General features: G+C 56.1%; 1 protein-coding gene across 1 annotated transcript; it reads right to left on the bottom strand.

Annotated features, from left to right (window-relative positions):
* Window positions 1-29,325: 29,325 nt before the first annotated feature.
* Window positions 29,326-61,437, bottom strand: TLE3 (TLE family member 3, transcriptional corepressor). Its single transcript, XM_037395068.1, is given in 25 exon segments — window positions 29,326-31,633; window positions 31,874-31,950; window positions 32,412-32,562; window positions 33,791-33,938; window positions 34,256-34,503; window positions 34,688-34,937; window positions 35,150-35,226; window positions 35,882-36,063; window positions 36,315-36,369; window positions 36,371-36,409; window positions 36,411-36,446; window positions 36,590-36,736; window positions 36,738-36,746; window positions 36,928-36,952; window positions 36,954-36,976; window positions 37,262-37,381; window positions 39,642-39,658; window positions 41,497-41,701; window positions 48,375-48,449; window positions 48,941-49,003; window positions 57,341-57,385; window positions 58,260-58,323; window positions 60,292-60,392; window positions 60,463-60,586; window positions 61,006-61,437. Coding segments are annotated over 24 exon segments (2,289 nt in total). The 5' UTR covers window positions 60,487-60,586; window positions 61,006-61,437; the 3' UTR covers window positions 29,326-31,525.
* Window positions 61,438-70,041: the final 8,604 nt, after the last annotated feature.

The raw sequence follows: 70,041 nt of genomic DNA, 5'->3' as shown, positions 1-70,041 counted from the left end.
GCAGATCGGGTACCGAGTCCTGATGTTTTGGGAAGCATCACTCAACCGTGCCAGGAAGGCTTGGCAGAGCCTGGAGGTCCGGCTGCTGGACTCAGCGGGTACGTGGGATGGTCACAGTTGCCTTACAGAGCCAAGGCACATCCCTGTCTCCATCGCACTGGAACAACCTGACCCATGGCCTGAGAAGCCCAGAGGCTGTAAAACACGGGTGGTGGGGGGGGTTGTGCCGTGCGGGTTGCTGGTGTGTGGGGAGAGCATCAGCCACCCTTCTCTTCTCCTGAGGAGCGGGGCAGGAGCACGTGTTTTGCAGCCATACCGGTCTCTTGTCTATTTTTTTTGCAAGAGGAAGGGTTTGATATTTGTTATCCCGCAGTGCTTATTCAGACAGGCAGCCTGGCACTGGGATCTGACAAGGAGGTTGACAGGGTAAAAGGAGAGGGAGAAGCAGGAGGCTGGCCGGGGCGGCGATGCATTATTTACTGCTGCTCTCACATGTGTGGTCTCAGCCAGGTCTCCGATGTGGCATAATGGATTGCAAAGCCCCTTTGTATGCTCGGTGTGGCCGCTGCTGTATTTTAGACTTGAGTAATTCAAGTAAACCCTGGGCAATGCTCTGCGCAGGCTGATTAACCTTTTCTTTCCCAGGAACTGACTCATTTTCCCTCGCAGCGTGGTGCCCCTCGCCCTGCACCCTCAGCCCGCCCTGGCTGCCAGGTTTTGCCGACTGGCCGGGGAAGGGGCTGGGTGGAGGAGGGTCAGTTGCCTGGCACTGCAGTCCCTGCAGACCCCAGCAAAGGAACAGCAGATTGGCCCTATTGCCGTACCCTGTAATCCTGAATAAACTCCCCTAAGCCCCTTGGCAGTGCTGCCTGCTGCAGGCAGGGGCACGGCGGGGGCAGTGGCAGTGGCAGTGGCAGTGGCAGTGGCAGTGGCAGTGGCAGTGGCAGTGGCAGTGGCAGTGGCGGGGGGAACAAGCGAGGGGCAGGCAGGCACCAGCACCAGATCCGGATGGAATCGATATCCCACTCTAGCAGGACTGACATCTCCCAGGCTACAGCGTGGGAGACTGATCTTAAATTGGAAGAACCACGCGTTTAACCCTCCTCCCACCTCAGGCTGCAGAGGAAAAGCGAGGGAGAGTGGAGGTTCTGGGAGGTGTAAGGGGACAGACAATGAGCCAGGGTTTGGGGACAGGCACGAGCCTGTGTTGCATGTGCACCCCGAATGTGGGTGACACCCCGTTCAACCTGGGAGCTCGCCTGTACCCACTGAGCTTGCGGTAACGCACCGCTGCGGAGTGCTGCTCATTTATCTCCTTCATCTCGGGGGGTTGCAAGATGAGGTTGTATTTCTCTTTTTATAACCCAGGGAAGAAGTAGTTGGGTTTTTTTAAAAAAGAGAGAGAGAGAGAGAGAGAAAAGAGGTGTTGGTTTTCTGAAGAGAGCTGCCTGTAATTGTGTCTGTGAAGGTAGATGCTCTGCAAGCCTACAGGGAAAAAGCCCCTCTAGGTCCATAAATAATTCAGCTGCTCTGACATAGACTGCAAGCACGTTGGTGGAGTTCCTCTGCTGTAGATAAATCTATTGATCCTTGTTTGGTGTGAATCCTGGAGACAGAGCTTCCTGTATGGACTCTGCCATCATCTTCCTGCAGCAGCAGAGGAGAATCTCGGAATCCGCCTCCTCCCAGTGATGGAGGTTGCACAGCGGCCATGAGCCACCATCCCGCTGGGGTCCAAGAAGCACCCAGTGCCACCCGTCATCCTCTGCTCCTAAGGGCTGTGTCGCTGAAGTCCTATATCACCTCTCCTCTTAACTATAGGATGAATAATTAACTCTTCTGGCTAATCACTGTGGAGTTTTGCACACTGAAAGAGAGCACTTCTGCTCCCTGTTAAGAGAAAAATGTGGTATTATCCTCTCAGCTTGACAGGACAAGCAGTGCACAGAGCTGCCTGCCATCCCAGTGGCCATGGCAGCATCTTCCTACCATGGCAGCATCTTCCCAGCACCACAGCATCCTCCTGCCGCAGCAGCATCCTCCCACCGTGGCAGCATCCTCCCAGCACCACAGCATCCTCCTGCCATGACAGCATCCTCCCACCACTGGAGCCATCTGTGCTGGGTAAATACTGCACTGTAGAGCCCTGAGAGGAGGAAGAGCTCTCCTGCACCCCTGGGCAGCTTGTTTTCTTGCTACAGCCCAATCCGCAGAGCTACAGCATCCCTTAGCAGGGCACAGTGCAGCAGAGTGCATGCACAGAAATCGGTTGTAAGCCCCCAAAGGGCTTTAAATTCAGGCTTTAAATTCAAAAAGGGAGGAAGATGGTGAAAAGCATCTTTTTCTTGTTTCCTCAAGTGCAGTGGCTTCTGAGTTACACAATTCAGTGCAAGGGTCCATTTTCCCCGTTGTTTGCTGGGCACGGTGTCCTTCCCTAAGCGATAAAACTAAGAGGAGCCCTTGCACAGACACAGGCGAGTTATTATAAAGGTATTCCAAGTTACCTCTTCTGGCACAGTTCTCCTCCTCCTTGTTGAACGCACTGAGAAGACTCAACTGCTTCAAATGGATTAAGCATTTGGTTTTACTTGGATTAATTTTTTTTCCATGAATATAAACCATTTTGCATTTCAAAATCCTTCAGCAAACAGAGCAGTTTGTCTTTGTGTTTGCTAATTTAAAAACAAATATTTGCCTGCCAAGCAAATATAGTCTCTTAGGATGTGCTATTAATAGGATAATTAGGCAGCCGGTAATGAAAAGGATTGCTGGTAATTATGGCAAGATTTGTTTTGGCATTTGAAGGCAGAAAGGGAGGCTGAAGTGCTAAAATCTACCTTAGAGTTAATTAGTGCTATTAGAATACACCTGAAAAAAATAGGCCAACTAATGAACACTTCAGTTTATTTTTAAAGAGGCCACGCAAAGTTTTTTTTCTGCCAGATATTTAGAAAGAAAACAAAATCCTCTTTCTTTCAGGTTTCCACCAAGTGTTTCGCGTGGGATGAAGTGTCCCTCCACGGCGGGATGGAATCGCTGGGAACCCCCCGGAGCAGCCCAGCTCAGTCCCCAGCAGCTCGGGGGGCCCCTTCTGGCCCCGGCAGGGCTTTGGGGTGCAGGTTTTGGCCCCGGGGGGTTGCTTCCACGGGGCGCGGGGCAGTTGGGCTGAGGTTGGTGTGGAAGGGGCAGTTTATTTCCCAGCAGGGCAGAAACCTTTCTGTTATGTAAAGCCTCCCCTCGCTCACAGTTGAACTTTATGTGCATTTGCTGGTATACAGAAAAATGCGGCGGCTGGCCCTGGAATGATTAATTAGAAAATTACATTTATATAACCCTCTAATCTGTATTTGTGTGTTGCCAAGGGCAGAGACAGAGGTAGGGGAATTACATCCAGATTAGCTCCGAGCCAAAGGAAGCCCAGATCTGAGATTATTTTGAGGGCAAAAACTGTAAAATTGTATCAGTTTGGGGGAAGAGAGCCAAAATTAGGGTTTTTTCCTTAATTCTCCCCTCCCACGATTAAAAAAAGAGAGAAAATGAATGGAGCGAAGTGGTGCTTTTCAGGGGTTACTGGGTAACAGCCCCAGAGCCTGCTCTGTAAAGCAAGAGGTGAGTTTATAGAAAAAGCTTATTTCCAGCTGAACATGGCCTTCAGTTTCCCAAACAAAATTGCTTTTATTCTTCTCAACATGTGTTCAAAAAGATTAAAGAGCTGTAAGCTTGCACAGCTTAATAAGAGTATGCATTAGAAGAGTGGCCTGGAACGGCAGCGCAGAACAAGTCCACCCCAGTTTGGGGAGGATTTGAAATCCTGTTTATTGAATTATAAAGAACCTTAAAGGATAAAGGATATTGAAGTAGGGATTTTAATACTTTGTGGTATTTGGGGGAGTTATTCGATCACAACAAATCATTTAAAAAGTATTTTGTTGAGGTGGGGGTGGTATGCCAGCGGAGTGCGAGGGAGCAGGACTGATGATGAAGAGTTAATTGAAAAATAGGACGTGGCTGTGATTGCTGGATCGATTTGGAATCTGATCTCTATAAAGAATACATTTTCTCTGTAATTATATGGACAAATTAAAGACGAAGCCTAAAGGCTTTGGTAGATGCTCTATTAACTGCAAAAGTCAAGTGCAGCAGAGCCCTGCGTGGGTTTCCTGCTAGGAGGAAATTTTGGGTTAAGTCAGTTCTGGAAGGCAGATGTAGCTGAACGCGTATTTTTAGTGTGTCAATCAGGATGGTATTTAAGTTCCTAATAAGATCTGGGGATAGGCAAATCGCCTGAAAGCAAAAAAAGTGACTCAAAGCCCTAAAATTGCACTCCGGCTCTGGGGAGGCTGGAGGTTGACCCAGCGCTGCTGGGGCTTCGCCTCGCTTCCTCGCGTCCCCTCCATCCTCCGCGGTGATGTGCACTGGCAGGAGCGGGATTAAATACAGAGTTCAGGGTTTGCTGGATGGGTGGATTTGCAGTTTCTAAGCAGCCCTGTTGTCTGTGATAACTTATGCTGTTCTGCTCCGTAAGAGGATTGGGCAGATTAAATGAAATCATGAGACATGCTATGCAAATTACATCCCAAATCTGATTTTCTGTTGGGGATTAGGGTTAAAATATTGGGAACTGTAAACTTTTTCCTCCTCTGGTCTAGAGGGTGCACTTTCCAAATGAGTCCGCAAGTGTCAGCTTGAGAGTCCCAGCTGGTTCCTTGGTGTTTTCAAGCCCGGTGTTTAACAATAATAAAAATAAACCACCCCTCTGGCACTTTGTACGGAGCCTGGCAGCTCTCACGCTGTCTCCCGTGTCCCGCCGATGGGGTAATCCCCCTGCAGCACCCCGGGAGCAGCCCTCAGCCTGCACCGGGCTGTCTCTGGATACCTGCTGCCACCCCGCACCGGGTGTGCGGTGGCTCTCAGTGGCTCAGGCCACCGGATCAGCGCCCAGGCTGGCACCAGGTTAGTGTTACTGCTAACCACCTCCGCGCAGCCGGCTGGGGCACCGGCGGAGAGGAAAAAACCTTTCGAATATCCCCAGCACTGTGACCAGTGATCTGCCGGAGCTGCACATCGGGTTACTTTACGTCTTTCTCATCTCTTTGGCCCCATGGCCAGGCAATGAGTGAGGGATCGGTGTGGGGAAGGCACGAGCAGCCCCCGCGGCTCCCCTGTTCACAATGCCCCCAGAACGGGTCTGGTTTTCAGGTGCTGCCAGTTCCTTACGTGACAGCTGGGCAGGGACCAGCCCCGGCGGCACAGCGGGCTGGGACCAAACCGGGCTTCCCGCATTGTGTTTGCTCATGGGACATGTTCCTGCCACGCACCCAAAAACTGGTGGAACAGAGCAAATAGAAAGGAAAGCAGCTTTGGTATGACCTTGAAACATCACAGGGACCTGTAGAGGAGTGAAGGCAGGGGGGTGGTTAGCATTGATAATATGCAGCTGTGGCCTTGCTTGGAGGGCAGTGGGTTGATTGACATGGATGATGGGCAGCTGTAGCTCATCCCGCAAAGTGGTTAAATAGCCCTGAGGAGTGTGGGGGAGGGGTTGGGTGGAGAATTTGGATGTAGCAGAGACAAGGACCTGAGTGGTCTGGCTTCTGGAGGAAAGAGAAACAGCATAGACAGTAGAAGCTGACCAACGGTAAAGCCTTGTTGTAGCTGCTAGTTTACTTGTGCTGCCACAATTGGTGCCCTGTGTGAGACAAACTGATTTGGACTCAAACTGCAACAGGGACCTGTTGGGTCAGGCGTGATGCTGGTAGGTATGGGAGGAAGAGGCAGAGTGGGAGATAGAGCTGGCACCAAATCTTTGAGTAAATTAATAAATAACAATAAATCTGAATCTTTCCTTGACAGAGTAATTTGCAATGGAAAATTGTTTTTGGCCAGTTATGATTCTCCATAGGGTTTGGCAACCAGACCTGCCAGCACTTGGGTGTATACTAGGGGGTGAGTATATAGAGCTTCCCTATAGCATGGTGCTGTATGGTGTGATGGCGCTGGTGTGTGTGCGGGGGTCCGTGCAGCAGCCCAGGGACATCCAAGCCCCCACAGGTGCTGCTATCCCAGCTGAAAGTGATGATTGCCACTCTCCATGGGCAGGGTGAGTGCTGTGCCCTCAGATTTCAGCCCTGGGGTATAAGAAAGGGGCAGTGGGGACAGCCCCCACCCCCCGGTTTCCCCAAACACTCTCTCCTGCTGTTTGCCCTTCCTGCACCTCTGCTCAGGCTGAGCCTGGGTATAACTCAAACGTCTGACTGGCCACTAAGCCCTTTAGACATCCTCATGTTCGTTAGGCTTCATGATTTTTTTTTTTGTTTGTTTTCTTTTTAAAACCCCTGCACTGCAGCTCGTGAACAGCCTGCCCCACTGGCCCCTGCCCCTGTGGGGAATGGCTCCATTTCTGCAGTGGCCATCGGGGCTGTAAGCCAAAGCCTTTCCCATTAAAGCTCAAAACGACTTGGGGAGACCTGTGCAGATTTGGGGCTCGCATGGTGTTCCATGGGGTTTGTCAGGATGTTGTTGGAGCTTCTAGGAGTCAAGTTCCTCTCGGGTGGACATTGCAATGCAGCCAGATGGTTGATTGTGCTTCATTTTGGAGGTTTGCTGGGCTCATGCTCGGCTTCTTGTGTCTCGTGGGTGCTTCTTCATCTACAGTGGTTTCTGAGAGCAAACCTGGGCTTTGCCATGGGGAAAGCCTGGAATCGGTGTTGTGGGAGGAGAGGTGCAGGAGGGAGGACCCTTCCCCTTGGGCTGCAGGGTCCCAGGGGAGCAGCTCAGCCCCAGGGACCACACAGCCATGCTCTGGGAAGGGATGGGGATGGTTGCAGCCAGCAGCAGGTCCCCACCCCCATGCCATGTGGCACCAAGCTCCTGCCCCCTTGCCAGCCTGGGGAGAAGATGCTGCCTGCCCACCCCGGGCACCAAAAAGCTGCTTTTCAGGGCATGTGCTGGGAAGGGACTGCTACTGTGTCGCTCCTCCTGCATCCCAGGCTTTGGAGCCCTTTCAGGAGCCTGGAGGGCTCACACCACCCCAAAGAGTGTCCTCCCCGGTCCCTCAGACCCCCTTACAGCCTGCATCCCTCGGGGAGCAGCGCAGAGGCTTTGCAGAACTGCACGCCCAGGCATCTTCGAGGTAGTCTCATTGTAAGGGTGTGTTTGAAGGGAGAGGGGGCCTGGCAGGGCAAAAACAACAGCCACAAAAATAAAACACTCTTCTCACCATGTGCACTTTGGTGGGCACGAGGGGCTTCACCAGTCCGTCGGTGTTTGATGTCCTGAGGTCTGGGGTGAAAAGCTGCTTCACGTAGCATGGAAGACGCCGGACTGTGCTTTTTGGCTCCTACACACTGTGTGTTTCTTTTTAAACATTTCCAGCCTGGTTCAATTTGTTTTCTATTACCATCAGCTTCGGTGCCTGTGCAGTTTTGTTGATCAAAGCAGAACACATTGGCTGACATCGAAGCGCTTCCAAAAAACGGGGGATGGGGGGGGGGAAGACGGCCTCTCCATGAACTTGCTGGAAAAACAATGTACCTTGGGGCTGCCTGGCTGCTAATGGGGTGTTTTGGAAGGCGCTGGCCCTTGGTGGGACCTGGTGCCATCATTTCATCACAAGCAATTAAAACTGAGGCCAAAGCGGGTGCACGCCTGGAGATTTTCCCCTCAGCACAGTGCAGCTGCGTGCCCTGCACCCATGTGCAATGGCCTTCGGTGGAGAGAGAAGGATTCCCATGGAAGAAGTGTGGTGGTCTCCCACTGGGAAAGGGCTGTGATCCTGGGGGGACCTTGCTGCCCGTGGGCAGGCTCCCCACTCTGCCGCTGCCGAGTTTCTCAGCTGCGCTGTCTGGCTAGGATTAGGCAACATTAGCAGCCGCAGTTGAAGGTTTCCAAAGGCAGATGTAGGAGCTGGCATCACCTTGACGTTTTTATTTGGTTTTTTGATCCATTCCTGGAATGTAAATTAAAGCAGAGGAAAAACATATGGGGCCAAATCCTGCCGCTAGATACGTGGGCATCCATCCTGCTGGCTCCCACATCAAGGGGGCTGCACCCGATGCTCTGCCAGCTCCGGCAGCAGCTGCTCATGGTAGGGAGAGATGCTAAAGGGTTTGGGATTCTGGGAAGTGGATCCCAAAGACCCTGGACTCAGAGGCAGGGCTCCCCCCTCCCCCTGAAACCAGGATACCCCTGTATCCCAGATTGGATGTGGGGGGATACTAGTTTCAAGGGAAGAGGGGAGCCCTGGCCAAGGGGGATGCAGCATGGAGGGGATGCAGGACCTAGGGATACAGGAGGGAGAGGATGTGGTACCCAGGGATACCATCAGCTCCCTGCTCACTTCTAGTTTCTCTGGATGAAGATGCCATTGGTCTGTCACCAGGAGGAGAGCCAGGATACATAAAACCTCTTCTCGACTGGCTGCTCTTGCTTCCTGAGCTGCTTTGGGCTCCAGGTCCTCCTCTCCCTCCAGAAAGTTTTGCTAGGTTTGTGCATGGAGAAACCAGCTTTTGCAATGGGTTTCCCCAGGCTGATTCGCTGCACAGCTCGGGGAAAGAGGCAGCATCTCCGCAGCATTGGGATTCATTTATTCGGTGTCTCTTCCAGTTAGCGTGACTTAAGTATCCCTAATACTTCATGTAGGAGATGGTACTGTCAGGGAGAGCAGTACTGTGAGCTGTACACCTTCAGCATCCTCCAGAGTGTGTTTAAGAAGCTGACACTAAATAAATAATACTGGATGAAGATGCAGAAGTGCTGTTTTCAGGTAGTAAATTGTGGTGTTCAGCTGTTGCCTGGCATTTCTCCCAAAGTTTCCATACTGTCTGCGATCTAATCAACCCAAATGCACTTCTTGAGCAGAAAAGCTTTTTTCCCAAAACTGTGTAGGTGCAAGCAGAAGCCCTGTGTTGCTCGGTTTCATCTCTGCTGCCCTGGACCAGGGAGTTTGCAGCCCAGCCGATGGGGGAGCAGCACCACGGTGTGGGCTGCGGGCCGGGGGTGGCTCGGCACCCTGGAATTGCAGCAGCCAAGGAATGGGCAGCAGGAGCTGCTGCAGTGCTGGCAGACTGTGGGTGGCCCCAGGACAGGGGTGAGGTGCTGCCCGAAAGCACTGACCAGGGTGATGGCTTTTTGGGGTGCCAGGACTGTGGCGTCACCCAATGGGGGCAAACCAGCACCCCGGTGCCACACTGCTGATTCCGGTGGAGCTGTTCCTTTGCTTCCACAGAAGCCTGCCTCCCCTCAGTATTTTTTACCTTTTTCCTTTTCAAAAAACAGTGCTGTGATACCGGGTTTGTGTGCGGGTCAGGCTGGTTTGAAGCCGGCCAGTGCTTTCAGATTTGGGTGTCTTGAGGTGATGTCCTCGAACTGCCACGCTCCTTCCCATGGCCAACAACTGCTCGCCCAGCCTGGGTTCTCTCCAGTTTCCAAAGGCACTTTGTTCTGGGTGCTGGAGCAGTGCTGAGCGTGGGGGGTCCTGCCGGGGGCTGGGGTCCTGCTCTGCCGGCATCCTTGGGCTCCCATCGGTGTGAGCTTTCCCTGAAACCCTGACCTATGCTGGCCACCAACCTAACGGGCTCCAGCTTGGGCTCCGTGTTTTGTTGCACTCTATTTTTTAATGGAAGAGACCTTTTGGTCACATTATTCAAGTACAGGATTAAAATGTAACTGTCTGAATTCAAAGGTTGCTGTAAGCTGTGGTCCCCCATGCACCTCTGATCCGCCCTAGCACTCCAGCAAAGTCTCTCTCCAAACCTACTTTAAATTATTCCAGAAAATGGCTTATTGCTTCTTTTGTGTCTTGCAAATTTACGGGGGGAGGGACTTTTTATTTTCCTGGATTAATCATCGCAAGGGGAGCATAAAGGGTAAGTCGTAATAATGGGGGTTTGAATTAAACTTCTAAACTTCAAGCCCCTAAGCCTAATAAGATTAGAGTGTGCATACCTCCGGACCACATTAAAAGGTCGCGTTTGCTGCCTGCGCCCTTCGGCAGCGTCCCACACCAGCCTCCCTTTGCACCGTATTAAATGGGACCTTAATGAAAACTTCCAAGGGATGTTTATATTAATTCCAGAGGCAAAGCTAGCAACACAAAGGATGCACAGAACTGATGCTCTGGTTTGGGGTGAAGCTCAGCACGACCAGGGGCTGTGTTTGCGGTCCAGCTTTAGGTTTTTCCAGGGTGGCTTTGCCACCAGACTGGGCAGCTAGAGGTGGAGGAAGGGCTGCTGTGCCCAAATATCTTCCTTTTGAGTCTATATTGGTTCTGTGTTGTTAGATATTGAGGTTTGCCACTTCTATCAGAGAAAGCTGGTAGGTGGACCTTATGAGGAAGGATTTATTTGTCTTGTCAAGTCATTTGGTGACATCCATTATGGGGGCTCCCCATCCAGGGGGTCTCATGCCCATCTGAGGCTGGCATGTGCCTTTTGGAAAGCCCTGGAGAAGAGACTCAGCATTTTGTTTCCCTCTCAGTGGTAGGAGATAAAATCCCGTTAGCATCCTGCTACTGGGAGAGGTGCAGGTCCTGCTGGTCTGTTTAATCTCCAGGATTTTCCCCTCCAACCCACAGAAAAATGTATTTCTCTTAACCTATATTCAGAGGCAGTAAAGGAGTTTACGCACTGTGGTTTTTCTTCCTGTCAAACAGACTAAGGAGATTACTACACTGCAAATCTGATATAAAAGATTTCTTTTAAAGTCACTGATAGAGCTCAATAAATAATGAGCTCAGTGTCTGAGACTGCTTCCCAGAGATATTAGGCTATAAAAAAATTTAAATGGCTGTTACTTAAAGTAAAAAAAAAAAAATAAAAAAAAGAAACAAAACCCAAATCGTAGTGTATTGCATAAAAACAATACCAGTGGGAGAAAATGTGAAGTTCTGTCTACAGGAAAAAGAAACATTTCAAATTGCTATCTATTCACACCTGAATGCATAATGAGTTTGAGCTGCAAGTTTACATACATTTGCAGGAAGAAGAGTGTGTTTGAAAGAGAAAGTCAAGAATTTGCGTCTCATTTCCAGGAGACGGCAAGAAGGCTGCAGAAATGTTTTTATGCATAGCCTGCCCCTCACCAGCGGGTCTGATGGAGGCAGAACCGAGCCCTGTGGAGTACGAGAGTCCTGCAAAGGCAGCAGATAGAAGGGGTGTTTCAAGGGGCGCACAGCAAGAGCGGGATTCTTTCCTCAAGAAACTGAGGAACGGTTTCTCCCTATGCTTCAGGGTCAGGCTGGGGCATCAGGGAGCGAAGGCTGGAGGAACCTTCAGTGCATCCGCCCAGCTGTGGCTGAGCAGCGAGGAAGGGGCAGATGCCCAAAGCAGGACCCCCAAAGCCTGGGGTGTCCCCCTGCATTCTTTGGGGCCCCTTGCTGTGGGGGAGCAGCACGCTTGGCTGCCTCACACCCCAGAGGGAGCAAAGCCAGCCGCCCTGGTTGACAGGAGGTCCCAAACCTCCTCCGTGGCACCAGGGATACCTCCGAGCAGCCTCCTCTGGTGCCAGGGCAGGCGGGTACGAGCCACCTTCTCCTCCCTTTGCTGTGCAGTGCGGCTCAGCCTGGAGCGCAGCCTCCATAGGGGAAAGTGGTTTACTTATGGCTGGGAACTGCCCTTGGAACACCTTTGTATCCTGACATGCAGCCCCCGAACAGGACCCCCTGTGCAGCAACTGCACTGATGTGACTGGGGAGGATTTTGAGCTGAAACCCTTTCCATTCCATGCTTCCCAGAGCTGTGCCAGGCATCCCTCCATTCCACGCATGTGGAGCTGTGCATTCCTCCTTTCCGTGCACACCGCTGCTGTGCCAGGCATCCCTCCATCCCATGCCCAATGGTGGCATGCCAGGCGCACCTCGCCATCACCCCACGGGATCCTGAGCCACAGCACCCAGCTTGGTGGAAGCCACATCCCACAAACCTGCCAGCACCCCACGCCATGATGCTGGCCGGTGGGTCGGGGCTGTTTTGGGGTTGGGGGCCAGGAGCCAGCCAGGCTTTGGGGCGAGAGCAGGGATCAAAGCCTCCCTCCTATTCGCCCAGTAAAGCACATGGCTGGCTGAGCCTTTGTGTCGGCAACCGACTGCCAAATGGCAGGGCCACGGGGGTCGGGGCGGCAGGGCGGCTGCGGAAGGTCCCCATATGCCAGGGAGCGGGGAGTGGGCTGCCCGAGCCCCTCCGGCCAGCTTGCGGGCCATGCTTGGCAGCTGCGGGCTGTAACTCCTTATCGCCCCTGTCAATAGGATTTGCTTTGTGTCGCTGGGAAGTCGATTAGTCCACCAGCATCCAGCCTTAACAGGGAACTAACTGGAAGTGTAATTAAATGTTCAGAAGAAATGAAACAACACAGAAGGATAAGCATCTGCAGGGGTAAAGCCTGGCGATCACCTCGCCCCGGTATTTTATTAAATGCCGCTTGGTGCTCAGCCAGATTTAGCCACAGCAGCAACATGGGCTTGTCTGCGGGACTGTGACCCGCGCCGGCGCTGGACTTTGCTTTTGGGGCTGTTTCTCTGGGGTTCATGCCAGCCCTGGGGCACTGGCTGCGGATGCAGGGAGGGCTCCTGCCCCTTGAGTGCCACAGCCCTGCCAGGGAAACATCACTCCGAGGGTCTGGTCTGCAGCTCTGCTGCAGTTGGAGTCATGTCTGATAGCCCAAAAAGGGTGGCTTTTTTTTTTTAATTTATTTATAAACAATAGTTTTGCATCTTTGTGTCAGCAGCGATGACGCTGATGGTTGCCACTAACAGAAAGTTACAAAACTTTCGCTATAAAACAGCACTAAAAGCAAAAACTTATTTTTCTCTCTATTTTGTGGCAGTTAGTTATCAGTTAAGGTTATCCCCTCCTCCTGTTTGAGGGCAAACAAATCAGCACGTTTCAGGGAGCAGCTTGTACCTGACCGTGTTGTGGGGTGCTGGGAGCCCCCAACCTGGGGTTCTGCAGCTTGGGCACACCTGCCTGGCTGGACACTGGGGCGGGGGGGGGGGGGGGGAGGAGGAGGAGGTGGGGTGGCAAGGGGAGGGGGGGTGCAGCAGGCATGGGGAACATCACCCGGCAGAGCAGGACCCACATCTCTGTGGGGAGGGTGGAAGAGGTAAAGGGGCCGCAGGGGCACGCTGCAGGATCAGGGCCACCCAGTTTGGGGTTGGCAAACCCACACTGGTTGCCCAGATAATCAATAGCCTCCTTCCTCCTAATGTACAGGAAATGTGGCTTCTTTTTTTCCCCTCTCCCTCTCTCTCTCTCTCTCCCTCCGTTTTTGCTTTTTCTTTTAAAGGATGCATGCATTGCATATCCATTTTAACCCAGCCTGCCCTGGGGGATTTATAGCCTCTCCAGTTTTATTGTTGATACAGATCTTTATCTGCCCTGGGCTTATAACTGACATTTAAATTACACTGCAAACAATGAATCAATATTTATGGATTACTGGTCCAATACATTCGCCAAACGAGTTGTTATGGGATTCTGTCTCCCGGCAAACAGGACAATGAGGTCAAGGTCAAGGCTTTGTCTAATGAGAAATAGGCACAGACAGGAGCTGCCAGCCCAATATTGACTGCCTAATAGGAATGCATTTATGTTAGTCATTTAGCCGAATGTATTGAGCTCTTTGTTAATTTTCTCATTCTTGTCATTTTCTCTCTGATAATTGTTCATAATTTAAAGCCCCCAGCCCGGAGTGTTTCTCCCTGCCCGTAGCAACCTGGAGGCATGGGGAGAAGGGCTGGATGCCAGCGCGGGAGCAACGCCCGCGCACGCTCACGTGCACGCACACTCGCACGCACGTGCACGCTCCTCTCGTGCACACCGAGTGCAGGCTGGCATTCCTTGCATTTTTTTTGTTCTTCCAGCCCTGTTTTTCAGTGGGAGCGGGGAGGGTGGGCAGGAGCGACCGGGGTGGTTATCAGCATCGGCAGCTGTCGGGAAATTCAACCTGGACTCCAAGAAACCAGAAGAGCCGAACTCGTTCCTGCGCTGCTACAAACCCTTTCTGGGTTTCAGCCTCAGATGGGAGCTTGCCTGCTTTTCCTCATCTGAAACCAGGAGTCAAGCTGGAAAAAAAGAACATGGCCTTTTTTTTTTTCTCTCGCTTTTTTTTTTTTTTTTTTTTTTACTTTTGGGGATTTTTTTTGGCACTGTTCTTATGTAATTCCATTGCATACCGTGCTTAGTTACCCGCTGTCTTATAGCAGCAATAGTACTGTGGCTGCTTGCTGACTGTTTGCACTTCTGTGCCACTTCGGGTTTTATAAATACTGGTTTATTATGCTTCACGTGCCCCTCAGAAAACAGAGGAGTACTCTGTTTTATTGATGAGAAGGCTAAAATTTCTTAAAATTCAGCTTCTGGTTCCCAAAAGCAGCGAGGGGCTGCCAGCTGGGGGCAAACCCAAGGTCAGCTGCCTGCCTGATTTTCCCACACAGCTTCTCCAGGCACGAGTGGGTGAGCATCCAAGGGCACATGGCAGGGAAAAACCCGGCGAGCTGCCTGTGCACACCGTGATGCTTGTCCCTTGTCCATCGCCACCGTGATGCCCACCGTGATGCTCACCCCTTCAGCCACCACCGTGCATGCGGTCAGGGCTGCGTCGGGGCTGGGGGGCCAAAGCTGCTGCAGGAGAGGAGCCCCCGGGGGAACTCAAGCATCACAGGGGCATGGGGCAGCGCTCCCCAGCTCTTTGTACCCCCCCAGGCCAGCCCCAGCCCCCCAGGGAGCTGCACTCTGAGTAGGAGGGGGCAACCAGCGGGGCAGAAGGGAAAGGGGGGGCTTGGGGTTGGGTGGTGGGTTAGTGGGGTTTTTTTGCAACTTTTTTTTTGGAAGCTGTGTTTATCCCCCTTGTTAAACGCCAGATGAAAACTTTCAGGCCTAAATTAGTTTTGTCCTCTTCCTTTCGTTTATTTACATTATAATAATCCCACGCCTGCGAATTGTGTCAATTATTCTTTCCTCTGGGCGAGCCAAGAATTCTTTGTTCCTTGCTAGTTTACAAAAGTGAAATATAGGTGAGGTTTAGGACCTTTTAATCCTCCTATGTAATTACTGTTCCCTGCAGACACTGCAGCATTTTACAATCGCTGCGTGTAGCTGCTGGGCTCAGATTAGACACACAAAGTCCCTTCACTTCATCAAAGGTTTCCTTATCTGCCCAAGACAGCGAAACAACAAACGATCCACAAATCTCGCAGGACCTGGTGTTTATTTGACCACCGCCGAAATAAATAAATTTGCTGTAGCCAAACACGCCGGGGCTGGCGGTTTCCCTGAGAACTGGGGCTCGGCAGGCGCCTGGGTGGGAATTTTCAAGAGCGTGAAGGGCCAGGGACTACAGTGGGCTTTTGAAGTGCTTTTTCCACATTTTATGAGCCCAAATGAGGATGAAACTAAAATGACACGAAGAAATAATCCCCCATTCAGGCCTGAAAGGATTATTCTAATTACTTTGATTATTAAAGATCAGACAGATTTTTTTTTTTCCCCCCTTCTTTTTTTCCAGCCTACGAGCAGAAGTAAACCAACCCCGAAATACAAATCCTCGCTGGGAATTGAGGAACGTCTTAAGTAAACAGCGGGAACAAACGGGCTGTGTGATGGATACCCAGGGTCCAGCAGCCGGGCCGGGGGGGCCCCTTTGTGCCGGGCTCAATAGGGGCTAAACGCCCCCCGAGACCCCGCTCCGGCTCCCGAGCGAGGGGCCGCGTCTCGCCCCTTTCAGATGCAAATGCGAGTGGGTTTCGCCTTTATCTCGCCAGTAAGATGGTGGTGTCAAGCTGGGCCTGGATGAATAAAACGGAGAATTTATGCTTTATTGAGATCTGGGGTGGGTTGGTGGGTTTTTTTTCCCCCCTGGAGCCTGGCTCCCGCCCTATGCCGGGGAGGAGTGTGCAGATGGTGTCCCCCGTCCCCCCTCCCCCCGACCCCATATTTATCACCCTGCAAAGGCTCACTGGGCGCGATTCGTTTAAGGACTCTGTTTGTTTCTGCTGATGAGGACTGTTAATTTGCACAGCGGTCTCATTAGGCCTAAACCACCAATTAATTTCTTTTGTTCTCATTAAACGGCTGATTCCTAAACATTTCTGCAGCCACAATGGATGGCTCAAAGCCGCAGCCCCAGCATCCTTCGCAGCGGGTACCGCGCTGCAGCACCCGCACCGTGGATGCACTTGATGCTCTCGGGCCCGATCCCAGCCTGCAAACCCTGGCATTAAATGCATCCATCCTGTCAGCAGCCGCATCGCCGAGCTGGAAAATGAGCATGCATGAGTCCCGGGGCACAGGGGAAGCGTTTGCCGAGTGGGCAAGCCAAAGCACAGAGCTTTTCCCATCGTTTCAACATGTCAAAAATGAGGGGGTTGGGTTTTTGGTTTTGTTTTTTTTTTTTTGCTCTGTGCTTCATTATGGTTTCATCTGATTACGGGTGAACCTCTTGGTTCAGGCCAAGAGGAGCTTGTGGCTTGTGTTTTCCAGCTTGGCCACACAATTTGCAGCCGCATTGAAGAGTCCTTGACTGTCTCTTAGCGAATTAATGCCAGAAAGTGTCAGCTTTTGTCTGGTAGTGACGCTAGGGCAAGTACTTAGCCTCGCTTGACATTCCTGCAGTTTAGGCTTGCTGCAGAGAATTAAATACCCAAGGTGAGACTACAAAACAGTTTGTCTTCTACCAAAATACGAAGAAATAAATATCCCACACGGTCGAGATAACCTTTTTGCAACAGCCTTGCACCAGAACCTGCTGCAATTGGAGCACTTTCTGGAGCACTGGGCTCACTCGCTCCCTCTCAGAGTATTGCTGGGATCTGTTTTCCTGTGCCGTGGCTGTGCATTCAGGCACAATTGCTCCTTTAAAGCCACTGCCAGGGGTGGGAGCACAGGGGGGGCTGCGTGTTCCCCTCCAGCAGCAGCAGCGGAGTTGGTGCTGGAGCACATGGCATGGCGCAGCGCTCAGCGGTGTGCCCACATGGACCCTTCTACTTCTTTCACTGGGTAGCGGTGACTGTGGGCTTCCCTGTGTCAAGATTTCCTTTCCTCTGCTGTGCACACTTTGTTTTTTCCCAGCAGTTCAAAGCTGCAGGGAGGTAAAATAAGAGAGGAGCAAACGCAACCCTTCCCTGTCAGTTCCTGAGCCCGACACATCACCCCTTGCCTCGCCTCGGGTACAAGGGTACAAACACTGATTTTTGCCCATTGGTCTGCAGTCACGGCTGCTTTTTTAGGTGCTTTTCTGTTAGTTGCTCAGTAGTAGTGGACAAGCTCCCACCAGCAGCCCCTGCTAACATCAGGGCCAGGTGGGGTATTGCCCTTTGGAGACCTTGATGTGGGTAAAACCTGCTGCGGCAGCAGCACCAGAGGCTGCAAGGTCCCTCTTGAAGCATTCTTGGCATCTGGGGAGCGCTGGTGTCCCTCACACTAACGGGGCACTGGGGCAGCCCAGGGGTGGTCCAGGGGACACTCTACATCCTGCTGTAACATCTCCAGCCTGCAGCCCTCTGGGGTGCAGCCGGTGCCTGTCTCCATTTCTAGCTCTCCTCACAGCTGCTGGGGTTGCAGAGGGGCAGAAAGGGCAGCACAGGCTGTGCCACCCATCCAGCTGCTCTGGAAAGGAAAAGGAGCCGGAAGCTGTCCCTGATCCCTGCAAAACCTCCAACCTGCCTGCCTGGTCGGCGCGGTGACCCATGGTGGCATCGGTGGAGAGCTGTGGGTGCCTGCTGCACCCTGGGGAGACCAATGCCCAACACTGCGAAGCAGCCGGATTGGCACATACTCCTTCAGGCTGATGGAAACAGGCATGTGTTTGTTTTTAAAAATGAATTTGGGGAAGGGCAGGTGGGGAAGGAACATAGAAAGGGAAGACAAGCAGAGTCCTGGTGATGCGGATGCCTGTAGTGGGTGGGCTTGGTGTGAGCCGGACCCCGCAGGCGCCATGCCGAGATGCCACACTCTCCAGGTGCTGGGGCAGCCTCAGAAGGGACTGTCACCCAAATGTGTGCCCAGCCCAAACCAATTAACCTTTTTAATATAACCCTATACTCATGTGGCTATCCGTTACAGCTAATTTAGAAGAGCTGTGGCTAGGTATAATTACTGCCAGGTCATAAACAGGTGGTCTCCCCAGAAGGGGATGGGGATGGGGGGTGGCATGCAGGGACACGGAAGGAGTTACAGCCCCAGCTTCCCACCACGGAACATTGTGTGAGGGTTCAAAAGCAGTTGACGCTGTCAAACAACAATTGCTTATTGTGTTTGCTGGGTTTGCCTGGATTTACGGTGTCGTCGTGGCCCGCCGGCTGCTGGGGAGCGCAGCGGCCGCCCGGCAGTGCAGGAGGGGTTTGCAGTGCCCTGGGAGGGAGCAGAAACCCTGTCCTTGTCTCACTGGGGCCAGGGGACCCTGGCAGGGTGATGCCACCTCCAAGCTGGGATAATGCTCAGCATCCATCGAAGCGAAGCACCCGCCAGGTCCCCGGCATGTCCTCTGCTCCTGCTGTTATGGACGTCAATAAAATTCTGTTGTGGAAACAGCCTCTTCCCCGGCGGGTCTGCCCGGTGCCCCCACGGCTGCCGGTGGGTTTCTCCGGGCAGACAGCGAGCTGAGAGCCTGCGCTGGGGATGACTTACACACGTACAGAGCAATTTCCATTTGTCTCTATTACCTGGAAGAAAGGCACAATGATCCTTGAAAAGGGCCCCTTGTTGGGCCGCACCACCACTCCTTCCCACGTTTCCTGTGCCTAATGAAGACAAATGAACATTATCTTAACCTGTTCCAGCAATTCCCGGTTCCAACCAGCACTGGGAGGACAGGCAGTAACCCTTTGCTTGCTGCACTGCCTGCACCAGTGCATCAGAAGGAAGCCGGGCGTCCCCGCGAGGGTGCCCAGAGGGGTCCTGGCTCGCTGCTGTTTGCACCACAACCAGGGCTTTGCTTTATGGCTCTTGAGCTGTTTTCTCTCATTCCCCTTGCTGGCTTTGTTGTAAGGCCAGAGCTTCAGCTCAGATTGAGTTCCTGCTGCAAATGGTGCTTTGCAGCGTAGAAGAGCAGCTCGGTCCTTGCCAGGAGGGCAGCAGTCAAAGACCATTCCACGTAACATCAGGAGAGATGGGAAAAGTACTGAACCCAAACCCACAAACTGTTTACAACCCATGGATTAAGGGCCAGCAGAGACAAAGCCGGGAAGATGTTTCGGAGCAGGGCATCCTGACAATATATTCCTGATCTGCAGGAGGAGGATGCAGAAAGGGCAGAGGTGTTCGATAGCTGTTGGTCGGGTGGTTGGGAGGAAGCCAAGGGTTGGGATCGGTGGTTGGTGATGAAAGACTTCCCGGCCCCACAGTACCTCACATGAACGTTAAGCAGTTGCTAAACCCGGGCGTGTGGAAATCAGCAGGTCCGGTTCAGCTGCAGCCAAGGAGCTTTGAAAACAGTTGGCCAAGGGGAACGGTTGGGCCATTAATGTTGATTTTCAATAAGTCTTTGAAGACCGGGGTGGTTCCGGAGGGCTGGGAGAAAGCTAATGTTGTGCCGGTATTTTAAAAGGGCAAACAAGATGACCCAGGTAATTACAGGCCTGTCAGGCTGACATCGATCCCAGGAAAAATAATGGAACAGCTGATATGGGACTCAATTAATAGAGAGTCAGAGGAGGACAGTGCAATTAATGCCAATCAGAGTGGATTTATGGGAAACAGCCCTTGTCAAGCTCTTGTGATATGTCCTTGATGAGATTACAACTTTGGTGAATAACCATAAACGTTAAAGCGATGGGTTTCAGGTCATCCCCAGGTGCTGGCGTGCTGGGAACCCCAATAATGTGAAGGCACAGAGGGTGGCCAGGGGTCCCGGGGGTGCTGGCCTTGGGGACCACTGGTCATGCCCACCAGTGACCTGGGGGAAGAACAGATGTTGTTGCTGGGGGGTTACACAGAGTCTGAAGGGATGGGGGCTTGCTGAGTGAGGTGCAAGCGGACCGTGTATATTTTAACCCAGCCAAAAGCAAAGCCCCTCGTGTAGGAATGGGGACCGACGGGTGGAGGAGGGACCGGTGTGGGTCACACCACCCTAGAGCAGGTTGAAGTGCTTCAAAAGCACGCCTCGGGGCACCTAAAACTTGTTGCCTGACCTAGGAGGAAACACAGCACTTGCAGGTTATTTAAGCCTGCTTTCAACCTTTACAAGCTCAGCCAATTTTGAATTTAAAAAACTGAAAAAAACCCACTGTTTATAAATGCAAAGGCTAAATTCCATTTTGGAAATGTCAGAAACAAAACGTTCTGGCATCTTCAAAAGGAAAATCTCTATTCAGGCTTTTATTGTCAGGGAAAAGCTCTCGGCAGGTTTTGTACTGAGTCCCTGGGGCTGCTGGTGGCATGGATGCGGCCAGGCTGCTCCCACACGCACCGTGCAGGTGGGCATCTTGGAAAGGTGGATTTGGGGGATCTTTGGGGCTGGGGCTGGGCAGGGGCTGGCTCGCTCCTGGCTGAGTTGCAGGAAGGGCAGAGCAGCTCTGCTGGTCCGCAGCACACGTCTCCCTGCCTGTGTACCCCCGCAAACTGACCTGTTTATGGGGGCATGGTGGCAGATGGGCTCCTATACAACTGCAGATACTCCTCCTGCTGACCAGCCTGATTAGTAATCAAGATGCTGCTGTGCCCAGCTCCCGACAGGCACTTCTGGGGAACCTTTCATTTAAAATATTAGGCAGGTTATAAAAATGTCACTGATGATTTGCTCATGTTTTCTAAACTGTCGTTAAAAATTTATAGTCGGGACGAAATGCAAAAGAGGGAGGGGAAAAAAATAAAAACCCTGCATGTTTTAAGCTGAGCCTCTCCATAAATTAAAGAGATTTGCTTTTGAGGGTGGTCTGCAGAGCTGCGTGCCAAAATTGTGTGTGTTCAAAGAGTGAGGATCATGAGGTTAAGTGTTAGGAAAGGGGAGGGGAAAAGCAACTTATTTAAGAAAGCGGTGCATAAAGCAGGCAGAGGTCCTTGCATCTGCCAGGGTGTCTGCGCAGTTTCTGGGCCAGGGAGCGGCGCAGGGGGTGGGACGCCAGCTAATCCCCGCTGCCCTCCCATTAGCATGCAAAGCTGTGGTCTTGCTTTGAGGAATTTTCGAGCTGCTTTGGGGGATTACTGGGACGTCAGCCGGCGGGGCTGCAGGATCAGGCTGCAGAGGGACAACGTGGCGCAGACCTGCTGAGCAGCACCTTCCCACCCTGTCCTCGTCCTCCACACCGGGATGGGCCTTCGGGCACGCAGCAGGTGGGGATGAAGACCTTCATAGCCAAACCCGTCCCTATTTCTGCTGCCAGAAGCGAGCCAGCTGCGAGGGAGCATGGTTCCCACTCACAGCCGGGGTCAGACCGCTGCTCCCTCTCCCAGGACGTGCTCTCATGGCTTTGCACAAGCTGGGCGAGCTCAGCTCTTGCGCCGCCTTGGACCAGCCCTCGGTGGCTCCGTGCCCTGGCGAGCAGCCGGGTGGTTTGGTGGCTCGGGGGAGCTGTGTGGCAGCTGGGGCGCTGGCCCTGCTGTTCAGATAGCTCCTGTTCCGGGGAAGGTATCTGCCAGAATACAGATAAATGTCATGAAAGCTGGGCAGGGGGGTGTAAGCGCTGTGTCTGGGTGCCGAATGGTTTTGAAGGAGCATCGGTGTTTTCGGGAGGAGCGGTGACCTCCAGCACAGCCAAACCAAAGCTCACCAGCGGCACAGCCTCTGCCACATTAGGGGTGTCTCCCCTTCGTTCTTGCAATGTTACTAGGAAAAATACCTCCAAAGGAGCCCCAAACCACCCACGAGCCGCAGGGGGGGAGTGGGGGCTCACCCGCTGTGCTGAGGTTATCTTGGGGAGCCAGCTGAGCTGGGTGGGAGCTCCCTGGCTGGGACAACAGCATGGGGGAGCCTGTGAGGGAGCACGCAGTGGGGACTGCCCCAGATGTTGTTTCCACAGATGTTTTGAGCTTTCAGATACTGCGCAGAGCAGAGCAGCAGTGGGTGGGATTGAGTCAGCCCCAAGGAGGACTTTGATAGCTACAAACCCACAGCACTGCTGGCCCCGCAGCGGTGTCCCCCCTGGGCAGGGTGCCCCCTGTGCGTGCGCAGCCTGGGGCATCAACGCTGCCACCCCCAGCCTGCTGTCCCCCTCCCCAGCCCTCTGGGGCAGCTGTGGGATGGCCACCCACCATGGCACAAGCCGCCCTGGGAGCCGGAGCTGATGTCCGGGCTGTGATGCTGCAGTGTGACCTTGCTGGCTTTGTTCTTCATCTTCCTTTGAAGCTGTTTTTTCAGAAATTTCCTGACTTTTATAATTTTGCCTCCTACAGAAGAGCAAGCTGGAGGCAGCCTGTGGCTTTGCAGTTTGTCCAGCAGTGATCAGGAGGGCACCACCAATGCCAGTGTGCTGTGCCGTGCCATGCCGTGCCATACTGTGCCTGCTGGCCTTGCAAGGACCAGGCAGGGTCTCCCATACCTGCTGTTGGTGCATCTGATGGACCATCATCCCACTTGCACGGTCCCCTCTCCTGCTGACCTTGTGAAGAAGGTGGGCTCATCCCTGTTTTGAAGTTTTGCACCTTTGCATTCATTTCTAATATCCAAACTATCAGAGAAGTGTTATGTGTATGAATTGAGCGGTGGTACACGATGCTGGTCCATCACCTCCCCCTCCACCCCACTTGGCAGGAGGGCTGAGGCCTTAAAGCTGGTGTTTCACAAAAATGAGTGGTTAAGGAATGGAGGGAGACCCACCGTGCATGCTGCCTGTGGGACCACTGACCCTGCCGGGAGGGCAGTGCCCCCAGGAGCAGCTCTGGCCGGTCCCCCCGTGCCCATGCCTGCCCCTCTTGGTACCTGAGAGCGAGCGACCCTCCACCAAGCACAGCTGGGACACCGAGGATGTGTCCCTGCCATGCTGGGCTCAGAGTAACGAGCATTCATAAATACCGCATCTCTCAGCATGTTGTGGGCTCGCTGGCTCCCCCAGATAGGCTGTACCAGGGGATAATATATTTATCTGCAAGTAAGGTATAAGGCCACAAGTCCAAAGCTACAAATCCTCACAAGTGAGTATTAATGGATTATGCCTCCGCAATCCATTGCATGTTCTAGTTATACAACAAAAATTGGGATAATAAAACAGCTCTTAGTGTCAAAATGTAATTAAACTGCTTCAATACGCCTTGAGAACAGCACAGCTGCTTTGTGCTGCCATAAAGCATTTTAAAACTGCTGGGCCATTTGCTTGGGTGCCTAAATGAGATTCAGCCATGGCTCCCGCACCACGGCGTCCGCGGGGAGGTGAACCTCTCCTCCGATAAATCAGCCCTGATGTGCCTGCGCGCGTGAACGCGGGTGCCAGCATCCCGCTGATGGATGCTCCCCCCTGCGCCCGTGCCGGCGCGCTGCTGTAGGGAGCAGGGGCCGAGCCCGCTGCCACGTCCTGCCAGCAGCAAAGCGTTGGCTGCTGCCCTGGGGGAGGTGGGGTAGGTGCTGGAGGGGGATCCCCCGCACCCCAAAATGTGTGCGGGAGGGACTGCTGCCACTTATCCCTCTGCTGCCAGTGCCCGGGAAGGTAAATGCCGAGTGAACAAGACCTGTCAATAGACTCTTGTTCAGTACTTCTGGGGGATAAATGAACCGTTAATTAACCTCCCAGCAGAAGCTATCAAACCTGCACGAATGAAATACCAATTATCAGTCAGTCATGGCGTTTGTTCTCAACAGCCTCGTTAGCATCCCAAGTGTGTCCGGGGCCTGTGGTGCAGCTCCCGGGGGGTAGCACGAGGTGCTGCCCATGCTGCCACATGCCTCTGGCTCCCACAGTGTCCCTGTCCCCGAGCCTATCACGGTCACACACCGGAGCAGCCCTGCTGAGCAGTCCCACCTCGGAAGGGGGGTTATTCCAGCAAGCTGGAAGTGGTGCTTGTGTCACAGAGTGATGCCAGACATTGCATGTGATGCAAGGTTCTGCCCGGGGGGGGGGGGGCTGCAGGTGAAAGGGTAGGGCGCACCCAGCTGCTAAATATCCCACTGGAAACCTCTCCCTGGCAGGCACATGCTGATCTGGTGGGTCGCCAGGGCTGCCCCACACCAGCCACCGATGCTGCAGGGTCCCATCCTGCTGCCAAACCTGCTCTGGGGAGTTCTGCATTTATTTTAAATCTCAAACTCTGTAACACACGACCTCCCTCGCCAGTGCTCAAGCCACCACGTGTGGGATGCCCAGTGCTCCTGCATCCTGCTGAGACTGGGGCATCCCTGATGGCTGCCTAGGAAAAAGGGCTTTTCCCCATGGCACAGCCCATCCAGGGCTCAGGAATGATGGGATAATTATACCGGGCTGGGGGCTGGTCCTGGGGGCTGCAGAGAAGCATGTGCGTGAGCACGCACGTGCACCCGTGCACGCAGTTACCTTTATCTTCTCACCCATCTTCTCCCCAGGGATGCTGGGGGGTTTTGACTTTTATGTGTAACAATAAAAACTTTCATTGTAGCAAAACATTGGCTGGTCAAAATTAGACTAGTTAATTCCAGAGGATTGTTTCATCTCAGCTCAACAGTAATAATGAATCTTTTTTTACAAGATGAATTGGTGAACAGCCAACTTCCTCCGGGGCAATTCCTGTGTAGTGTTGATCCCGCTGGAATTTACCTTGGAAAAAAAAAAAAAAAAAGAAAAGAAAAAAAAGAAAAGCAAAAAGAAAAGGTTTAAAACTATCAAATGCTACTATTCATAACAACATGTTATTTAGCTCAACCATTTACTGACAGCGTACAGATGGAGCCAAGTCTTTTAAAAAAACGCTCACACAACACTTTTCTCCTAAGCCAGGCACAGCCTAAAAGAAATATTAGGTGCACACAAGCACGTTATTATCCTCACAGAAGCATGATAGGCGCTTGCCGAATGCAGAGCTGCCTTTAAAAATTAATATGATCTTGGCCTCTACCTCAAAAATAAAAAGTGTTCGTTCCCACTTGAATGCCGTGTTTGCAGTGGGCTTGGTGCTCCCATGTCTCCCTGTAGAGCTGCGCCCCTTGGTCACGGCTTGAGATCCCCAGATTTGTAGGATTGGGCCCCGGGGGGTGCAGGGGGGGCTCGTTCAAGTGGCCGAGCATTTGGAAGGTATTTATCAGAAAAGATAAATCTCGTTAAAGCACTGCTGCACCCCCACCCCACCCCCTTGCAGCAAGGGGGGGAAGGTGGTGCAGCAGTGCTTTAATGAGGTCTTTGAGACTTTTTATGCATTAATAAGCCTTTTAGTGCATTTTAGGGCCAGCAAAGCATGCAGCAGCCACCTCCCTCAGCGTGTTTGTTTGCAGCGGAGGTGGTGGCACGTTGGCTGGCACCGCGTCCCCTTTCATTTCCCCCTGGGTTGCTTTGCAGAGGATGGGCACAGTACGTGTCGGCGCTTGCGGCAAACGGCCGTGACCAAGGCTGGCAGCTCGCCTCCGCCGGCTCTGCGCCACGATGCCGACAGGCCAGCGGGGCTGGAGGTGTTTGGGGAGGCTGCAAACGGAGCAGCTGGGCGATCAGAAGAGCAGAGCTCATCCATCCCTTGGGAGCTGGGACCAACTCACTGGCACCTGTGGACACTCGGTGGGGCTGGGAGGGAACAGAGCACCTCCCCCCAGCCCCCTGTCTGCATCCCACCTAGGGGAAACTGGCTGGGCAAGGCCAGTGTGCCCCGTGTGAGTGATGCACCCAGAGCAGCTGTGGCTGCCCCATCCCTGGCAGTGCCCAAGGCCAGGCTGGACGGGGCTGGGAGCAACCTGGGCTGGTGGAAGGTGTCCCTGCCTGTGGCAGGGGGGTGGGACTGGATGGGCTTTAAGGTCCCTTCCATCCCAAACGATGTGATGATTCCATGATTCTGTGAATATCCCTTTCCAAGAGTGGCAGAGACCCTTGGTGCTCTGGCACGTCTCTAGGTGGAAGCTGGCTCTTCAAGTGCTGCGTAAGCACCAGCACAGTCCGGCTGGCTGCAGCAGGGTTGAGCTCTATCAGGGGCTTTGCAAATGTCCTGAGTCAGCGTTGAGATGTCACCGTCAGAAACAGCCCCAGGGCTGGGCTTGGGCTGTCCCCAGCCTGGGGCAGTGACACTTTCTGGTGTTGCTGTCCCCAGCCTGGCGCCAGGAGCAGCCTCTCCCCTGGCAGCAAAGGCGAGGGCGGCTTGTGAGCACCTTGCAGAGGCCAAATGGCAGGCACAGGCATGGGCAGAGCAGGGCCAGGCGCCTTTCCCAGGGCTCCAGGTGCCTGTGTCACCTGCAGAAGGGACAGGCTGGCAGCCACAAGCCACCCGGTGTGGCAAGCCCCCTCCAGGAGAGGCTCTGGGCGATCCCTCCTGCCATGGGCGGTGTGTGTCAATCCATGCTAATGATTTTTTCAGCTCTGCAGGGTTGGTTTTTTGGTTTGGTTTGGGTGTTGGGGGTTTTTTGGCTTTTTTTTCTGTTGTGGTGTTTTGTTTTTTTGTGTTGGGTTTGTGGGTTGGGTTTGTTTTTTTTTTTCAAGAGGGATTAAGCCAAATTAGTTTTTATCTGTTTCTGCAGTTTTCCACTGGGATTCAGTGAAGCACCAGTGCCTGAGAACAGAAAAACGATAAACATCTAAACGCAGACACTCTGAGTACTGTTTTATCTCTGCCATTTGAAGTGATGACACCCTTCAACCAGATAAACAAAGCAACGAGGAGGGGCATGTTGTTAGATGGAGTGTGTAACGAACAGAATACTCCCTGCCACATTACAGACAATGGTAATGCACAATCATTCATTATAACTCAATTACAGTAATTAAAACTGGTGGGATGCAGAGGCAGAACAGACGAAGGGAGTAGTGCCAACAGAATTTACACTCCGTGTCATCAGCTAGCGATAACAACAGCTGATGGTGTCCCAGAGCCTCCTCCCGCCATCTGTTCCGAGCCGGCGAGGAGGGATGGCATTAGGTGCCGCAGCAACCGAGCGGATGGCGGATGGGAAGGGGGTGGGAAGGGGGTCTCGGCCCTCCCGACACAACCCTGCCCAGCCGCTGCCCTGGGAGCCGTGCTGCGGGGAGGTGCTGCCCCTTGCACCCCGAAGGGCAAGCCGCCCCACCGAACTGGGCGCAGAGCCGGCGAAAACGGAGGGGGAAGGATGCACCCTGTTATCCCCGCTCGCCGTGCTGCAAACGGCACGGCCGCCGGACTGGGGAGCCCAACCCGCGGTGGAGGGCTTCGCTGCTGCGGTGGGCATAGCGTGGCATGGCATGGCGTGGCATGGCATCGAACACGTGGCACGGCACAGCTCTTCTGCACCTGCAGCATTGCCTGGTGCTGCCGTTCAGGAACGAGAGACACAGTGTGAGAAAAGCTGCTTGGCCAGGCTGGGGGCAGGCATTCCTGGGGGTCACCATCCTCCTTCCCAGCCCGCTCGCGGCGGGGGACACATGTGCACCCCACCAGCTGCGCAGGAGCCCCGAGGCAGCTCTGCCAAAGCCAAAATGCAGGGGGTGCATCAGGGTGGCTGGCACGGCTGCAGCCTGAGCAGCCACCCTGCACCTATCAGCCGGGTTAGTTACTTCACAGCACACTCGCCCCCTCTGCCTCAACGCCAGGGCCTACACGCTGTAATTTGGTAATTATTGGTTACTCAAAGCACAATTTGGATCAACTGCCACCTTGGAGAGCTGGGCTGCGAAGGGGGAGCGGCGCCCAGCCCCAGGCGGCTGCTGGAGGGGTGACCTGCACCCAGCTACTGCACCCTCTGCTGCACCCTCCGTCCTCACCGGCAAGGGTCTGCTGCGGGAAACCAGCCAGGAGCAACGCCAGGGTGCACCTGAAAGGGTAACAGCTACAGGGTGCACCCAAAAGGGTAACGACTCAGTATTGATGCTCAGCATCAATATTTGGTGATCAAATATCTTGCACACCTCCATGGGAGCCCCTCCTTGCAGGATGCAATGCTCATGGAAGGAAATCGCTGATGAGAAGCGGGTAATGCCACCCAAAAGATGCCGTTTGCCAGGTCTACCAGGCCACAGCCCACCTGCAGCGCGGTGCAGCTGTGGGGTCCTGCCCCACGGCAGCTCCCACCCGATCTGCCGGCTGATGTGCAAGGTCTCACACCCTGGTGTGTCACAGCAGCATCGGCCGAGGCTGAACTAAAAGCATGTTAAAAAAAAAAAAAAAAAGCCCTTATGAATATATAATTAAAAAAAAATTAGTCTGTGGAGCTCGAAATACTTTAATTATAAAGTACGGGCGTTCGGCGCCTGGCTGATAGTGTAAATGGGAATCGGAGAGACTGCGCACGGCTTTAACACCTCCTCCGTCAGCACTTTCAGAAAGGTTGTAGTCAAACCAAATTAATTGCAAAGGGCAACAGTTTGCTGGGAACTGTTGAAAGCAGAAGCCGCAGCAGATCAGGTGCCCGAAGGGGCAGCACTGGGGGGATGCCGGGCTCTGCCGAACCCTTCCACTCCCCGGTGCCAGGCTCTCCGAAATCTTACAACAAAGGATTTCTTGCAATTTTTATCTTTTAATGGTCCCCTGTGTAAGCCCCTCATTCCATCCAGCTTAAAATCAGATTTAAATGCACTCATAACCATTTACCGCTGTACATTATCGGGAAACCAAGCAGTTAGAGTGCTGCTCCTGCTTTTTATTTCTCCCTCGCAGCAGGCTCTGTCATGTTCAATACATCACAGGGAAGCCCCCGTAGGACGGTACATATGTCCTAGTTCAAGGAAAGTGCTTTGTCTCTGTCAGGGGCACCCGGGCTGAGAGTGCAGGAACGCGGGTGCTCATGCCCCATGGTTTTGGGGCCCCCGACCCAGTCCCTGAGGCACGCGAGCACCCACCTGCAGCCATGGTGCACCCGAGAGTGCTGCCCCCCTGCCTCGGCATCCCCCGGAGTGCAGGGCTCCTGCTCCCAGCCCTGCCTCTTGCCTCCAAAGGTCCTCCCTGCAGGCTTGCAGCAGCGAAATAAGGCAGCTGGGTGGATGCTTTCGGGGAATTAAAAAGAAGCTGATGGGGTCCCAGGGTGCCCAGGGACCTCGCTGCAGCAGCACCCAGCACCATGAGGACGGGGAGAAGCCAAGGGCTGGGGCTGCAATCGGTGGCTCCCATCAGTCCTGAGCTCGTTCTTGCTTCAGCCGACCTCCACCGTCACCCCATCAGTAGGGGGTCCCTAGCCCAGGGGTTGTCCTGTAGCCCCCAGCCCCACCGCACAGCAGACAACAGCCCCTCGCTTGCTGTGCTTGCTTTTATTAACAACTCAGTGCAGGTTTTCAGAGAGCAGAATGGTTTATAGACACTTTGCTTTCATTGAGCTTCATTACTTTACTTTTTATTCTTTTGCTTTTATTTTTTTCTTTTTCTCCCTTTTTACAAAAACCAGTTGTAGTTATTAACAGCTGTACATATTCTGCTACATACTTTGGTGTAAAGTTGAGAGTCTGACTCAGTAACCCTCCGCCAGCTCCAGTACATGCAGTTCCTTTAATTTTTATTTTTTTGGAGAAAATGAAGCACCAACTTGCAAACCAGTGACCATGCGGGACACGATGCTGGGGGTGACCTTACTGCTGGAGGAGTTTGCCACAGGGGCAATCCAAAGCTCCCCAGCCCTTTCAATGCACCTCCCATCAATGCAAAGAGGGGGGATGCTCCACAACACCAGGGGGTCAGACACTGGTCCCAAGTCTGCGGGTGCAGGGGGCACCTGGAGCTACCCTGCATCACCCCGGGGACCAAAACACACAGAGGCACTGCCAAAACCCCTCAGCAGGCGCCAGCGTGGGGCTGTTGGCACAGGGGTGCCTTGTCAGAGTACTTTTCTGAGCCAAACCGCCCGCCCTTAGAACCTTTCCCTAAATGCAGGTTTAAAGAGCTTGCTTTTTCCTTCGCTGGGTAATTAGCGCACAAGATCAATCCCATCTCCTCCCTGGCCGAGGCAGCACGCAGCGAGCACCAACGAGCCGCACACAGCAGACACTGTTTTCCTAGGACATCCCCCTTCTTTTTCTTTTGAACATAAAAGGGCAAAACATCTCCAAATCCTCTTATTTTGATGGGGGGAAAAAAGAAAAAAAAACCCAACCCAAATCATTTCCCATGAGACCTCCTTCCAACCCCAACTCGCCTCTCCCGGCCCCAGAGCGGCTGCTCAGAGGGATGCGATGCCAAGCGCACACCCCAGGTACCAACCACCTCCACTCCATCCTCCTCTCCCCCATCTGTACTATCCACGTCTGTAAACCAGGCAGTTCTCACCTGAAGCCTAAGCAATTATTATTTTTGACCAGATTAAAATCAAAAAATAATCCATAAAAATGTAGTATAAAATTCTCTTCCATATGCTACAATACAGGGTGAGCGCTTCTGCTACACAAATACTTTTATTTCCTGTTACGTCTTTTTTTTTTTTTTTAACCCTTTAGTACAAAATGCTGAAATGCAGGCCTGTGGGGGGAGGGGGTTTGCTTCATCAGAACCTATAAACCAGAAGACACAAGACCATATAGCCCACAGGACCCTACCAAAGCCAGCCCCTTCCCCCCACCACACAAACCCTACTTGTTAGTAAACTTTGCTTTTAAAAACTGTATTTTAAAGGTTATCAATTCTAATTCTTTACTTTCATTTGAATACAAAACACATAAGTTGCTATTATCTTTCGTGGCTCCCTGAGCTGAATTTACTATGCTTTCTTTGAAATCACTCCTCATTGCTTCTGTCCGAAGACCAAGAAGGGCTTGCGCAGACGATCCCGCAGCGTGGGCTTCCCCTTTTCTTCAAACATACGAGCACAAAAAAATCCATATATAAAAAAAGGTGATTGTGTTGCTGATGTCCCATCAGTAGCTGAGGATCCGACCGAGTCCCCCGCGGTCCCAGCAGCGTCCCACCATCACTAACACACCGAACAACGCACGGGTACGACAGTAGGAACAACTTTCACCAGTGGACATCTTTGCTCAGCCTGGTTACGCGCTGCATGGCAAAGTCACGTCCCAACGGACGCTTTGAGGGGGTAAGGAAAAAAAAAAAAAAAATTGCCACCACCAAAACCATCAGTGGAATACAATTACAGCAGACGAAAAATACACAACTAGTGTACCGGGAGGGGTCCCCCACCCTTCCAATGCTATTTACTAGTCCGTTATTTACATTTTTCACAAGTCTTATGCAGGATGCACAAAAAAAAAAAGTCACAATAAAAAATAAGTCCTTTATAGTGCCACCAAAGCGCAGACGGAAAGAACCAGAAAACAAACAAACAAAAAAATCAAAATAAAACCCAAAACCCTAAAACCAAACAAAAATTTGTTTAGGGCTTCAATGTGTGCCATATTTGCAGACCTCCAAATAAATCCGTGTGTATTGTACGCCGGGCCCTCAAGGCAGAGCCCTGCCAGAGCAGCCGGTTTGTGGCCGAGCCCCCGGGGCCACCCTGGGGCAGCCCCCCCGAGCCCCCGGCCGCTGCCCGCCGGCCGCCCGAGTCCTGCCACGGCCGGGGCTGGGAGCTGCCAGCCCTGCTATAAAATCCGCAGTTAGTAGATGACCTCGTAGACTGTGGCCTTCTTGTCACCAGAGCCCGTGACGATGTACTTGTCATCTGCTGAAATGTCACAACTTAAGACAGACGAGGATTCCTTGGACTGGGGGGGAAAAAAAGGGGGAGAGAACCCCCCCAAAAAAACCATCAGTTTGGTTTCCCCGATGAGGCTGCCGCGGCTGTGTTCCACCAAGCAGCATCCATGCTGGTGCTCTCACTACATCCCGCAGGCTGGGTACCCATCTGGCCACCCCAAAAGGATTTTCCCCTCTCCAGGATGATGCCGAGAAGGGGGTCTGGGTGTAGCCCACCCCCATGCCCAGCCCCAGAAGCAGCCTCCTACCTGGAAGATGCTCGCTCCGTAGGGCGTCCTCCAGGCGTTGAGCAGGTTGTCTTTTCCAGTACTCACAAACCATTTACCTGTGCCCAGGAAAAGCAGCGTCAGCAGCCGAAAGCTGCCGCTGCCGACTCCCTGTGGCCAGCAGCGCCAAAGCCACTGGCCAGACCCTGAAGCCAAAATCTCCCTGCCCCTGCCCCCCCAGAGACTTCTGGCTGTTTAACCTCAGAAAGTGGAGATTTTGGACAAAATGAACAGCCTGGAGGTTTTCCAGAGATGCTCACCCCAGCCCCCCTCCACCGGGATGCACTCCAGCACGAGCAGGTGCTGGTTCACCACCTCCCGTCACGCGATGTGGCAGGCGGCAGCCACAACTGAGATCATTTTACCAGGACAATCCCCAAATGCGCCATCCGTGGGATGGATCCTGGTCCATCCTCAGCGCCACACCACCGTGCCACACGTTGTCCCTTCCTGCCATGGTTCTTCATGTGCACGCCCAGCTGCCACCGAAGGAGCCGAGCGCAGCACCGGAGCTGCTTACCGCAGTAGGCAAACTTGAGGGAGAGGACACAGCTCTCGTGGAGGTGCAGCTGGTACTTGTCGGGCTTCGTGTGGTGCAGCACTTCCACGTTGCTGCTCTCCATGCCCACCGCCAGCCACTCGCCCGTCGGGCAGTACCCCAGTGAGAAGATCTGCAGGGGGGCAGAGGGGTGCTCAGAGGGGCAGCCTGCACCCACCAGGCTCTGCCTGCAGCCCCAGCAACCCCCCATCAGGGATACCCACTGCCCGGGCACAAGCTGAGCTGGGGGCCGACCCCTCAGAGAGTTCAATATCGTGACTGCTTTGCCCGCAGCGCTGGCAGCAAGGCCAGCAATTCAGAAGAGAAACAGCCCGAACGGCACGGAAGGACACGGCCAGGTCCTCTTAAATCACCCCCCAGCCACCGATCCATGGGCAGAGTGAAGCTGGTGATGGTGTCTGTCTCTGCAGCACAGCCCCGGCTCCTGCCCCAGCTGAAGCGCAGCCTCTTCCGTGGACAGCACTTGTGCCTTTGGACAGAAAGTACCTTCCTGGCATCCTCCAGAAGAGGAAAACTTGGTGTGGAACGAGGTAGGACTAAATAAGCTCTAAGCCACAGCTACTCATGTGCTGGAAACCCTGGTGGCACGGCTTCTGGATGCCCAGCTCCATGACGGCGAGTATTAATGCTGTGCCATGGGGCTGGTGGCTGGCACACAGCGGAGACCTTGACCACCCGGCTGCCGTTCTTGACCCTGACCACACAACTCCAGTTTCACCAGCTGTATGTCACTGGTGGAGGTTGCTGGCCAGCTCCAAAGAGGTGCAGCAGGGTTTGGAGAGGCACATCCATAAATTAGGAGCAGCTGTGCAAGACCTGCACATGCTGGGACAGCTTGAGCCCCATGGATGCTGCTACACTTGCCAAGAGGACACAAAGTCCCAGCTTTGCCCCTCTGGACAAGGGCTCCGGGAGGGTCTGCAGGAGGTGGCCAGAGCCTGAGACCTGCAGCCATCTCACCTGCAAGGCACCTAGAGCCAGCCTGTGACATCCACAGGTGGCCCTGGGCAAGCACTGCTTTCCTAATGGCAGCCCAGCCTTGCAGCAGATGAAAAAGCGATGAAAGAGGAGCTGAAACAAGAGTCAGGGAGCCCCAGAGCTCTCACCACCCTGAAGACTCTTGGGTTTCACCTAAAGCAGTGCGGACAACCATGCACAGAGCTAACAGGGGCCTGTGCAGGCCATTTTCCCAGCAGGAAAAGCCCCCTCTCACAGCCACACAGGAGCTGGATGCCGAGCAGACTGCCCCGGTTAAAGCCCTCCATGGGGTCTCCACAAGGAGCTGCACGATGAGGCAAGGTTGTTCCCCCCTCCCAGGGCCGCGGGCACCCCCTGCTTACCTGGGAGGTGAAGTCATGCTGCTGGAGCTGCCTCCCTTCCCGCAGGTCCCAGGAACGCACTGTGTTGTCCAGACCCCCTGTCCACAACTTCGTACCATCATGCGAGATATCTATGCAGCTGGCACCATCTGTGTGGCCTTGAAATTGCCTTTAAGCAGCAAAAAGATAACACAAATCTTCAAGGGGAACACTAGCAAAAAGCACACAGGTTGTTTCAAGGTGCTCAGGCTACATTTACGAGGCTTCTCCACACCAACCATGCCTGGACACCTACCCAGGGAGCATCCTTTGCCATCCTGGCCAAGCCTCCTAGGCTCACTTACCAAGCATCACAAGATAGCATTCTTGTCGCCATCCCTGAGGTCCTCATGCCAAAACGTGGCCCGAAAGACCCCAATTCCGGAGAAGAGCAAGCTGCAGTGCTCCCAGCCCTCGTGCCGCGGCCAGGTGCCGAGGCTGGCTCACCTGACAAGCGTCTGGTTGTGCAGGTCCCAGACGGCGATGTTGCCGTCGCTGCAGCAGGAGAAGCAGACTTTGGCATCGGGGCTGATGGCTAGGGCGTAGCAGGCGGGGGCAGAGGAGGTCAGCTCGGCCTTGATGCGGGGTGTCGGGGAAGCCAGGTCCCAGATGGTGAGCGTGCTCGCCTCCCCTCCCACGATCAGCGTGCGGCCATCGGGAAGGAGCTTGCAGGAGCGAATGTAGTTATCTCTGTTCTGGAGGGGGACAGAGGTGGCGTTGGGGGACAGCAGAGAACAATTTGTCATGGTAAAGGTAGGGGAAAGCAGGGGGAACATGCGCTTGGGGACCAGCGGCAATCCACTGCGGCTTGCTCGCTTGTGTGTGCATCAGGGATGCTCCAGCCCCCGTGCGCGGCCGTGCCGCCCCCAGCCCCCTTACCAGGCAGTCCAGCTGGGAGATGGGGCTCTTGCTGCCTGGCTGGCTGATATCCCAGATCTTCACGCACCCTTTGCCGCCCGTGTAGACGTGCCTGGTGGGGTTGCTGATGGTGACGGCACACACCACCTCCCCGTGGCTCAGCGTGTTGATCTGCCGGGCGTGCCGTGGGATGCCGGGACCCGCCAGGGCATCGTGGGGAAAGGGGACCGGCTGCATCTGCCCGTCAGCGCTCACGTGGAAGGAGTAGGCACTGTCAGGGGAGGGCAAACAGGGGGGTCAGCCCCACAGACAGAGGTTTGCTGCAAACCCAGCATAAGGGGCAGGCAGGTGGCATTGCAACCCAGCTGCCGGGTCATGCCTTGCCCCAGCAAGCCGGGGGCTGGGCTGGCCCCAGCCCCACGCTCACCTCCCTCCCGGGCACCCATGCCCACCCAGCAGGCAAACAGACAAAGAGGGGCTTACGGCTTCCCTCCTGGGATGGACGCCAGGCTCGAGGGCAGGCCGGGGGCTCTCATGGGTGGGTGTGGGTCAAAGCCAACCTGCCGAGACACACAGACACGGGTGAGGCCGGACACGACGGAGCACGCGAGCGAACAGCTTCCCATCCATGAGCCCAGGCAGGTGGGGGGACACTCGCGGCTCCCTCATCCCCCTTACTGCTCAGTAACGAATTGTTATTTTTTCCCCTGGCAGGAAGGGGGAAAGACTGGGGAATCAGCCAAAGGTTTGGGGTCTGCAAGGCACAGTGTGCGACACTCACCCTCCCCATGCTGTTCCCAAATGCCCAGCAACGGGAGCAGCCAAGCCATGCCCACCACCCCAGCTGCAGAAACCCCCATCTCTACATTTAAGGGCAGTGTTTTACTTCTTGTTTTGACTGTGTTTTGCCTTAAAGCATGCCATCGAGTGTTTAGCAAGAGTAATGGGAATGGGGCTGCATAATGGGTACTTTGCATGCACCCAGGGGGAAGGATAAACCCCCATGTAGTGGTACACGCACATCACCCCGTGGGGAGGCATCTCTACACACAGCACCCTTCAACAGCAGATGAATCAGCTAGTGAGGAGCCCCAGTTTCACAGCTGACACAGGGGAGACACCCCTACACACACACCCAGACCCTCCCCACACCCACCCCCCCCACCGGGAGCGAGAAAAGGAGCTAAAAGTGCTACGTACAGCTCCAAAGCTCACCATTGGTGACCGGCCGTAGGCAGCGGCGGCGGCGGCAGCAGCGCTCATCTGTGGGGGGAGTTGTGGGAGCCCCGCGTAGGCACCAGGGCTGGTGAGCGAGCCGTTCATCTCATGGTGCCCCATCATGGCGAAGGGAGCCGCGTAGGAGCCCGCAATGGAGATGGGTGTCCGCAGGGCCGAGGCTGAGGGAGGGTTGGGGACACGGTCAGGTGACGGAGCCCACCAGCATCCAGCCCCACTCCCCCCAGAGGCAAAGATGCAAAGGCTGGACCTCCCTCCGCACCCCCATCTCTGGCACCGGGACCCCTGAGCTGCCCTTGATTGGTCCCCGATAAACCTGAACCCCCTCAAAGCTGCCGTGCTCCCAGTAGAGGACACAGCTGAAGCTGTGCTGGGGACAGCAGCAGAGGGGCACCAGGGGACTGGTACCCACCCAGGGGGTCCATGCCGGTTGGCTTGCCAGGCATTGGCCGCAGCCCTGGGGTGCTGCGCCGTCCCCGGGGTTGGAGCGTCGTTCCTTGGTGTCGAGTGTTCGACTTGAGCCCGGCGTTGACGATTTGTCATTCTGCAAGAGAAAGGATGAAAAACAGGACGATGAGGTTCAACACCACTGCATCCACAGCCCCTGCTCACCAAGACCCCAGACCCAGCAAGCACCCACAGCTGGCAGGGTCAGACCCCCCCGCCCCAGCCGAGCGAAGGACATACGTGGCCCAGGTCTTTAGTCTTGGAGGAGGGAGTGCTGCTGGAGGAGGCAACTGAGGCCGGGCTGTTTGGTGCGTCCCCCTTCTTCAGCCCGCGGGCTTTGTCTATGCCGTTCTCTGGGGGGGAGTGGGCTGGGCTAACCCGGGTGGTGGGCAGGGTCCTGCGAGACAGGAGAAAGCATTGGTACCCCCCCCAGCAGGGGGGAGAGCTCCCTCTGGCTCCTCTTCCAGGCAGGAACTGGGCTGGTGACAGGGGGCCCCTAAGGCATTGCCCCCCACCCTCCAAACCCCCACCACACCACGGGAGAGGGAGCAAATCTGCCAGAACCCCCCATGGCTCACCTCATTGGAGACGTCGACCACCAGTCATCACTCTTTCACCATCGCTGTCCTGAAACACAGCGCTGAGTTACATCCTGCAGTGAGCTGCCATACCTGGGGTGGGGGCAGCCCCCCAGGGAGCCCAACTCCGCCCCCACCCCCCCCCCCCACCCCCAGCAGCATGACACAAGTTACCATGCCGCATTTGGAAAATATTACCCAAACCTCACTTTCTCCCACCCAAGTCCTGCCCACACACATGCCGCATGCCCCATGCCTGGCATGACCGCATCCCCCGGGGGCTCTAGGGTCCCCCAGCCACTGGACCCGGCTGCAGACCATCCCTGCCACTTACAGATCGGCTCATGCTGTCCTTCTCCTCTGCTTTCCGCTTCTTGGAGTCAATGCTGTAATCTGTGGAGCTCCGATGCTTCTCGCTGGCTCTCAGGCTCTCAGAGGGCGAAACGGAGTTATTCTGCAAAAACAAAAGACACTTCTAGTGTTGGAAGCAGAAGGCAACAAGACTTCACGAGCAGCAGCTTAGAGGGTGCTGCAAACAGCCAGCCAGCCCTGCCCCAGACTGCAAAACCCCGCCGGGGGGCTGAGCCTCTGCAGCCCACCATGCCAGGGGACAGGGGCAGCCAGGGCTGGGGGCTGGCCGCCACCAAACTGAGCATCGCCCTGAGCCCCGGGGATGCTGTCGGGGCAGCCCCGCATGGCTGCTCCGCTCCAGCAAGGCTGCTCATGGGCACCTGAGCCTATTTACTGCAAAAGCAGAGCGGGAAAAAGGGAGCTGGCTGTTGTTTCAAAAGGCAAACCCTGGGAGGAGGCTGTGGGCAATTGCAGCAGCTCCCAGCAGCCGCTGGGATCCACCAGCAGGTACTGGTGAATGCAGAGAGGGGATAAGCTGTGCTCCCCTACACCAGCCCCATCTCCACATCGTCCTCTGCCCCTGACGGGGGGAGCACCAGAGCTTTGCACAACCCTGGGCACGGGAAGGGCTTTGCACAAGGGCTGGCACCCACGAGAGCCCATGGGTGCTTCCCCCAGAATCAGCAGTGTTGAGGGGCCTCATCCCCGGCATTTATTAGGGGAGCAAAGGAACCGCTTCATCCCAGCCCCAGACAAGCCAGACAAGCAGCCGAGCCAAAAGGCATCCAAAAAATGTTTGGAAAAACCCACGTCACCAGGCGCCCCGCTGCACAGCTCCGCTCGGGGGGGGGGGGGGGGGGGGGGGGGGGGGCTGTCTGTGCTCGCTTCAAGTAACAAAGCCCAGGAGATGCCGGCATTCCCAGGAAAGCCCCTCGCATGCTGGGATTGCGCCGGGAGCAAAAATGGCAGCGCAAAACCACCTTGAGAGCGCCAGAGAAAGCCCAGCCCTGCATCGCCCTGCAGCACAGCCCCAGCCCTGCGCAGATGCCCTTCAATTAGTTTCTCAGAGCAGCAGGAGAAATTACCATCATTTCATGTCTTGTAGCAGAGCCTGCCACCCCTGCTAAGCAGAAATGTTCCTAAGCTCCTCTGCCTGCCTTTCTTTCCCAGCTGAAAGGGAGAACTAAAGCAGTTCATGTTTCTCCTCGGTACCCAATAAGCAGCTTTGGATAACACCGGGGTCTTTCTTCTCAGGCAGTCATGCTGAAAAACCTCGCAGCTACCAGAGAATCATGTCAAGCATTTAGAGGCATCGATCCATTCAGCCCGCCGCTGGCCCGCTGCCAAGAAACTAAATATTTTTTATTGCACAGGCAAGGCTAGGAAAATATGAATGACTAACTGATTATCGTGCGCATTAAACCTCCACGGGGAATACCCTGTATTTTATTTTATAGATCGGGAACCTTCCCATCTCTGACGGCCCCCTCCCCGCTGAAGGAGCAGGTTAATGATGCCCAATTCCCCTCTCCCCCCTTAAATGGCACTTTTCTTCCCATCCGCCCCCAGCTCTCAAAAGGCCCATTTGTGGGCTCGGGGATGGCAGGAAATCGCTGCAAAGCCATGGCTCAGCCAGGCTTTGTCCTGCCAGCTTTTCCCCGAGACGGCGGCATTGTGCACCCCGGGGTGGGGGGCGCAGGCTCAGCCCCCCTCCACGGGGAGGGCAGCCCCCCACCAGGCTCTGCCCACCGAAAAAAATATATTCCCTGCGCTCTCCATCCATGCTCAGGCACTGCACCCAGCCAAAACAAGAACCAAACTGCTGCTATTAACACCGAGGTGTCGGGGACACAAATAAAAAGCAGCCGTGCTGGAGGTGATGGTTGCCCTCCACCACGGTTATTTAGCTGGTTAGTTAACTGCTTGACCTTCCAAGTCCTACTTAACACAGCGTAATAGCCAAACCCATCCCAACAGATTAGATGACCCAAGATAATAGAAGAGTGATCAGGAATAAAATAGCTTTCCTAATCGCCGAAGGATTTTTAGCCAGGCAGACTTGACTGCGCTCATTCACAGGGCTTAGTCAATTGAAACCGAATCTCGAAGCTCCGCAGCAATCAAAAAGATTTAAACCAAATCTCATAACTGGCCCAGAGGCGGCAGCTCCACTCCCCCTGGCACAGCCAACAGCCCAGCAGCTCCTCCACTCAGGGTGGGGGGTTATTTTTAATTTTATTTATTAAATAGGACCTGTGCAAAAGGTTCACACCCTCAAGCCTGTATTTTAAAACAACAGATAAAACACAAACACGCACCCCCCAGAAACTGACGGGGGGAAAAAAGGAGGTAACGGGACTTACTGCACTTGAGTCTCGCTCTTGTAGAGGAAGCCGATGTCAGAGGTGAGGTCACAGCCAAAATGAAGACAGAAAAATAAAGCAAGTTAGAGTAAGTCTTAAAACAGAAAAATAAACCTAGAAGCTCCTCACCGGACACTCTCCTGCCTTAACTCAAAACCTTCCTGTGCTCTCCTGGGCTTCGCTTTCAAATCCCCCTGTGTCCCCCCACTGCCTCCTGCCTCCTTCTTTTTGCCAATGTGATTATTTGGCAAAGCACATGGGGCCGAGGGAAACACCCTGAAAGGCAAATGGAACGGCGTCCGCCGACGGCACGTGTACCCCAAGTCACAAACCCAGGAGAAGGTCCCCACCACCCATCTCCGCAGCCACACGGGCGGGTTGTGGTTCAGCCATTCGCTTGCCCTGGGATCTCCCGGCAGTTTGAATCCATGCATAAAAATGAATGTAACTGGATAACTGCCACCGATCGTGATGGGTTTTTTCCCTCACTGGCTTTCATGGGGAGGAAAACCACCCCAGATCCACCAGCAGAAGAGCCCAGCAGCTTCGTGAGGCTGTTGGATAAGTGCCCTGCAGATGGGCATGCTAAGGGGAAAGATCTCGGATCTTGGTGTATTAACAGGCAGAGGGATTTGCAAGGAAAATCTTCAACGCTGCTGGCCTGCAACCCATCTCATGAATCATTTTATCTTCTGAAAGATTGTCTTACCGCTAACAGGAAGAAAACCCAGCAGGTTTACAGTGAATATTGCTGGTTTCCAGACCATCGAAAGTGTCTGGCAGTGATGGAGAGGAGGAAGGCTGCTCTGCCATGAAGGCACGGCTGAATGGGGACACAGGATCTGCAGCAAGACTCCACCACAGCCCATGGGGACTCAGACCTGTGTGTAAACTCGGGGGGCACACAAGCAGCTCAACCCACCAGATCGTTCCGCCTGTGCCATTTCCTGAGGCAATTTGCATTCCCTGCCCTAAACCAGCAAAGAGGGATTCGGTCTGGAGGCAGGTCCCCTCCTCCCCAAGACCCCGCCAGCCCCAGGCTGCTCTCAAGAAGCATCCTGACCTCAGCAAACAAGCAAAGCAGGGAAAGCTTTGGCATCGCCTGGAAGCTGCCGCTGGGAATATCCCACAAGCGGCAGCACCTTCCTTGGCCACCAAGGCTGATTTGAGGAGCTTAAGCATCATATAGGGAAAACTGCACCCCTAAAAGCACGAGCCCCTTCCCTGAAGCCCGCTCCCCTGAGGGATGGGGCGGTGGGAGCAGAACCACACCTGGACCAGGGCATTTTTAGCACCAGAGAACGCAGTGATGAGCAGCCCCCAGGGACCTGCTCTGGGGCCCCAAACACAAGATGGACATGGACCTGTTGGAGCAAGCCCAGAGGAGGCCACAGAGATGATCAGAGGGCTGGGGTACCTCTGCTGTGAGGACAGGCTGAGAGAGTTGGGGTTGTTCAGCCCAGAGAAGGCTCCAGAGAGACCTTACAGCACCTTCCAGTACCTAATGGGGGCTCATAAGCATGATAGGGACAGACTTTTTAGTAGGATCTGTAGCAACTGGACAAGGGGTGATGGTTTCAATCTCGAAAAGGATTGATTTAAATTAGATATTAGGAAGAAGTTCTTCACTGTGAGGGCAGCGAGGCGTTGGCACAGGCTGCCCAGAGATGCTGTAGGTGCCCCATCCCTGGCAGTGCCCAAGGCCAGGCTGGACGGGGCTGCGAGCAACCTGGGCTGGGGGAAGGTGTCCCTGCCCATGGCAGAGGGGTGGGACTGAATGATCTTAAAAGGTCCCTTCCAACCCAAACCATTCCGTGATTCCACGACCACACTGACCCGGCCCCCTTGCTCTCACCTCTGTGGTCCAGGTCGTGATGGTTTTTCTCGTCCTTGACGGCGAGGTGTGCCTGGCTGCCCAGGGCACCAAGAGCCAGCAGCCCCGAGCTGCTGCCGGTGACCGGTGGGATGCCCGGTGGCTGGAGGCCCGAAGGATGTGGCGGCAGCTGGACCGGGGGCCCATGGGCGGCATGGGAGAGGTGCTGGGCCTGGAGCTGCTGCTGCTGCAATGAAATCACCAGTGAGCCGGGGAGGGGGCAGCAGGACCAGGGGGGATTTGGAGGCATCGAGTAGTGGCATGGCAGCGGGAGCAGTGCCAGGAAGGGGCATGCCCAGCGTCGTGCCGGGAGGGCAGCCAGGTGATGCCCTGGGGAGCTGCCTGCTTGGCTGCCTGGAAGGAGAAGCCCCGTTAGCAGGAGGGACGGAAGGTGCCTCGTGTATGGCCCTGGGGATCATCCCCAACGCAGCCAGGTGGCAAGAGTGCATGATGGCACACACCCCTGGCCAGACCATGGGAGTCATCTTTAATTCAAGGTAATTCACATCATCACTGCAGACTTGGCTAGTTTTGCTTTTCAATAGATATAAGCAAAAAAAAAAAAAAAAAAAAAAAATTAAGGAACACCACCCAGGATGAAGAAAGCAGCTCTGGCTGGAGTGCCAGCTGCTAAACCAGATCAGAAAGAGAAAACTCAAGCATCCAGTATCCTCCCAGGACACCTCAGAAAAGAGAAGTTTTGCTTATTTGCTCAAGGTTTAAGGCAATCGATAGCACAAAGAAAACAAGAAAAACTCCTGCACAGTATCTCGGCCCCATCCTGCCACCCTACTGCTCCCAACCCCTCTGACACCAGCGGGACATCCCTTGCACTGGGCATGGGGCTGGCCAAACCGCAAGTGCACCCCCTCCCCCAGCCACAGCACATCACCACCCACAGTCCCCAGCACGTCTGCAGGCGCCTGGCTGCTCCCCACCTCCCCCGGGGGCTTTGGGGAGCCGTGAACCCCGGCCATCCTGGCATGCATGCACCCAGCCTTGGGAGCTGCTGGAAAAAGCTGATCTGCAGCTTTGAGGAGAGGAAGGGAACAGCAAACGCATCCCCTTTCATTTCTATTTCGAATACAAACTTGAAAAAATAAGCCAAAATGCAAGCTACTATCTGTCTGTTCTCCGGGGTGTCACTTCCAAGAGCCCCAAGGCCACCGCTCCCGCAGCTCCCCCACCCCAATGACCCCAGCGGTCCAGCCAGGAAGGTCGCAGAGCTGCTGCTTGTGTTCCCAACCCTGCCTGCACCCACAGCCACTTCAAGCAGCACCTTATTAGCTGCTGGTGAAAGCTGCATTTGGGCGACTTCAGTGGGAATCATAGGCTTGGGGGGACGGGACAGCCGAGCTATGGCAGAGCCCCCCCCAACCAGGTCAGATCAGATTTTCTCCCTCCCCAGCACCACTAAGTGCGGCAGAAGCTGTCACCAGACCAGGCAGCTTTCTAGCAACCCAGGCTGCGCACGGAGGAGGATCCCACCGTGCGGCAAGTGAACACCCACCAACCCACAGCACCCTGGGGGGCACAGATGGAAAGCAGGCGGAGGTCCTCCTGCAAGGGTCAGGGGGGCTCAGCTCCCAGCAACAGCCAGGGAGCAAGGGGCTGCTGCTCAGCCCAAAGCGCAGCAGGAGCACACCAAAACCCCCTCCCAGGCACAGCGGACCTGACATTTCCAACACTTCCAACAAGGAAATTTCCAGCACATCTTCCCCAGCGCTGCAAGGGGATGGATGCACCAGAGTGCCCCTGAACAGCAAGTGGTGGGGGGTTACCAGTCACTGCAACCAGTCCAAAAAACACACTGGGAAAGGGCCAAGAGCGGGCTTAACGTGAGGGGTCCCAGAGGTTCGCACCCACAGCTCAGCCCTGTCAGAAGATGCACTTAAAAGTTTTCCTGCTGCCCTCGAGGCAGGCTGGACCCTGCAGCACCCCAACACCACAGTGCAGCAGTCGGCTGTACTGCAAGGCTGTACATACAGACCCCAGCCCCAGCCATGCTGAGGGCAGGCTGCACCCCCTGCAAGCATCCCGGTGGCCCCTGCAGCAAAAGCCAGGATGCAGCTTTTCGGAAAAAAAAAAACCCACACTGAGGCCATGTCTTCAGGGGAAACACACGTTCCACCCACCTCCTGACTAAAGGACCTATTTTAGGGGGCAGCAGGAAGGGGCGACTTGCTGTCACACGCTGATGGGCACAGCGGGACCCAGCTGCCTCTTGCCGCCCAGGGCAGAGCTGGGTGCAGGGAGAGCGGGTGGGCGACCCACACCTGCCAGGCTCCGGTTTCTGAGCCTGGTGCGAGGGGAGAGGGAAATCCCCAGCCAGGACGGAGCCGGGCATGGATCTGAACGGCAGTAGCTGCAGTCTGAGGCAGAGGAGATGCATTATCTTAAAACGCAGCTTCTTCCGGGCAGCGCAGAGGTCTCAGCTGTGGCAGAAGCCAAATTGAGAAGGCAATTAGGCCTCTGCAGTGCTGTTATAGGAAAAGCATAAATCATTTTGTCCTCAAAAGCAGGAGCTTTTTGGCTTCTGCTGGGCTGCTCCATCCACAGGGCAGAAGAGGGGAAGCATCCTCCAGACCTCCATTTGAGGAGGTGTCCTCAAACCAGCAGGTGCGAGGCAGCAGGGTAAGGAGACCTGGCAGGCAGGGCAAGGGGAGCACCAGGAGGGGGTCCCCAGCCCCAGGGGCTCTGCCAGATGGTGCCAGCGCCTTGCCGGTGCATCCTCGACACTGCAGGGCACGGCCCCTGCCTCCTCACCACGCACACGTGCGGAGACCAATCCCTCCGACACCAAAGCAAAACGAACCGAGCCTCAGCTCTTGCTGAACTCAGTGAGGCTCTTTACACTCCCAATCTCGCCGTGTTTTACACCCATTTAGGCGAGAGGCAAGGCTGGTCATTTTATCAGAGCATCATCCCAGGGAACAGCCCCCGATGGTTTTCCAGCAAGGTACGCTCCTCTCCTACAAGCTCTCCAGCAGTGCCCATTCCCGTGGGGCTGGAATACACCAAGATCCAATGCTTTATCCTCAGCAATTTCCAACTTCCACGGTGAGCAGAAATACCTGCACTGCATAACGCTCCTCCCAGGAGCTTTCCAGCCCAGGGTGACCACCTCCTGCAGCAGCAGGAGCCCCAGAAGGACATGGTGTCTTGGGCACCCTTGGGTCCAGGCAGCAACACTCCAGCCCAGTGACGTTGATGAGGGTCACAGCCATGGCACAGCCCCAGCAGACAAAGCAGCTCCACCACGAGCAAGCGCAGCAGCACCCAGGTGGGGTAGAACACGGAAGGAAGAATCACCACCCTCAGCTTCACACTCCAGCAGAGCAGAAAACTGCTGGATTCCTCCCCCGTTTTTTTTTTTTTTTTTTTCTTTCAACATGCTGCCAGCAAATACATCCATCCAACAGCTCCATGAGCCACAGGGGACCGACCCTGTGGGGTCTGAGCCACGCTGCAGCAGCCCTGCTCCGGTGCAGGGGGTAGAAACAAATGTCAAGACACAACATCCCACTGTGGCCCAAGGTAATGTTTAAAGGTGTTTTTCTCCCCTTTGGCATGCAGGAACCAGCAAGCAGAATCCATTTGGAAAGCCTCCTTGCCAGGCAGCTCTGGTTTGAAGCCTCATCCCTCCATCCAGCATCAGCGCTGGGCTGCCCACATCTCCACAGGGTCACGAAGATCACATCTCAGGGTTGCAGACCTCCATCCCGGCACTGCTGGAAGGAGCCATGCCCCAACCAGGTCACTCCCATGGCAAGACGACGATGATAAGCCAACAAGTCCAGCGCACATCCTCGCTGCAGGCAAGGGTACCCGCATGGGTGCTGGAGGATCCCCAGGCTCCGCTCGCAGCTCCCCGCGGCCGCCTCTGCCATCCTTCCCAGCTGTGTCGCTCCCCCGGGGTTTGTGTGTGTTGGCCCAGGGAGTGGTGGATCCATGTCCCTCCTGCGTGGCACTCGGGAATCACGTCCTGGAGACTCCACAGAGCGGGATAAAATCCGCCCGGGACTCCGCAGTGTAGAGGGATGCAGTGTAGCTCAGTGATGCTGCTCACTCAGCATTCGCTGAAAAGCCCGTCTTCCCTCCTCTGCCCCTTATTCCCTTCAATGAAAAATGGTGTTTTTTTTAAAAATTAACATCACAGGGGGGCTTGCTGCAAACAGCCCAGGGAAGGGCAGGCTGCAGCTCTTCAGCCACCTTCACCACCTGAAAAACACCCCTGCGCCTGCAGCCAGCTGCCCGGGGTGGGTGCCCCACGCCTCCACCGACGGCAGGGACAAGGCAGGCTGCTCACATCCAAGCAGGATCAGGGTCCTGCTCAAAGTCACGCACGCGCTGCGGTACGTGCAAGGACTTGGGGCAGCCTTCTGAGGCCAGCAACCCTCCCAACACCTCTCCAGCGTGCCCAAGCTGCACAGCAAGCTCAGACCTGCTCAGGATGCTGCGCTGGGGCTTCTCAGCTGCTGGCAGTACCCCAAACTGGACTGACTTCCCTGCAGAGCCCAGGACACCAGCCTGCAGCAAGGGGCTGTGGACAAGGGCGCTGCAAACCCAGCCCCAGGTGACGGCGGGGGATGTCAGTATCGCTCAGGCCCCAGGTCCAGGCCAGGCGAGAGGAGCTGGTGGGAGATGCGCAGACACAGAGATGTTTTCCTTCTGGGGTCCCTCAGCATGTGCCAGACAAATATGGTTAAGATATGAAGAGGTTACAATTTATGAGAAAGGCTGGCAAGGAATATCTCATATGTAGAGTGTTTTTAATTGGATTATGTACATCATGCTTCATGCCTTTGTTAACCGATTTAATGGTTCACCACTTAAGTTCACCACTTGCGTTAAATTTAGTAAAGTAGTCTAATCATTTCCAGAGCTATAACCAAATCAAGGGCTCAATTTCACAGAAGCCTGAAGCAGAGGAACTGTGAGACAATGGCCTAGATGCATAAAATTAACAGTTCTTGACCTCAAAAGGGGCAAAAAAAAAAAAACAAAAACCAAAAATGTCTTAATGATTTGGTGCTTTTTTTGTGTGTGTTGATTTTTGTTTGCAGCACCTGCACCAAGACGCTGGTGCAGTTTATAAATAGTAGTCTTCCCTTCCTGCAAGGCATGGCAGGGGACAGTAGAGCCACCCATCCCCCTGTGCTGGTGATGCATCCCGTGGGATGCGGGGGGCTGTGCATGCCCCGGCACACTGCCCTCTCCCACTCGAAAAGAGCAAACACACACAAGTGGTCTGCCCCACATGAGCAACCCCACAATAACAAACCACCGCATGCATAAAGGGAAGAAATTGTTTGCTGGAAAAAACAGCCCCCTCTTGGTTTCACATCTCGGCGGGGCACCCAAGCAGGTGCAGCAGCCACCAAGCAGTACAGACCCACAACCCAAAACAGCTCCGCATCTGCCTGGAACACGCAGCACATCCCAGGGATAAGCTCTGCCCTCCTCTTCCAGCCATCCCAGCACACGGCAGCGCTTGCCCCTCTCCCAGCAGCAGCTGTCCTGGGTCTCCCCCTCGACAAGACACAGCGGGAGGGGATGCTCCCAGCTGCCTGTCCCACCCCAGCACCCCCCCAGATCAGCCCTGTGCTCCCCCAGCTGCCTGTAACTCCTGCCTCCTCAAAGTTTGTCAGGCAAAGCGATTAAATGCCTGGCTGCTTAATGATGGGATGACACTCGCTCTGATCCAAGGAAGCAATTACCTTGAAAATGGGGGTCACAGGCCCCGCTCATTCACCTTAATTGAATTCCAATATCTGCCTCTAGCTGCCTGGGCTCCTGGCTGCGACTTAAAGCAGCTCATCAAAGCCGAGCATCTCCCTCGCTTGCTGTCTCTGCCATGGATGCAACCTCCCAGCCCGCCGGGAAGGTGTGAGGTGCAGGCAGCAGCAGGCAGGAGGCCAAGCAGCTGCACAGTGCTGCCTGCCACCCCAGTGAGACACACTCCTGTGCCTGGACCACTTCCCAATGCCACCGCCACAACAAGCCCCGCTGTGAGGGATCCGGCTGCAGCCAGGCTTTCCTCAGCCCCCCAAGGGCTGCTGCTGCAGCCCGGAGCACAATTCTGCACTTGGTGCTACCCCCATAAAACCAGAAAAACATATACAAGAGCAAGTCCAATGCAGAGAATCATGAAGTCCCTTGTAGCTTAAGAAAGAAGTGCAAATAGTTGTGCAAAAAAAAAAAATTTAAAAAATTAAAAATCAGTATTTTCTGGAAAACAAACACCTAAACCCAAAGCAGCTCTGGAGCCACCTCCCCAGGATGCTGGCTGGGGACACTGATGTCCCAGCTCCAATAGAGAACAGGTTTGCTGCAGGACTGAGACCATCACACCAATTAAAAAGACATTAAAAATTGTTAGTTTTAAGGAAAAAAACCCACCACCCAAGATCTGCGAGAGAGAGCCCAGTAAGACGGGAGCGGGTAAGTCAATGCATGGAACAACAACTCTGTCAAATTTACAGCACATTTCACATCAACAGCCCATGCAGAGACATGCCTGGGCTCAGGGGGCTCCGGGAGGGCGCTGGGCACTCAGCCCCGCTCTGCACCCCAAACCCTCCCCCATCTCATGGAGAACAGCAAATTTGACTGGCAGAGGCTCCTGGTGCTGCATTAGTGCCCGGTGAGGGGGACCGGGCTGCCCGAGCCGTGGCTGTCACCCCCCGTCTCGCTCAATGCCAGATTGGGGGAGTTTTGGTAGTTTGGGGGGGGGCCGCAGGGTAGCGAGCCACCCTTCTTTATCCCCGCCTGAGCACAGGATTGCCTCTGATTATGGTAAATGATAGGAATAAAAGGGGTATACACACGGTGAGAGGCAGATTGGGAAGTCCACGTACCCCGATGATAGCATTCAACTCCGTCATTGTCACTTGCTTGGCACGCTCAACAGCCTGTGCGACTTGCTGTTGGTGCTGCGGGGACAGAGGCGCACGGCCAGGTCAGAGCCTGGCAGGGGGCACCCAACCAAGGTGCAACCCCCTGGAGATGGTCCCCCCCCCCCCCCGTTTTCTTTATTTTTTTTGTGTCTATATTTTGCTCACAAGAGCAGCAGCCCAGGGACACTGCCCCATGGACCACACGGGGGGGGGGGGGGAGCCAGAGCAGCCCCTCGCAGCCCTTTTTGCTCCTCAGGCTCAGCACAGACCCCCACAGCCAAGCAAAGCCCCTCACAGGGTCTGGCACTCCCCTACCCCGAGGGTTCTGCAACACGCACATAGGATCTGAGCCCCCTTTCTCATGGGGAGCCCCAGAACAGCCCCGCACCTCCAAAACACAGGTTTGTTGGGAACAGGTCCGTGCCCCCTCGTGGGATCCCCCCTCCCCAAAGGGCACAGCACTCCTTCCTGGGGAAGCCCCCTGGGAGAAGCAGCACCCCACATCTGGGGTGTGAAAACATCCTTACCTCTTGTGACAGAAAAGGCATGATCTGGGCTAAAATTGTATTCAGTCTTTTAGCAATTTCTGTCTGAAAAAAAAAAAAGGAAGAAGAAAAAGCAACAGTCAGTACCAAGCAACCTCCCGTGGCCTGCACGAGGCTTCCCGGCAGCAGCACCGTGCATCCACCCCCACCCCCACCCTGTGCATCCCCTCCCAGCCACACAAGAGGAAGCGGTGACTCCCAGAAGAGGCAACAAAAGCACCTTCGTGCTTGCTCTGTGGGACAGGGTCCCATTCCCCACGCTCTCGGGATGCTTTGGTCCCAATCATGGGACCGAGCATCACCAACCAGCCCCAGCAGCTCCGCACCAGCCCGGACTCCCCTGGCTGCAAGAAAACACAGCCAGGCGTTAGCCCGGCTCCCCATCCTTCGAGCAGCTGCTGCTCTCCGAAGCAGCTGGGTCACACAAAATCAGTTTGGCACACCCAGCCGGGATCACGCGCAGGGGCAGCCCCTTGCCATCACCTTCTGCTCCCAGCACTCAGTTGCGGGCATTGGGTTTCTTCAGAAGAAACCTCGGCAAACACACCGCCCTATGCAGCGAGTGTTTAGTCAACAGCGAGGGCTGGTGGGTGCTGCTCCCATCCCTGCACTGCCGAGGTCTTCCCCCACCCCAAACTGAAGCTGCCCAGGTTCCTTTCGTCATCCTCAGCAAGCTGAGCCCATAACCCTTCACACCCATCCACTCAACCACATTATTTGGGAGTTTAACAACAAACCTACGCTGTCAAACTGTGGTTTCTACAACACCTCCATTAACTGGGAATAACGTTTTCCTGGAGCCATAACCCTAGCCCATGTCTGGGGCAAGCCGGCAGCCCGGTGCCAGGAGGTGCCATCCTGCCGCGCACCCCACGGATGCTCCCATTCGGCACGCGGAGCTGCCTGGCTCCCAAGAGTTAATGCCGGCTGCTGCGCCAGCCGAGGCAGCTGTTAAAACAGCTTTTGGTCCAACTCAAACATGGCCTGAGCAGCCGCGAGGATTCAGCACCGCAACAATGGCCGGAGCCGAGCCCTGGCACAGAATCAAACGCCCCAGAAATTCCTTCCGACAGCCCTGAGCAGCTCGTTATCAATAACATAAGTGATTAACTGGGTCTTGCTCCAGCCTCCCCATTGGCAAGGTGCCTCCCCCCCGAGACAGCCAGCAGCTGCCCACGTGCTCCCCAAATCGCCACCGCCACCCCCGGCACCCCAAGGCTTCACTCTCCCCCACCTCCACTGCTCAGCCCCCAGGATGTGCCCTGCAGCAGCTCTGATTTTTGATTGCAACCCCAGTGGGGTGCTGACCCACAGAGGGGTTCTCAGCTCCACCTGCTCTCAAATACTGCAAGAAAAACCCAAATCCCATAGTCTGGGAAAAAAAGCAACAAAACACCACAACAAAATATCCCACAACAGACACTCAACCCTTGCTTTGAGGAGCTGGGCAATGGCTGGGGCGCACTGGTGTTACTGCAGGACTAACCCAACAAGCACAACCAACGTGCCCCAGAACGAGCATAAGCAAGAAGATGGCAGGAGAACTCCCATCTCCCCCAGTCTAGACTCACCCCTGCAGAGGGAACCACCGCACGGAGACCCCATGGCCACCAGAGCTCAGGGACCTGCTGCAAGGGGTCCCCCCGGACCCCCCGCCTGCTGCTCCCGCAGCACCTTTGCACGGGCATCGCCGGTTTTGGCTTCAAAGCGACGGGGATATTTCTGGACGTCTTTTCTGACAGCGCCCCTGTGATTAGGTTACACCTGATGCTTTTATTAGCCCTTCCAGAGGTCAGGGGAATGTGCTGGCGTGCCGTGTCGAGCCAGAGGCATCTGGAAGTGACTACGGTTTGGACTCAGGTACCTTGGCTGCAGCTAAGCAAGTGCTGCAGCCGCCAGGATTTCCACAGACCCGAACGCGAGGATGCAGGGCTCGTCAGGCGGCTGGTGACGGCACGACACTCCCTGCCCAGAGGAAAAGGGCTCCGGCCAGTACAAGTTTTTAAACACCAAACATGCGGTGCATCGCCTGCCGACCACTCCCAGCCCCAAAACAGGGCTGTGAGCTGGAACTGCAAAAAATCAAGCCCAGGCACAGTGCCGCATCCGAAGGAGCGTGGTGCAGGAGCGCGGGTGGCGCCGTGCGTACCGCAGCCGCCCCAGCAAAGCGGTGCCACTTCAAAGTGGCAGCAGTGCCACCGACAACCACCCCGGCGCTCACATCACGCATTGCTCAGCGATAGGTAAACCTCTTTAAAGGCCTTTTTGGCACCGACGCATTGATTAGATTATATATAGACTGCAGCTCCATTAAATATTTATTCCTTCAGATGAAGCCTATTGGATTCTGGACGCAACAAGCACTCTGCGTATTGCTCCTCCAGCATGATTGCTTCTCCTGTGAGCTCTTTCTTGCCAGCCCCCAACAAATTCTAGAACAAAGTCAATCCTTATTTGAGGTGAAAACAGCGGTGCCAGCATGAGCAGTCCCTCCGGCTGCGTGTCGCAAAGGTCTTTTAGGTGTAAAAGGAAAAATGCAGCATCCAAACAGACCACCTCCACAGAGGGAGGGAGGGAAGGGGCTGAGTTTTCCCCAGGCACTATCGAGCACTAACACGGTCCAGACAAACAAAGACGCATGACGACCCATCGCCTCCACATTTAGATCCAATCTGCCCAAACTTCCAACAAAGATTTGAAGAAAACCTTTGCGTCCTGCAAAGAGACAGCCTTCCCACGTGGGATTCAGCAAGCAAGAAGATATTAGATGTCCAAAATATTGTGTTTACAACCATGAGGTTTCCTGTTAACATGAGATTCAATAATCTTTAAATATTTGTTCACTTTAACTTTTCCCATTCCCCCACATATTAAACTCTAGCTGTCCCCATTAAAAGTTTAATCAGGAGCGAAAGGGGATCCTCTGGCGCACCGCGAACAGGGGAGGGTTTCATGCCCAACACCTTCCCCATAACAGAGCTCATTCATCACCTTGGCCCAGAGAGGCAGAGCCCCCGAGCCCCCCCTCAGCCACTCTTGCCAAGAAAAACCTCCATTCCCCCCCTGCTGCAGGTTGCCATGGCAATCCCAGCCTCCGCATCCCCTCCCGACACCCTGCATCTTCGCTGGACCATGGTGTGCAGCACCAAGATGGGGGCTGTGAATGAGCGGCAGATAAAAGACCGGGGGCTGCATAGGGCACCCCAGGAGAGGCGCACAGCCCAGCACCGGCACCCATGGGAGCACCTCCCAGGAAGCTCACCCCAGGGAAGCAGGATGCTGAGGGCGGCTCTGTGCTGCTCGTTAAAAAGGGCAAGGAGTCAGGAGAACCTGAAATCCTGACTAATCCCCCCCGCAGCCCCACAGCCCTGCCAGGAATCTGACCTGATGCTAGTCAAGAAACACTTTTGGGGCAATGTTTTGCAAGCAGGGAGGGGGGAAATCAGAGAAAACATTTGCACCGGTTATAAATCAAGAGACAGACTGCTTGGCCACAGGCTGCAGGTCCTGCCACCCGCTCTTAAAATGGCCAGAGCTGCTAGCAGCACCCAAAGCACTTAAGGACATGGAGAACCTCGGCTGGAGCCAAGTCAAGAGCTGGGCAGGAGCTCCGGCTGCAGCAGCAGTGGCATGGTGTTAAATAGCTACAGGGCTGGCTCTCCCCAGCAGCTCCGGCTCCCAGTCCTCTCGTCTTTACACCTGGACATGGCAGAGGGAAGTTTTAAAAATAACTCTGCCGGCCGTCAGTTGTGGGATACGCAGAGCGGAGTGGAAAGGAGCAGCCTTTAAAAACATGCCCGAAGTGCCCGAGTGCAGGCAGAGCCCCAGCCTTGAGCCAGGGTAAGGGGGTAGGGGGGGAGCCCAAACCCTGGCGTGACACCCTGCAGACACTGCTCTGGGCGACAGAGATGCTCACTGTGCCAAAATACATTAGCCTTGGCCTTCACCAAGCAACCGAAGGGGAGCTGCAGGGCTGCCCCAGCCCCACCGGTACACCGGGGGTCACACCCCAGCGTGGATCCCAGGGCACAGGACCAGACCCAAACCCCTCCTGGCTCCCAGCCTGCGGGAGGAGCGCTCAGCCCTGCTCTGGGGATGGAGGTGCTCGCAGAAGCCCAGCCTGTGGCCACCGCTCTGCGGGGAGCAGCCCCGGGCTCCCCAGAGGCCCTGCACAGCACACCCGCACCCCGCCGGGGCAGAGCCCCCGTGAACCTGCGTGGGTTGGAAGCGAATCACACCAGCACAGCAGACCAGGCCACCCCAGATGCAGCCTCAGAACAGATTTTTGGGCCGCTGCAGACCAAGCTCCAACCCACTCTTGCTTATTGATTTAAACAGTGGGACGAAGGCCAGTGACAAGGGGCTGAACATACCGCATCGCCCATCCAGCCCTTCCTCCTCCTGAAAAACACAACAAACCCTGTCCACTGCCTCAACCCCCGAATGGGGCTGGTGGCACTGCTGAAGGCAAACGGCCCACAGGACGCAGCATCAGCATGATCCTGGGGTTCAGGTGAGACTCCCACCAAGAAGCCCCCACCGAGCCCCGCAGCTTTCTCCACGGCTCCAAAACCACAGGTCTCTCCAGACACCCCCCACAAGGATGTTTCCGAGACAGGTCCGGAGCACCACTGCCCTCCCCCAGCTACCCCAGTCTCCCCCTGCAAACCTCAGCCCTGGAAGAGGGTAGCAGCGACGGTTGGAGAAAGGCAAGGAGCAAATCACACCACCGGTGAAGCACCAGAAGCATTTGTTGAAACCAGGATATTGTCTCTTTAAGCACATGAAAATAAGGCCCTTGAGCAGTGTGGTTCTCACTCCGGCGCACAATTATGGGTACTTTCAGCTGTCTACCACTATTTCAAGTGCTCTCTCCAACCAGGCTGTCAATGGCATGTTGAAAGCTATTTGTGGCTGCTATCGTTATTAGCAAAGTGGAGAGCTTCACTGATGAGAATTAAATTCAGGGAGGGGGTGTGGAGGGGCGGGCCACAACCCCTCATTACGGAATTACCACGGGCACTGGGGCTGTGGGGTGGGGGGGCAGAGCTCACTCAGGACCCCCAAAAGTCACCGGGGGCTGCCGGTGCCTCCCGTAAAGCCAAGGGGAGGGAGAGGTTAAGCTGGCTGAGAGCTATTCCTCCCTACCTTAGGAGACCTGAGAGTATCACACTAACAAATTACTTGGCTTCTGAAGTATTTAGCAAATTATTACCTGGCACTCCTTGCTAACAAGCATGACAGAAAGTATATTGTGTTCTTGGAATATTCTAGAGAAAGAAAAAAAGAAAGCATGCCTCTCTTTCCCTGGAAGTGGCAGGAGGGTTTAGGTTTGTTCCAAGCATTAAGCGTTTAAGCACAAAAACAAGAAGTGCTTATGTGGAGAGATCTCAGCCATTAAAAAAAAAAGAAAATCAGCACAAAGGTTCTGCCCTCCAAGGTGTCCCGTTTCCCCACACAAAATTAAGTTTTTCTTTTGGAATCGTTATTCACTCTGACTGCATTTGGCAATTATCTACAGAGATCTGAACAAAAACAATGCAAAACCAACAGGGGAATGAGAGTTTCTTTTGTAAAAATCAATTAACCTTAAAAAAAAAAAAAAAAAGAGCTTTGCCCAGGTTTAAAAAGAAAACTCCTGGCTGGCCTCAAGTTTAAGAAAGCTGAGCCCTGGGAAGAGAGTGCTTCATTCAGCAGGAAGACTGATGTAAGGAGCAATTCACCGCGTTATATGCAACAAAGCGGGTAGTCACTTCCTAAATATTTCCTTGCATATGGAGTTGTTTATGAAACTGCATTTTTTCCTTAACAAGAAACAAAATGGGGGGGGGGGGGGAGGGGGGGAAGAAAAACCCCACACACGGCCACATATACACACACTTAATATTCAGCGTAGAAGAGATAATCTGTTATATAAACCCACAGACAGACAATCCCCTTTTGCTTAAAGATGAAGTATCCATCAATGTTTGTCTCAAGCAGATGTAATCACAAGCAGTCAAGTCTGGAGGGCAGGACACTGCATGAATAATTCAAGCACTTCAGTCTACTTGATTGTGTGCAGATAAACACAAGTCAACCGCTAAACAGGTCAGCTGATAAACTTGTTTGTTCAGGACTAGCCACCCTCAACCAGATGCAGGCAGGACCACGCTGCAATTAGCGGCGGGATGGGATGGCTTTCAGGGGGATGCTGCAGCCCAAAAGAGGGGCAAAGCCTCTCCAGGCACCCGCTCCGGCCGGCCGAGCTCTCCCATCCCTCCGCTCCCTCTCGCCCCATTTTCGCCTGGAAGCACGCTCGGAGCAGCTCGGGCTGCTTTGTTTTCCTCCAGCACCATGCACATTGCTGTCAATTAAATAACAAGACAGCTTCACCTCCCCAAACTTCCCCCATCAGCCCAGCACTAGGCACGCAGCATATGTCACCAGGAACAACTAAAGCAGGCAGGGGATGCTCGGTGCAGGCTGGAAGCATCCGGCAAAGATTTATCTGCGGAGTTGCAAGGTAGCAAAGCTCCCAGCAAGGCACACCGACCACGCTCGGCCTTGCCACCCGGGAAATGCAAAATCCGGGTCAGGGAATGCAGCAGCGGCTGGGCTCCGCTTGCACCAGCCCCAGAGAAAACAGCCCCCGGGCGTTCCAAGGCTCCTCAGTCACCCTCCAGAAGCCAAGGCAGCAGACACTTCGCCTGGCTCAGCACCACGAGGAAGACACGCTACGTGGTCACGCCGCAAGATGGAGCAGAGGGCGGAGCGCCCCAGCCACAACCTGACGAAGCCAGAGCCCAGCGGGCTCTCGCCCCCAGCCCCCACACTCATCCTGCCGTGCAAAACCTCCCAGATCCATTTCCAGTTGCAGCCACGCACCGGTGCAAAACACTGCGCATCTCAGGGAAACGGCAATTGCTTCCAAAGCTCCAATCAATAGAACAAGCTCGGCATCCTGCTGTATTATCTCAGCATCTCCCAGCGTTTGCAGAGTGAAGCCATTCAACACCCAGCACCCAGGCAGCAAGAGGTTCTCCCTCTCCCCAGAGCGGCCCGCGCTTGCAGCACTCCACTCCCTCGAGCATTTCCGAAGAGGCCACAGGGTCCATGTCCCTCTGGACGCACGCAAAACAGGGACTGGGTCCTCGCAGAAGGCCACCACAGGCCTAAGCAAAAATTCTGAATTCAGGGGCATCTCTGGCTGCGCCGAGGCAAACCGCACCAGCGGCTCCCCTGAGCCGTCCAGCGGTCACACATGCCCTGCCTGCCCCCAGTCTGGGGGCTTGGGCTCCTGTGCAGCCCCCCCAGGGCTCCTCATGAGCAGCGCTGCCTTGCAAGGACGCTTGTGTGTCCAGGCAGAAGCAACGAAGAGAAAGAAGTCAGGATTATCTGCATGGAAGAAGATATTTTTAAAAAACTGAAGACTAAGCAGTAATTATTTTCGTTACCCTGTGACTACGTACCAGAAAGCTAAAGGGAAGCGTGTGCGCGAAGGAGAGCAGCTTCACAGGCACGCTGCCTTGAATTTCATCAGTCAGCTAACGACACTTTCCTACTTCGGAGGGTGATGCTGCTGTCAAGCAAAACCACTTTGGAGTTGAACGGGGCTGATTTGCGAATGGCAAAGTTGATGTCAACTTCTATCTGCCTTAAGTTCTTAATTAGAACTACTTCTAAAACCAGTAAGCAGAGCAGCAGCACAAATAATCAGGTCTAATCTCAATAATAACTTTATTCCTTTAAGTTTTACCATCATGTGCCCAGCCTTTAGGCTCTTTAACTATAATCTTATCAAGGTAGCACACCACATTCTGCTACGGCCTTCTCTATTTTTTCCTCCAGGCAAGTTACATATTAGACTGCGGGGTGGGGGTGGGGGGCCAAGTACCAAACATTGCTTCATTTTCCAGATGCAAAGACAAATCCGTGACATTGAGCAACACACCGTATCAGTATCCCTGAAGATAATTCCCTTTAAGTCTCACACTACAGCACGGCGAGTATCAGGGGGTTACAACCTTAGAAACGGTCGTGTTGTACCAACCACAAAACCAGAGGAAAACGCAGGAGATAACAGAATATTCCAAGTGCTGGGAATGTGCCATTCCAGGTACCTACCTCCCAGCGTGGAACACAAGGCTATTTTCACCCCATCTCATGAACACTATTTTCAAAACCCAAGTTTTTCCTGAATATAGGCAAAAACCTCACTGGCCTGCCATCACCCTGCAGTTCCCGATGTAACTGCTGGGCCATAGGATCTCACCTGGAGTCACATCCCCAGCTTCAGCACTTGCTCCCCATTTAGTGCAATCAGGGCCTATTTTATCTCAGGCTGAGAAAAGGGCAACAGGAGATCAATCAATCACAATTTCCCCCCTTTAAATTACTCACCTGTTTGTGCATTTCAATATTCAAACCATAGGACATTTCATAGTACTGGGGAATAAATAAAACAAAACAAAAAAAAAGAGCCAAGAAGAATTTGAATTAATTTAACATAAGGTATTTGCATAAGGTCATTACCAGAAAGCATCCCGGTCAAAACTGTGCTTAAAGCATTGGTAGCCAAGGAAATTATACGTTATAATAAGCAGATGTTTATAGGGTTCAAGTGGCATGCATTTAACAAGAGGACACTCCTTTTTACTCCTGTTTTCTCCTCCTAAGCTATTTAGAAAAACAAAGAGGCGCAGAGCTGTGTGACAGGCGTCTGCAGAGCCCTGGCAGAACAGGTACTGCCCGTAGTCTGGCCAAAAACCCAGTTTCTCACTGAGCTGGGGGTGGGGTATGGATTTATCTACCCCCCCTCACCCTGACTCCAGCACTGCTGCTGGGAACCCAGGGAGCACCAACCCCTTCTCCCCGCCGAGAAAGGGGGTGGCTGGCTCCTGCCACCCCCACCAGCAACCCCCCCACATCCCTGCCATGCAAACTGTCCTCAAAAGACGCAATAAAAGAGCCCGGGTGGGAATCGTCGGGGGCTGCACCCCATCCCGCCGAGCACCCCGGGGCACCCCCCAGTACCCCCTGCCCAGGGGGCCGCAGGCACCGGCAGAAAAGGGGTTAACAGGAAACTTGTTATTGCTCTCCTGGGCTGCTTCGACCTGGCACAGCCACCAGCAGGGCATGCAGCCGGCCCCCTCCCTGCCTGAGCCCGGGGCAGGGCGGCAGGTCCCTTGGGTGCCCACTCCGGCGGGGTGGAGAGGTCCCGGTCCCTGTCCCCCTCCTGCTGCCCCTCTCCCAGCACACGGCTGGGCTCCCAGCTAATGACATTTACAGCCTGATCCGAAATCTGATTAAAGTCTCTTACCATAACGTAATGGCGCTGCATTTCTGTCTTCTCGTTTGCCAGCTTGTCATACTCCACTTTCAGGCTGGGGGGGGGGGGGGCAGAGCAAAGGTGTGAGACCCAGCGGGGCGCCAAGGCAGGGGCAGGGGCAGGCAGGGGCGCCAAGGCAGGGGCAGGGGCAGGCAGGGGCGCCAAGGCAAGGCAAGGCAGGGGCAGGGGCAGGCAGGGGCGCCAAGGCAAGGCAAGGCAGGGGCAGGGGCAGGCAGGGGCGCCAAGGCAAGGCAGGGGCAGGGGCAGGCAGGGGCGCCAAGGCAAGGCAGGGGCAGGGGCAGGCAGGGGCGCCAAGGCAAGGCAGGGGCAGGGGCAGGCAGGGGCGCCAAGGCAAGGCAGGGGCAGGGGCAGGCAGGGGCGCCAAGGCAAGGCAGGGGCAGGGGCAGGCAGGGGCGCCAAGGCAAGGCAAGGCAGGGGCAGGCAGGGGCGCCAAGGCAAGGCAAGGCAGGGGCAGGCAGGGGCGCCAAGGCAAGGCAGGGGCAGGGGCAGGCAGGGGCGCCAAGGCAAGGCAGGGGCAGGGGCAGGGGCAGGCAGGGGCGCCAAGGCAAGGCAGGGGCAGGGGCAGGGGCAGGCAGGGGCGCCAAGGCAAGGCAAGGCAGGGGCAGGGGCAGGCAGGGGCGCCAAGGCAAGGCAAGGCAGGGGCAGGGGCAGGCAGGGGCGCCAAGGCAAGGCAAGGCAGGGGCAGGGGCAGGCAGGGGCGCCAAGGCAAGGCAAGGCAGGGGCAGGGGCAGGCAGGGGCGCCAAGGCAAGGCAAGGCAGGGGCAGGGGCAGGCAGGGGCGCCAAGGCAAGGCAAGGCAGGGCAGGGGCAGGCAGGGGCGCCAAGGCAAGGCAAGGCAGGGGCAGGGGCAGGCAGGGGCGGCACGGCAAGGCAGGGGCAGGCAGGGGCGCCAAGGCAAGGCAAGGCAGGGGCAGGGGCAGGCAGGGGCGCCAAGGCAAGGCAAGGCAGGGGCAGGGGCAGGCAGGGGCGCCAAGGCAAGGCAAGGCAGGGGCAGGGGCAGGCAGGGGCGCCAAGGCAAGGCAAGGCAGGGGCAGGGGCAGGCAGGGGCGCCAAGGCAAGGCAAGGCAGGGGCAGGGGCAGGCAGGGGCGCCAAGGCAAGGCAAGGCAGGGGCAGGGGCAGGCAGGGGCGCCAAGGCAAGGCAAGGCAGGGGCAGGGGCAGGCAGGGGCGCCAAGGCAAGGCAAGGCAGGGGCAGGGGCAGGCAGGGGCGCCAAGGCAAGGCAAGGCAGGGGCAGGGGCAGGCAGGGGCGCCAAGGCAAGGCAAGGCAGGGGCAGGGGCAGGCAGGGGCGCCAAGGCAAGGCAGGGGCAGGGGCAGGCAGGGGCGCCAAGGCAAGGCAGGGGCAGGGGCAGGCAGGGGCGCCAAGGCAAGGCAAGGGCAGGCAGGGGCGCCAAGGCAAGGCAAGGGCAGGGGCAGGCAGGGGCGGCACGGCAAGGCAGGGGCAGGGGCAGGCAGGGGCGCCAAGGCACGGCAAGGCAGGGGCAGGCAGGGGCGGCACGGCAAGGCAGGGGCAGGGGCAGGCAGGGGCGGCACGGCAAGGCAGGGGCAGGGGCAGGCAGGGGCGGCACGGCAAGGCAGGGGCAGGGGCAGGCAGGGGCGGCACGGCAAGGCAGGGGCAGGGGCAGGCAGGGGCGGCACGGCAAGGCAGGGGCAGGGGCAGGCAGGGGCGGCACGGCAAGGCAGGGGCAGGCAGGGGCGGCACGGCAAGGCAGGGGCAGGCAGGGGCGGCACGGCAAGGCAGGGGCAGGCAGGGGAGGCACGGCAAGGCAGGGGCAGGCAGGGGAGGCACGGCAAGGCAGGGGCAGGCAGGGGAGGCACGGCAAGGCAGGGGCAGGCAGGGGAGGCACGGCAAGGCAGGGGCAGGCAGGGGAGGCACGGCAAGGCAGGGGCAGGCAGGGGAGGCACGGCAAGGCAGGGGCAGGCAGGGGAGGCACGGCAAGGCAGGGGCAGGCAGGGGAGGGGAGCGGCACTGCCCGCAGCCGCGCCCCGGCCCCCCCGGGCTCACCTGTGGTACTGGGCTTGCAGGAACTGGAACTCGTCCTTGATCCGGTCGCAGGACTCGGCCACGGTGAATTTGAAGCCCGGCTGGCCCGGCTGGTGCGGAGCCTGCAGGGAGAGGCGCTCAGCACCGGGGCCGCGGAGCGGGGGGAGCGGGGCGAGGGGGAGCGGGACTCACCGGGTGCCGGCCCTGGGGGTACATGGCAGGGCTGGGGGGGGTCACTGGAGCCAGCCGCGCCGTGCCTCGCTACGGCGATCGCGACGTGCGCTGCTGCCCGGAGCGCTCCCGGAGAGGCCGAGAACTGGAACAAAGAGACGAGAGGAAAAGTCCGTGCGGGGGGCGGAGGAGGGGGGATGGGGGGCGGGGGGGTGGGGGAGCAGGCCTGACTGCGGGCCCCCCACCCCCCGCGCAAAGCCACCGCACCGCCGGGGCCGCGCTGCGCGCCCGCGGAGCCCAGCCCGGCCGAGCTGCCCGCAGCCGCCGGGGCCAGGTGCGGCCCCCCCCGCCCCGCGGCGCTCCGCTCCCTCGCCCCCCCGCCTGCCGGCGGCCGCGCTCAAAAAAAAAAAAAAAAAAAAAAATGAAAAAACCACACGCAGAGACACACACACAAAAAATAATAAAAAAGCAACAACAAAACGCAACCAAAGGAGCCCCGGAGGAAGGAGGATCCCGCGGGATTCCTGCTGCGAGAAGAAGGGGGAAGCAAAGCCAGGAACTAACGCCGGAGCACGACGGCCATGGAGGAGAGGAGGAGGGGGGAGAAGGCCGTACACATCCGACTTCCCGGGCGCCGCGGGCATGCGAAGTGCGAGCGGTGCCTCCGCCGCGGTTCCCCCGCCCGGGGGCGGCCGTTCAGCTGCGTCCAGCCGGTATCGCCGTAACTCCACAAGCCATGCTGCTGCTGCTCCTGCTGCCCCGAGGTCCGGGGTGCTGGGGTCCCGCGGCCGGGGGGTGCCGGGGTGAGGGGTGCCGGAGCGCGGAGCGGAGCCCCGCACGGCGGAGCGCGGCAGCCCCGGAGCACGCGGTCCGCGCCGCCGCCGCCAGAGCGCTGGGGCGAAGCGGGGCGGGGGAACAAAACCCGGGCGGCCCCTCCGCCGCCGCCCAATAGCCGGCCGGAAAACCCACGTGGGGGACAGAAAAGCCCGCAGCTGACTGGGCGACTACAGCGGAGACGTCACAATGCCCAGACTTGTGTCTGAAACGATGAGAGACTGAGCGGCGGCGGCGGGCCACGCCCCCATCAGGCCACGCCCTTTCGGTAAACCACGCCTCCCAGCCAGACAGGCCACGCCCCGCTTCCCCACCGCCCCGGCCCGGTCCCGCTGCCCGTGGGGCCCCGCCACGGCCCGTGGGGTCCCGGTGGGGCCCAGGCGCTGCCCGTGGGGTCCCGGTGGCGCTCCCGGTGCGGCCCCGCCGCTGTATCACCGTAACGCCCGCCCCGCTGCGCGGCCGCCGCTTGGCCGTGCGGGGGCCGGGGGGGGGCTGGGCCCTGCCCGGTGCTACCGGGGCAGGGCGGGGGGGGAACCGGGTGTAACGGGGGGCGCGGGTAACGCCGCCTCGGGGGCGCACAGGCCGGCCGGGCTGACCCCGGGGCGCTGAGCCCGGGGGGGCGAGCCCGGGGCGCGGGGTGAGGAGCCCCGGGGGGCTACGGAGGCCGGGGGTGTACGGAGGTCGGGGGGCGCAGAACCCCGGTGGGCAGGAGTGCGGCCCCCCGCGGCCCTCCGCATCCTCACGCGTGGGCCCGGCCGATGGCGACACAAAATGGCTCCTCACCCTCACGTCACACGGAGCCTCCCTACCCCACGTGGGGCCCCCTCAGCAAACCCCCCGCCCTTCAACCAATCAAACCCCACCGAGCGCTCGGCTCTTTCAACTCTATTGGCTGAAGGGAGCCGGGCAGCCGCGGAGGGGGGGGCGCTGTCAATCAAAGCCACGCGGGGCCGGAGCGCTGACAAACGCGGCTGCCGCGGAGCCCCCCGCCCGCAGCCCCCCCGGCATGGCGGCTTAATTAGCTCGGGATGGCTTTTCCTCCAGCTCAAACAATCTGTCACTGCCGCGCGGCGCGGGCAGCCGCGCATAAAGAAGTAAGCAGAGGCTAAATATCAATTTGATTTTGTGTATCAAAGGAATATTTTAGGTTTTTCTCCCCAGTAATGAAACGCGTCCATCTAAATAATAAAAGGCGGGCGGGGGGCAACACAAAAAATGAAAAATCAAAACACCCCCACACACACACCCCTCATAAAAAAAAAAAAAAAAAAAGAAAAAAGGAAATAAAAAAATACCCCCCCCAGGCGGTGGTCGCGCTGCGCGGGGAACGCGCCCCCCCGCCCCCCCCGGCCCCCGGGCAGGGGGCTAGAGGAGCCCCCCCTGGGATGTGGGGGTGCCCCGGCCCCCCCCGGCCTGGCCCCGCCGCTAATTGGCTGCGCTCCGGCTGTTGACGTGCAAAAAGTGTCAGGCGTCGGCGCTGCCCATTGGCCGAGGCGGCCGGCCCCGCCCTGTCCCCACGTGGGGTGCGGGCGGGGAGGTGGGAGCGCGCAAAACCCGGCGCGGAATTAAAGACGCGGAGCCAAAGCCACTGCGCTCCCTGCTCCCCACCCCCCGCCGAGGTTTTAATTTCCCTTCCCTTTTGCTCCTTTTTGATTTCCCCCCGCAGAGGCAGTAGCTCCCTGCGAAGCGGGGGTGCATGTCGGGGTGCACAGGGGGGTGCTGAGCCCCCCCAGGACCGCAGCCCCGGGCAGGCTGTGCTAGGCAAGCAGGTGCAGGAAGAGCCCCCATGCAAGCCACCATGGGCGAGCGTGGGCCCGCAGCCCTTGCAGCCACGCCGGGGGTCTCCTGAGACCGCCTGTGCCTGGAGAAACAGCAAAAATTAATGGCAACTGGTAACCCTGGAAATATTAGCGGTGAAACCGGTGCTTATTTTTCCTGTAAAGTGCTCTCCCTGGCAGTTCACGCTGCCGAGTACATCCAAGGCAACATCTATTTAGTGGAAAAACGTGACCGATGCTCCCGGTGTCACACGCTCGCATCGGTCCCAGGAGGATGGCAAAGCAAAGGCAGCAGCACCTGAAAATCCTCCCCTCCGCGTGACCCTTGAGGACAGAACACGCTGCCCTTGCCCCCCAGCACAGCAGCAGGCTGCTGGAGCTGCCCACCATTTCCTCAAGCTGATGGAGGCTGGAGCGACCCGTGATAATTCTCCAATCGCTGTGTGTTGGCCTCCACGCTTGCTCTTGGGTTTGCAGATATTTGTTAATTTTTCACAGCTGAGGAAGGTTTATTGATCTTCCCGTGCTTCCCCCCCCCCGGCAGGTTCTTGCTGACCCTGCGGCTGCAGCAGCATGGGGCCAGGGTGGGTGCTGCTGGGTGCTGAGACCCTGCAAGCCCACGCTGAGCACTCGTGTTCCCTGCGGATCCTCACCCTGCGCCCGACTGAGCTGGAAAAATGCAAATAAATGGGGTGACTCCAATGGCAGGGCCAAGCCAGAGCCTCCACCCAAGGGGCCCTCTGGAGCCTGATTCCGTGGACACAGGGACACGGGGACAGGAGTGAAAAGCAGTGATTTTGCACTGAGAATTCATTTCGTTGCTGAAAATAGAACACATTAGATGAGCCGCTTCCCTCCCCCAGCGGTACTTATGGACAAATTCTGATTTTTATTTAATGGTTTCCCCGAAAAGGTTGTAATTTTCTTCACATTCCCATCTAGCTGTAGCTCCAGCGCTGTTGTGGTGAACTCAAACGACCAAGAATGCCTCTTGTTAATTGATATTCCTCACACTAGGACTGCACTGAAATAGCAGATGTTTTATTTTAGCTTATTAAAACTCACCTGTTTGAAAAAAGAAAAAAAAAAAAAGAACTATTAGGGTGAAATGAAACATTCTGGTTCATATTGATTTAAAATCTACTTAAATTGATATTTGCACATCCCAATTATAAACTGTGATCTTTTCCCATAAGTTATTTTTCTTTTTCTGAGATTTTGGGGGTTTTTTCTCTTAATGATCCTAGGAAAAGCCTCAGTGGGAGAAGCCCCCAGCTCCTCTCCCAGCCAGCCAGCCTGCGCTGCCACCAGGTGCCTTTGTCACTGCAGACGGGGGATGTCACATCCCTCCTCAGTGGGTTGACACGGGGCAGGAGGGAGGCAAGAGGGGGGTCTTCTCCCCAGCATGTTGCTGCCTGAGCTGGGACAGCCAGCCCCCCCCAGATGAGGATGAGGATGAGGGCTGCAGGGATGGTCAGCGAAGGCCAGTGGCCCCGTGCAGCCCCCGCGTGCATCGTTCGGGTGCCTTGCAAAGGGCAGCTGCCCACAGGGACATGGCAGTGGAGCACCCCAGGGTGAGCAGAGCACAGAAGGTGTTGGGGGTCCTGAGGGTGATGCGCTGGTCCCTCCCTTAGGTTGTCAGTGTCCCATGGGTGCTTTTGGCCAAGCTGTGCCCCATCCACTGTGCCAGGATGCCCAGGCACACTGTGGGCTTGCAGCCCTGGCACCTGCGAGCTCTCACAGCTGTGCGAAAGGGAACAGGAGATGTCCTCACCCACCCCGTCTGGGGAGAAACCTCAGGCTCCGCTTCTGGGCACGGGGTGTTGTGACACCGTCTCGTCCCCACCGCAATGCCACCCTTTGGGGAAACTGCCCGACCTGCCCTTCCCCTTCCCAAACAGCCCGTGTGGGTCAAGAGCCACGGCACCCCATCCTCTCGTCATCGATGCTGCAGCATCGGCCACCCCGGCTGGCCCCAGCCCAGCGGTGGGCGTACGCAGCCCCTCCATAGCCCTGCTCCCAAGGGCCGGGCCGTGCTGCAGCTGTAGGAAACAGGATGGAAAGAATCCTGCGGGATAAGGTTTGTTGCAACTGGCAGGGTCCCACACAGCCATAGTCATCCTGCTCACCTCCAGCCTCCCTGCAAGGCATCGGGTCCGCAATGCCAGTGATAGGAAACGCGATTTTCTCCCTCCACCACACTTTGTCTCCTCTTCACATGCCCTGTGTCTCGTGACCCCTGGAAGAGGCTGGCTCCAGCTTCAGCACAGCTTCATCCGTCCACCTGGATTTGCTGGTGAGAGAAGGTGGAAGGGGGGAAAATGGAGAAACCTCTGTGCATGCACACACGTGTGCGCACACACGCACGTGCAGGCACACGCACGCACACGTGCAGGCACACGCACACCCACCGGTCACTGGGTCACTTCTGCTCCCACCTCGTTCCCCAGCCACCGTGACCAGCTGAGCTCACCCCGCGTGCCAGCGGTGCTCCCCGTGCCCGGCAGCGTGACGGCAGCTGCCCCGAGAGGTGGCTTTATCGTTGACAAGCTGGTCCCGGCCCCAGTCAATAGTGTGTGTTTACATTTCAGGTGACACTATCTGCCCTCCGCACAGGGCAGGACCCTGCCTGCCAAATTTCCTTTAGCTTTCAAGTTTATCTAAACAAGGATTTCAGAGCTGGGAAGGCAGTGAAACGCATACTAATGACCGACCACGGAGAGCCGGGAGAGCTATCAGCAAGTTTATTTTGCTTTGTGGGGAAGCTTGGGTTTATCTGCTCTTGGCAGTAAGGTTTTATAGCCCCCCTGGCAAGAGAGGGTTCAATCCTGCAACCGCTTCTGGCCCCAGGATCCCTCGCAAGGGCTGGGGTCAGCAAAAGCCTCTCTCAGTTTTGGGTGTTCCCACTAGTGATGCTCTGAGCACCCGCAGCCAGTGCGAGTGAGTATCTACACAACAGACTGTGTGCTGGCCTCGAGCTTTTCCAGTTTTTCCTTTTTTCCCCTCCAGAGCAAAGATGGGGGCTCCAGGTAGGAAAAATGCACCCGCACAAAGCTGCGGGAGGGCGGAGAGGTGGGGGGCCCTCCCGTGGGAAGGGGCCTGAGCCCCTGATAGGGCTCAGAGCCTGGACCCCAGCCTGCGGATGCAGCGCTCCTCCTCGAATGCCTCGGAAGGTTTAAGCAGAACTTTTCTCTCTGCTCCACAGCAGCTATAGGAAACTGAAAGCAGCGTGCCGGGGTCCTCTGGGCCAGCGGCAGGAGCGGTGGGCATCGCAGTTGCCCCCCACAGCCATACACGCGCATCCGCATCCAGCACCGCCAAGAAGCTGCCGGGCTGTTTCCGAGCCCCCGCAGCCTGGCGCGCAGGCGGAGATAGGGAAGAGCGTCGGTTCCTGGTGTTGCCACAACAGGCCCCGATTACCCCGTAACTCCCATTGACATCACCCTCATCTGCAGGATTTGCTTGAGCAATCCCCGCGCCGGCCCAGCCCAGCGCCTCTGGGCTGCAGTGGCCCAGCCAGGGGCTGCCTGGGCAGGGGGGCCTGGGAGGCAGCAAACCCGCTGGGGTCTGGCTGCAAACCCCTCCGAGCACCGAACCAGGGCCCCAGCCTCCAGAGCAAATGTTATCTCCCCCATCCTCCTGTGGCTGGGTTGGGAGGTGCAAGGAGGTGGGTGAGGGGGGTACAGATGGGGACAGACAGTGCCAGAGAGAGGAAGGGAGAGCCCCAGGACCTCCCGGTGGCACTGCAGCTTGGAAGAGCTGCCATCCCGCCTGCCAGAAAAGCCTCAGCCCATCCACTCATTTGCAAAGTTTTGGCCAAGAAGTTGTGTCCAACAGGAGGAGCTGGTGGAGGGATGGGACCCCGCACCCGCTAACGGGGCTTGGCTGCAGCTCAGCTCCAAACCCAGCAGCTCCGGCACTGCCGGCTCTGTCAAACAACTCACTGGTGTCCAAATCCAGATGGGGAAAACAGGGCATCGGAGAGCTCTTTGCAGGCAGGGAAGTGGTGTTCCCTGCCCCAGCCTGCCTCCCTGACCCCTGCCTGCATCCCTGCATCTCTGCATCCAGTCCCAGTGCTGCCCCAGTCTCCCAGCTCGCAGGGACCCCCTGGACCACAGGTGGGCTTCAGCAGAGCCCAAAGAAGTGCTGGCCTTGTGCATTCAACCAGCACTGGTCACGCTGGGGCCCCGGCACTGCATCTGCTCCCAGGATAGCAACACCATGTGCTTATGTGTATTTAACGCCAGGTGCGACCCAGAGGGAGGTGGCAGAGGAGAGCCTGGCCGCTCTCCGCGGGGAGAGCAGGTTCAGCTGGGCCTGCTGAGCCTCCCTGGGCACCAGAGCCAGGGCCAGCCCCACGCCAGACTCTCGCCCCCATGGCCGGAGCCAGGTTGCTCACGGATGCTCACGAATACTCACGGATGCTCGCGGGTGCTCGTGGGTGCTCGCCACCCCCGGAGCCTGCGCCGCCGGCACTCTGCTCCCCATGCTCACCTGCCCTCCCTTCCCGGGGCGAGCAGCTCAGCCCAGGCTTTTGCTGTATACTGTCTAATTATAGATATTATATTGCAAATGGCTTTTGGGCCTGCTAATGGTATTACTGGTGTTATTCTTCTACTTGTTAATTATAACCAATTTGTTTGGGATGCCTTCCCAGTTTTCGTCTGTAATTGCTCTCCCCGTTCCCTGATGACTGTGACTCAGCAGAAACTCTGCAGTTTCGCTCAGGGATGATATTACTCTTTGTCTCTCCTGCCAAGCGTGGCTGCAGACGGCTGCCTGTGCAGCACGGCTACCGCTCCGGCCCCACCGGTGGCCACACTCCAGCCCGACCGAGCAGCTCGGGGACCGGGAGGGATGTGGGATGGCGGTAGCATGGGGCTGGCATCTGTGCCAGGTTGGAAGCGGGCGCAGTGGCAGCCTGGCTGTGCAGCTCCCTGTCCCCAGATGTGGCATCACCTGCCAGAGCTGTTGGGTTCAGGCCTGGGGATGCTCATAAGCAACTTGCTGAATCAGGGCTGCGGCCCATAAACCATTATAGGATTCCGCCTGTGAAAGCTCTGTACGACTAAAGGCTTAGCCAAGGAAAGAGGAAAATATTAAACGGATTGTTTTCTTTTTATTATTGCTAAATGCTAAAGAAGTTTGCTCTTCTCCTCTCCCCAGCATTAACTGCAGATAAGTTATTTGGAAAGCAAGTATTTCACCAGAACAGCCGTTCAAGTAGTCTAATACACACATTAGAGTCTATTTGCACTTAAAAGGAGTGGGAGGTATTAAATCAGCCTCTGGCCAGATAGTCATTGTATAAACAAGAGCTGTTAACTCCTACTTGATAGCAGTGATAGCAAGGGAAAGGAAAACAGCCCTGCAGTGTCCTGACCAACCTGACACAACACGTTTTAGGTCTGGGGGGGGAAAAAAACCAACAAAAAAACACCAAACCCCCGGGAGTTCATGACTGGGGGGCTGCAGGAGGGTGGCTGCCCGCGCCGGGCTGGGCTCTGCAGGCAAGGATGCTCCTGCCCATCTAGCACTACCTTGCCCGCAGGCCCTTGCACTGGCAGCAGCTGGCACAGCTGGCACAGCTGGGGCTGCAGCGGCATCACACCGGCACCAACCAGACAAGCAGCGTGGTGGCACCTTTGCCTGACCCCGGACCTGCTAAGGCCACCAGCAGCGAGGGGTGGCGGGGTGATCTGCAGCCCCAGCGCTCACCGATGGTGGGTCTCCATCCTCCTGGGTCCTGAGCAGCCCGAGCCCCCCCTCCAGCGTGCACGGGGCCAGGGGGACGGAGGGCTGCACAGAGCCACTCGCTCCCGAGCAAAGCTGGGTATTAATGAAATTTATGAGTCAGAGCGAGCAAAAGAAACTGTTTTCAGCTGACTTCACTCACCACTTCCTCTGCTCGCGTTCGCCTCCCCCAGCAGCCCACTTATCTTCCCCCTGGAGCGGTGCCCACCCTCCCTGCCCGATACGCCTCTATCGCTAACAGGCCCGAGCATTCAGCACCAGGATTGCTTCTGAGTTTGCTCACTCACTCACTCAAGCACTCTCAAGTTGTTCTCTGTGGCTAATCAAATGTCAAAACAAGCTACCCCTGTGATTTTGAGAGCTTTTAAACAGGAAGACATTTACCACTGATACATGAGAGCCGTGCACATTTGTCTGGGGCTCAGCCTGGGACAGGTTTCAGCCATAGCTCGGGACTGGTTTCAGTCGCAGCCAGTATCTGCTGGGCAGGAGCTATTTTGTGGTCTCTCTCTGGAGGAATAACGACTGCAGGAACCCCTGGCAGCAGTCCCACTGCTCGCCCAAAGCCAGCATCGCTGTCTCCCACGGGGACAGGGTTCTTTCCCTCTGGCCAGTGGGCAGGAGGTGGCTGCCAGCACGGGTGGGCAGCACCCCTCCGTCCCCGCGCGCCCCACTCCTTGGCTCGTTAAACCGTAGTTTATAGCCTGATTCTAAATCATGTGCCTCAGGACTGAAGCAGTGAGCTTTCAGTGGAGAAGCGGTAATTTCTGAGCCGTCCAGAAGCCCCCAGAAAAGGCCCTGGGGGCCTTTCAGTTCCTGCAGCAAGGTGCAGCACCCACAGAGCCCCTGACCCACCACAGGCCAGCGCGAGCCCACGGCTGCAGAAGAACAGGACCCTGCATGAAGGACAGGTTTGATTTCAGAGTCGCCTGGGCAGTCTCCCTGCAGCTCTGAAATGGAAACTGTCCTTCAGGGAGGTACCTGCTCTGCTGCAGCCAAGGCTGGTCAAGACCCACGGTGGGACTCTGCCAAGGGCCCCACACAGCCTGGGTACCCCCGTCTCCAACCCTGGAGCATCACCCTGCTCAGGGGAAGGGCTCAGAGCCCCTGGCCCCAGCGGGGGGCTGTCAGCAGGGCCCCCCCATCCTCAGCATGCCCCTGCTCCGTGGGAGAGCCTGTCTCCCAGTACCACCCACACGGGATGAAAGGCGCAGCGTGGGGTTTGGGATGCCCC

Source organism: Falco rusticolus, chromosome 7, assembly GCF_015220075.1.
Source record: "Falco rusticolus isolate bFalRus1 chromosome 7, bFalRus1.pri, whole genome shotgun sequence".
Taxonomy (NCBI): Eukaryota; Metazoa; Chordata; class Aves; order Falconiformes; family Falconidae; genus Falco; species Falco rusticolus.
This window is presented reverse-complemented; position numbering and strand designations above follow the sequence as displayed.